The 72,089-nt window shown below is 40.9% G+C and overlaps 1 protein-coding gene and 1 pseudogene across 1 annotated transcript; one reads left to right on the top strand and one right to left on the bottom strand.

Annotated features, from left to right (window-relative positions):
• Positions 1-15,276: 15,276 nt before the first annotated feature.
• Positions 15,277-26,864, bottom strand: LOC111520415 (annotated as a pseudogene).
• An 11,594-nt stretch (positions 26,865-38,458) lies between these two features.
• On the top strand, positions 38,459-61,460 carry SYPL1 (synaptophysin like 1). Its single transcript, XM_023183071.1, has 6 exons — positions 38,459-38,621; positions 38,893-38,964; positions 52,062-52,186; positions 53,474-53,681; positions 58,816-59,004; positions 60,029-61,460. Exons 1-6 carry the CDS (start codon positions 38,571-38,573, stop codon positions 60,161-60,163), a joined length of 780 nt encoding a protein of 259 aa, XP_023038839.1. The 5' UTR covers positions 38,459-38,570; the 3' UTR covers positions 60,164-61,460.
• Positions 61,461-72,089: the final 10,629 nt, after the last annotated feature.

Raw genomic sequence — 72,089 nt, 5'->3', positions numbered from 1 at the left:
TAAGGTGGTCAAGCACAGAACAGGGCCTGGCCTATGCCTCTGAGTCCTGCCATCTGTAACTTCTATGACCTCGGAAATGTAAGGTTCAAAGAACTAAAGGAGTTGAGTATATTAGATAACTATTAGCCAGGGGCAGAAAAGAGAGCTTTTATCTGAGGAATGCAGGTCCTTTTAATTATCAGGCCCAGAGAGACATTAAAATGAGATTACAATCATGCCCCACTCCCTGCTTTGAGCTACGTATTCATCTCTTGAGACTATTTGCTCTTTCCACATTTAGCTATAAATTAACCTAATAACGCCATGCCTCACACTAGAATATACACCCTATAGCTTAACAATAGATAGCCAATCACTGATCGATATTTCTGTAAACCCATGAGAATTTCTGACAACTTTGTGTCAGCCCATTCCCCATGACCCTTTTTTGCCTTTAAAAATTCACTTGTGGCCAGGTACGGTGGCTCACACCTGTAATCCCAAAACTTCAGGAGGCTGAAGTGGGAGGATTGCTTGAGCCCAGGAATTCAAGACCAGCCTAGACAACATGGCAAAACTTTATCTCTACAAAAAATAAGCCAGGCATGGTAGCGCGTACCTGTAGTCTCAGCTACTCGGTAGACTGGGGCAGGAAAATTACTTGAGCCCTGGATGTGGAGGCTGCAGTGAGCTGTGATCATCCCAGTGCATGCCAGCCTAGGCAACACAGTGAGACCCTGTCTCACAAAAAAAAAAGAAAAAAAAAAATCCATTTGTAATCTCAGGGAAAAAAATTCCGCTTGTCACTGCTGCTAATTGGAATGCATATTCAAGGCAACTTGAATCTGTGCTTCTGGCTGCAATCCTCAAATTTGGCCCAAAAAAACTCTACTTGTATCAGTGTTGCCTCAGATCAACAACCACAAACAACTACTTTTCCGAGTGCTGAGGGGCAGGTGGTAATGTTAGGACCATCATCATGGCCTGTGCTGAGTCTCCAACAAGTAAAGCCTCTGCACCTCAGAAACACAAGAGGAATGGGTTTTGCTACCTCCTAGGTTAGTCTCAAAGCCCTTGGAGGAAGAAAGAATTCTTTTCAACAAAAAAAATCATGGCTAAGATTTACCAAGCACTTATTCTGTGCCAGGCCCTTTTTGTATATAATCACATTTAATCCTCACAAATACCCATGAGGTGGATTCTATTTCTATCCCTGTTTTACTGATGAGGAAACTGAGGCCAAGGTGGTTAATCAATGTGCCCAAGATCATAGGGCTAGTAACTGGTATATCCAGGAACTGAGCCCAAAAACCTGACTCTAGAGTTCATTCTCTCTACAGCGTGCAGCCCCCAAAGGAGTGATCAAAATAGCCTCTAAGGCACCCATTTTCAAAAATTAGGATTTTTCTTAAAAAGGTCACCAACTATTTCATATTCTGTATTTCCTGTATTTCCATCTGTCCCAATAGGTAGAACAAAACAGATATGGGCATTTCAAACACTGGACTTCCATGGTCTCAAATCAAATCTTTATTTAATAAGACACAAGTGAGAAGAGTCCCTGGAAAGGACCAACTGGAAAATGTAGTAAGTTACTTCCAAGATCACAGCCCAGGAAAGAATAGTGACCCCATAATCCTATCTCAAAAAAACCGCATGAGATTTGAGCCAAGTCCCCTGTGAAAGGTCAAAATCCTAGCCACAGCACCATTAAAGTAATTCAGAGGTGGGCATCAGGACTTATTATAAACCTATGGCAGCTAAGAAAGTATGCATTGTTATAAAAATTTAGAGAAATAGACCAATCGATAGAATGGAGATCTCCAAAACAGACCCACTCACACAGGTGCCCTCAGGTTACAAGGAAGGGAGCACCGCGGAGGGCTAGGGAAAGGACCATGTTCTTAATGTCGTTACAGGAGGAAATAAAACCTGGCCTCCACCTCACACCATGCACAAACAACACTTCCCAGAGGACCTTAGACCCAGTTATGGAAGGCGATCAGGCAGATACCTATAATCATTTTTGTAACCCCAGATTACGGAACATTTATTTAACAGGTTACAGAAATATTGATAAATTGGACATTAAAATTTAAAACTTCTGCATACCAAAGGATACACTTACAAAAATAAAAAGGCAGACCAGGCATGGTGGCTCACACCTGTAATCCTAGCAGTTTGGGAGGCCAAGGCAGGTGGATCACCTGAGGCCAGGAGTTCGAGACCAGCCTGGCCAACGTGGTGAAACTCCATCTCTACTAAAAATACAAAAATGAGCCAGGTATGGTGGCGAGCACCTGTAGTCCCAGCTACTCCAGAGGCTGAGGCAGACGGATCACTTCAGCTCAGCAGATGGAGGTTGTAATGAGCTGAGAGCATGCCACTGCACTCCAGCCTGGGTGTGAAATTAAAAAAAAAAAAGTAAAAAGGCAAACCACAGAGTGGGACAAGCCATTTTCAACACATGTGTAAGATAAAGAACTGCAAATCAACAGGAAAAAGACACATAGCGAACAGAACAATAGGCAAAGACTTGAGCAGTCACCTCATGAGAGGAGAATTCCAAATGGCCAGTAAATGCACAAAAAGGTGCTTGATCTCATTACAAATCCAACAGATGGGGCCGGGCGCAGTGGCTCATGCCTGTAATTCCAGCACTTTGGGAGGCCAAGGCAGGCGGATCACTTGAGGTCAGGAGTTCAAGACCAACCTGGCCAACACTCTGAAACCCCATCTCTACTAACAGTACAAAAATTAGCTGGGTGTGGTGGCAGCCACCTGTAATCCCAGCTGCTCAGGAGGCTGAGACAGGAGAATCACTTGAACCCAGGAGGCAGAAATTGCAGTGAGCTGAGATCTCACCATTGCACTCCAGCCTAGGCAATGAGAGCAAAACTCCATCTCAAAAAGAAAAAAAAATCCGACAGATGCGCATTAAAGGCACACTGAGACTTATCTAATGGAGGCTTTAGACCCAACTCCCAGCTTACAGAGAAGAACAAGTGGGACACCATGAGAAAACATCAGACAAATGCAGAACGTGGGACTTCTCAGGACGGCTGGCCTGGGCTTTTTAAAAAGCCCATGTCATGAAAAACAAAACAACAACAACAAAAGAGATTAAAAATTGAAAGAGACTTAATACACAATGACAAATGCAATGCATAAACTTGGGGTGGATCCTGATTTCAAAAAATTAGCTATAAATGCATTTTCAGGTCAAATTGGGGAAATTTGAACATGGATAAAATATTGTATATGAAGAAATTGTTTATTTTCTTGGTTATTGTCATAAAATGGTAGAATATTCCTTCTTGTAGGGGAGTTATGAAGAAATATTTTAAAATCAGTGACACACAAAATAGGTAAACAAACATAGGTAGATAGATAACTAGATCAACTGACAAATAAATGATAGAGTAAATATGCCAGATGTTAATAATTTTCGATGTAGCCAGAGGCATGTGTTCTCTGTATTATTCTGTGTTTGAAATTTTTGGCCAGGTGCAGTGGCTCACACCTGCAATCCCAGCACTTTGAGAGACCAAAGCAAGTGGTCATTTGAGTCCAGGAGTTCAAGACCAGCCTGGGTAACATGGCAAAGCCTCGTCTCCACAAAAAATTAGCTGGGGCCGAGCACAGTGGCTCACGCCTGTAATCCCAACACTTTGGGAGGCTGAGGCAGGCAGATCCTAAGGTCAGGAGTTTGAGACCAGCCTGACCAACATGGTGAAACCCCGTCTCTACTAAAAATATAAAATTAGCTGGGCATGGTGACGCATGCCTGTAATCCCAGCTACTCAGGAGGCTGAGTCAGGAGAATCACTTGAACCCAGGAGGCAGAGATTGCAGTGAGCCAAGATCGCACCACTGCACTCCAGCCTGGGCGACAGTGCAAGACTCCGTCTCAAAAAAAATACAAAACACACAATTAGTTGGGCATGGTGGCATGTGCCTTTAGTCTTAGCTATTCAGGAGGCTGAGGGTGGAAGATCGCTTGAGCCCAGTTAAGCTGATATTGTGCCACTGCGCTCCAGCCTGGGCAACAGAGTGAAACCCTATCTCAAAAAAAAATTTAAAAAAAGAAATTTTTAATAAAAAATTAGGCTAATGCAATAATGAAAATTAGGTTAGAAAATCTCTGTCTCTCTCTCTCTCTCACACACACACACACACACAGATATAGCCATGCACACCACCCAGAGTAGCTAACCTTACAGAATAGCATTCTCCAGTGTTGACAAAGATGTGGGGCATGAAGATCCCTCATGTACAGTTGCTGTGAGTATAAATCCACAGAATCACTTTGGCATCACCTAGCAAAGCCAAAGGAGCATACCCCATGACCCAGCAATTTTACTGCAGGGTGGACACCCTACTGAAATATGCACAGGGAGGCAGGGACAAGACTGCTCAGAGCAGATCTATTCATGAAATCCCCAAATTGGTAACAAGTAAATATGTGCAATGATATGAATTTGTGAAAACCTATTGACGCAATAAAATGCTACATGACAATAAGTGAATAAACTACGGCTATGTGCAACAAGAATGAATCTCATGAACATCATGTTGGTGAATGAAGTCAGATATGAAGAACACATCCTGTATGGACCTATTTTTATAAATTTCAAAAGTAGGTATAATCAAATAATAGTGGCCATGGACATATATGTATGTAGTAAAATTTTAAAGAAAAACAAAGACGTGAATGACCATAAAAGTAGAGGCAGTGGGGGACCAGGCACAGTGGCTCACACTTGTAATCCCAGCACTTTGGGAGGCTGAGGCTAGTGGATCACCTTAGGTCAGGAGTTCAAGACAAGCCTGACCAACATGTTGAAACCCCATCTCTACTAAAAATACAAAAAATTAGCTGGGCATGGTGGCAGGTGCCCGTAATCTCAGCTACTCAGGAGGCTGAGGCAGGAGAATTGCTTGAACCTGGGAGGTGGAGTTTGCAGTGAGCTGAGATCACACCATTGCACTCCAGCCTGGATGACAAGGGCAAAACTCCGTCTAAAAAAAAAAAAAAAAAAAAAAAGAGAGAGAGGCTGTGGTTACCATGACACAGGGAGGGGGACTGAAATTGAGAAGGGATAGGCAGGAGGCCTCCAGGGGTCTCTCAAAGTTCTGTTTCTTGAACTAATAAGGGGTTTACTTTATTTTAACAAACAGTAACTGTTCATTGTGTTTAACATACTTTTTTCTTTTGAGACAGGGTCTCACTCTGTCACCCAGGCTGGAGTGCAGGGGCACAGTCTCAGCTCACTGCAGCCTCAACCTCCCCAGGCTCAGGTGATCCTCCCATCTCAGCCTCCTGAGTAGCTGGGACTACAGATGCATGCCACCACACCTGGCTGATGTTTTGATGTTTTGTTGAGTGGGGTCTCACTATGTGAACTCCTGAGCTCAAATGATCCTCCTGCCTCCGCCTCCCAAAGTTCTGGGATTACAAGTATCAGCCACTACAACCAGCTAGTATACTTTTCTAAATGTGTTTTATAGCTCACATAAAGAAGATTAAAATAAATGTCCAAAACTGCCTGCAGAAAAAAATCTGGCCCCAAAACCCTCAGTGTTATCAGTCAGGCCTCCTTTCCACCATGTTTGTCTCGGGGAAGGAAGATGGCTTTTTAAATGAGACAGCAGTTTTCCGGGCTCTTCCAGAGAAAGCCTTTCTGGATTCGACCAGCCTCACTGAGGAGGGACTGGTTGGTGGTCACTAGACTTTGAGCTTTGGGGGCCATGAGAAACAAGCAAATTATTTATTTATTTTTACAAATTTGCCCATGCTGCTGGAGAGGAAATTCTCACTCCCTCAGCCTGCAAGCACCGTGAGGAAAGGTGGAAATCTCCCATATATTTTATGCCCAGGCCTAGAGATTAAGGGGGCCTCAGAGCGCAGTGGTCTTGCCTTGACACTGGACCTTTTAAGAGGAAGTGACTGACTCTGGGGCACAGGATGACAGAATGACAGATCCAGACCTCAAACCCAGGCTTAGGCCAGGCACGATGGCCCATGCCTATAGTCCCAGCTACTCGGGAGGCTGAGGTGGGAGGATTGCTTAAGCCCACGAGGTCAAGGCTGCACTGAGCTATGATCACACCACTGCACTTCAACCAGGGGAACAGAAGACCCTGCTCCAAAATTTAAAAAAAATAATAAAAGAAAAGAAACAAAAACCCAAGCCTGCTGTGTAATTTTGTGCATCTGTAAGGAAAGCTAATCTCCTATTTCTTTTTCACTCTGAGCTTTTCCTTAATATTTTCAGTCATCAGTAAGGAATTTGATCCAGCTGTGTTCAAACCAAAACCAAGGTGGGGTTTTCCTTTCTTCTCATGGAATGATAAATTTTGAAGTAGGTGAGCACTGGTGTCGGTTCAGTGACTGAAGCGGGAAGGGCCGTGACTTCTGCAATTTTCATGGCCCCGAAGAGCCAGCTTTAGGGCATGTAATACGTTTGCACCGAGGACAAAAAGGATAAAGTACAAATGAAGCACATGTCTGTCCCTGTTTCAGATGCACAATTCACTAAAGGACACGCTTCCAATAAAATCAGGGCTTATAGTAGCCAGGTGTGGTGGCTCACGCCTGTAATCCCAGCACTTTGGGAGGCCAAGGTGGGCAAATCACCTGAGGCCAGGAGTTCTAGACCAGCCTGACCAACATGGCAAAACCCTGTCTCTACCAAAAATACAAAAAATTAGCTGGGCATGATGGCGTACACTTGTAGTCCTAGCTATTCGGGAGGCTGAGGCAGGAGAATCACTTGAACCCAGGAAGTGGAGGTTGCACTCCAGCCTAGGTGGCAGAGACTATCTCAAAATCAGGGCTTATAGGGTAGATGGTTGTTGAGTAAGGAACCAGCAGTCTCTGCCGTTCTCACCAGCGAGAATCAGGACATCTCAGAGGATCTGCCGAAGCTTGTCACGTGGGACTGAAATCTAAATAATATAAAGCCTAGGACCTGAGTTCTGAAATAAAAATGAATACCACTCAAGCCCAAACTAATTGCTAGGAATTAAATATTTGGATTTTCATCTAGCAGCAGTTCCTAAAAGAAGGGTGCATGGATATGCAAAAATGCATGTGTCTACCATGCTTGCATTAGCTCGAGCTGGGGCTAGTCCTAACCAATGTACTCACACGTGCACACAAACATTTCAGCATGCATTCGCCCCACCCCCTTGGGGATGTGGGGTAGCTGTGCAGCCCTGCAGTGGGGGAGGCCATGTGACTGCTCTGTTACTTGTGCTGAGTAGCAGGCACATCCCCTGGAGGTAGGTAGCAGAGAGGACCCAGCTGACCCACGCCATGTAAGGCATGGACTTCAGGTGACCAGGACCAGTTTCATCCACACTCACTTCTCTGCATCCTTGTGACCAGTGAATAAGCTTTCTAAGAAAGCTAGCTGGGATTAGGTGCTAATCCCCAGAAGGCAGGGCCAAGCTGAGCCTCATTAGCACAACGAGCTATGCCGCAAACTCTGGCCAAACTCCAGAGCAGAGGCAGCAGACAAGTCTTACCTTTCATTACCAACTCACGGGGATCAATACTGCCCACCCGGAGCAGGGGTCAGCAACCTTTTTCCATAAAGGGTCAGGGAGTAAGTATTTGAGGTTTTGTGGACCATCTGCTCTCCGTGGCAATTACTGAACTCTGCCTTTATAGTGTGAAAAAACGTATGGATGATACATAACCAAGTGAGTGTGGCTGTGTCTCAAAAACAGGGGGCTGGCCAGATATGGCCAATGGGCTGTAATTTGCCAATGCTTGGCCTAGAAACCACGTGCCCGCTTGTTGTAATGGAGGGTGAGGATGTCTCCAGGCCCACGTGTTGTAGTCAATTAGCCCTGCCTGCACAGGTGTTGTAAAGGGAGTCCCAGGCTCTAGATCAGTGGTCTACAAAGTGGGCTATACCTACCCCAGGATGTGTACCATGTGATCCATTGGCATACAAGAAAAATCATTAAATTTCTGTTCATTTTAAAATCTGATTTTAGACTATTGATCTTGTCTACCCTATCATGGGTCTGTAGAGTTGGCAGTGAGTCATGCCTTATATCTAATGTGCTAATGAGAAGTCAAGCTTATAAACCTCTGAAGAGGATCTCACAGCAGTTGTATCCTGGAATAGCAACATGCCCATTGCCACTCCCAGCTTGTCAGGTCTGAGATATGCAGGTCTCTCAGGAATTCTCTTAAAAGGAGAGCAGTGGTCCCTGATTCCTCGAGGGCAGCTTCATCAGGAACTATGGTGGACTTGCCACACTAAAGGAGTTTTGGATTCAAGGTTCTGTCTTGAATCTGATCAGTGGTTCAGCTATTGGTCAGAACACAAATAAAGGGAACTCCACCCATCCCCCAGCACAAACCATTCATAAGAGCATTAAATAAGTTGTGCTTTCCTGATTTCTGGTGGTCTCTCTCTCCCTCAGTAGTTCAGGCCTGCCATATAAAGTAGACAGATTGTACACTGCATGAGAGTGCTATATCTAACGAGGCATCCTTCACATTGTAGACATGGTAGACTTATATGCCCTGTGATAACTTCCTGGTACATAGCAACGTGTCATTCTAACAAAATCAGTACATTATGACCATCTCTGACCAATAGATGTAAAGCACTTTGAGGGAAGCGTGTCTCTTTAATTCCAGAAGAACTATATGGGTTCGTAGCAGCCACAACTAGTAGGTGAAGGACAGAAAATAAGAAAAATGCACAAAGTCCAACAGATTCAAACTCTTCCAGGGCAGGGATGTCTTATGAATGCCTTTTACAGTGTTGAGGGACCTCTTCAGAGTGAGGCAGCATTCGAGTGCTCAATCATTAGCACAGAACCCCAAGAGCAAGGACTTGAAGGTAACCATCACCCTTCAAACAGTCACCTCTACTGAGGACTGGAGGTGAAGAGAGAAAAGAAAAAAAAATATTTTTCCCCATCCCAGCTGTTCTCCCTCTTGTATAGAGGAGCTGAAAGAAGTCAAGAAAAACAGCACAGATGTGTTTTGATGTTTACTCACATGGAAGCAAGTAACAAAAGATGAAAAATAAAACCATACTTCAAGAAGAGCCAGTTGTTTTGTAGCTTCCCACTACTTATTCTCCTTCTACTGGTAACAGCTCTCCACTTTCCCTTTAGGAAATCAGTTCTGCCCCATGGTTCCAGATCTCTAGAACTGACAAAATACCCTGCCTTCTACCAGCCAAAGGGGTGGGCACATGACTCAAGCTAGTTGCACTGTCTCTCTCCTTCTCTGTGATGGTTAATTTTGTGTGTAAACTTGACTGGGCCACAGGGTGCCCACATATTTGGTCAAACATTGTGAGTGTTTCTGCAAGGGTGGGTGTTTTTGAAAGAGATTAACATTTTAATCAGTCAAGAAGATTGCCCTCCATAGTGAGTGGTCCTATCCAACTACTTGAAGCATAAATAGAATTAAAAGACCAAACTTTCCTCTAAGTAAGGAGAATTCTCTAGCAGACTGCCTTCATATGCAACATCAATTCTTCCTGTCTGATGGCCTTCAAATAGGAACATGGGTTCTGCCTGGGTCTCCAACCTGCCAGACTGGACTTACCAGTCTCTGCAATCACATGAGTCAATTCCTTCTTTTATACACACGGGGAGAGGGGGAGAGATGGTTCTGTTTCTCTGGAGAACCCTGATTAATATATACTCACTGTCTGGATTTTGAAGCATGAGTGTAGACACTTACAAATATAAGAATGTTTGGAAAGCAGTTTTTACAGCAGTGGTGTCCTGATGAGACTGTCAGGGACCTAGTTCCTGCTACCTTAGCCCCTCCAGAGATGCTCTCATTCTTATCTTTTTCCAAAACTGGTTCTCAATCTTCCTAACAATGCTTTGATCCACCCTATAACTTCTTTTAGTCCATGAATATTTACTGAGCGCTATGATCTGAATGTTGGTGTCCCTCTAAAATTTATAGAACTTAATCCCTAATGTGATTGTATGAAGAGGTGGGACCTTTAGGAGGCCTCTCGAATGGGATTAGCGCCCTATAGAAAAGGTGTAAGGGAACCTCCAGGCCCCGTCTGCCATGTGAGGAAACACAGAAGGCACTAACTATGAGGAACAGGCTCTCATCAGATACCGAATCTGCTGGCAACTTGATCTTGAACATCCGACTCCAGAACTGTGAGCAATAAATCTGTGTTGTTTATAAATTACCCAGTTTAAGGAATTTTGTAAAAAGTCTGAGCAGACTAAGACAATGAGTACCTACTATATTCAAGGTACTGTTCTATTGAGGAAATACCAGTGAACAAGCTAGCCCTTGCTCTCACGGGACTTATTTTCTAAAAAGTTCTTTTCTGCTAAAGTAGATTAACTCTTCTTGAGAGTTTATTTCTGTTGCTTGCCACCAAAGAATCCCAGCAAATACTAACAATCTCCCTGCAGAGACTTCCAGCTCTGCCCCTTCCTTGGGTCATCTTAGATAAACCAGATGTCAATCTTCAGAAGTCAGAAGATCCCTGGCTCGATGCAATTCTTGAGAACTACTTCTTTATGATCACCCCATGAAAAAAAAAAAAACACTGAGAACCCACCAGTGCACTTGTCTAATGTCCTAACTTTTGGATATAAATGACTCCACAGGAACATCTACATCAGAGGGGTTTCTCAACAGATGCCCTCCATCGAAACCATCTTTTCTCCTCTCCTGCTTAGAACCTGGGAAGATCCCTTACAACGAACATTACCTTGTTTATGCCTCATTATGACTTGTTTCAGGTTTAATCTTCTTCATCAGAGCCTTTTTAACGTCCTCCCCCAAGACCCAAAGGATTTATTCTGGGATTAGACAGGAGACAAGATCAGAGAAGCTGATTCAAACAGCCAGAGATGGCTTTCTCATCAGGTAGCACCAGGCAGTTATTTAACACAACTGAAACTCTATCTTGAAGCGAGTAAGCATGCTGTTTGGTTCACTGTGGGGGTGTCAGTGACTACGGCTGGGAATTGTCACAGTTTAGTTTAGCACTCCTGGCAAACTTTGGAGCCAGCTTGCATAATGCAGTGTCTAAAGAACATGATTCCAGTTGAACAGAGCATGTTTGCGGTTAAAAATAGAACTCTGTCGCATAACAACTCACATATAAACCATGAAGCTGGGGGAGGAACAAAATTAAATAATAGTCACTGGGGGTTCTTGAACACCTGTCTCAGTCCCTCAGAGCATAAGTTATCTGGGAATTGCCAGCACACTGAAGCCAACCCTGCCCTGAAATCAAACGGCAAAAATAAACAACCAAACTGACCCAGTTAAATCAGGAAACATGACCGCACCTTTAAGCAGGCCACCATTCAGGTGGCCTCTCCAGCCCAGGCCTCCTTGGGGATTTAGCTCTGAATTATGAAAGAATTAACTGCTGTAGATCCCATGACAGCCACGCTGGATTCACAGCGGGATTGAAAGCTGAGACTGTGTTAGGTCTGAATGCCACCCTCACGTTTGCATTTTCACTGCACGCACATGGGTTGTACTTTGTACAGAATGCACGAAACGTGGGCCCTGGCTCCTTCTAAACAGTTGTGGGAATCTCATGACCCACTGCTCAGACTTGCAAAGAGCTAAGAATTAGAAACGAAATATTTGGGTTTCCCTGCCAGGAAACGCTTTACAACAGTGTGTAGGTCTAACTGGAGGGGTTGTCCAATGACGGAGTGGAAATTTCATGGCTGAGTACATACAAAGCTAAGCTGTCAGCTGTCAGAACAATTAATACTATAATATGCCACCAGAAAGAAAAAAAAAAAGGGTATGGGGATGAAAAAGAAAACGAGGCTACCTCCTTCCCCAACCCTGCTACTGACCCAGGCAAATTGCTCCTCCTCTCAGGGTCCCACTTCCCCTCTTTAAAAATCTTTCCATAATGCCTGCTCCCTTCCAAACTCACCGAAATGCTGGAAAGTTTCACTGGACACCTGTGTCACTTATTTGTTTCTGGTTCTGAAACTCTCGAGGAGTAATATGCTCTGTGCTTCACAGTCACCTGAAGAGTTTTTAAAAACTTCCCTACCTCAGCCGCACTCCCGGGGGTTTCTGGGTGGGTCCCAGGCACGGGTGGATTTAAAAGCCCCCTCAGGTGATTCTAATGTGCCTCCAGCCTGCGAACCAGGAGCCAGGACTGGGAGAAGCACCGCCCCGCTGCTTCCCCAGGGAGCGATGGAAGATGAAAGAGATGCAGATTCTCTCACCTGCTCCAATTCTTCCAGAGATTTCCTTTTATGGGACCGGACAAATCGTCTCATTCCCAGACCTTTTCTCACCAACATCCTCCCTCACCTCTGCCAGGTTCAATCAGCAAGTAAACTAGCTAAATATCTCTTAACGGTGGTGAGGAACTGTTTGTTGCTTTTTAAAATTACTTTTAATTTTTATTTTAAGTTCCGGGGTACACACGCAAGATGTGCAGGTTTGTTACATAGGTAAATGTGTACCATGGTAGTTTGCTGCACAGGTCAACCCATCACCTAGGTATTAAGCCCAGCATGCATTAGCTATTCTTCCTGATGCTCTCCTTCCCTCTGTCATCCCCCTCACAGGCCCCATTTTGTGTTGTTCCCTTCCCTGTGTCCATGTGTTCTCATTGTTCAACTCCCATTTGTAAGTGAGAACATGCAGTGTTTGGTTTTCTGTTCTTGTGTTAGTTTGTTGAGGATAACAGCTTCCAGCTCCATCCATGACCCTGCAAAGGACATGATCTCATTCCTTTTTATGGCTGCATGGTATTGCATGTTGTGTATGTGCCACATTTTTTTTATCCAGTCTATCATTGATGGGCATTTGGGTTGATTCCATGTCTTTGCTATTGTGAATAGTGCTGCGATGAACATGCACATGCATGGATGTTTATAATAGAATGATGTCTGTTCCTTTGAGTATATGCCCAGTAATGGGATTGCTGGGTTAAGTAACATTCAAGTATATTATGGCCTTTCCATCAAAGAAGTTCTATCTTTTAGGATTTACTTACTGCAGAAGCATTTGTAGCCAACGAGACTCTCGTTGGCTACAAATGCCACTCTCTCAGTCTGTGTTCACACTCTCAGTCTGTGTTCCCTGTCTGGAGCAGGCTGCTGCCTTCATAGGGTGTTTCCAGGAGCTTCCCATACCCAGCTGGTGACCCTGAGCCCTCCACATGCCTTATGATAGGTAATTGTTGGTAAGGAATGTCTTTGTGTTAAGCGCTGCCATCCTGCAATGAAATGCAAATGATTCAGGCCAGAGGATCCGTATGAAGTCCCCAATGCCTGGATGTGGGTTAATCCATCCAGCTTTTTTCCAGTCCCCCAGTAGACTCCATGTCCCTTCTGACTAATGCATCTGTTATTGTAGTGACTAAAAATATATTTTCCTCACCCATCCTAGACTCATTGTTGAGGCCCCTCTAATAAAAGATAGATGAACAAAAGAAAAAAACATAAATTTGTTTAAATGTAAGTTTTATGGGTACAGGAGCCTTCATAAGGAAATGAAGACCCGAAGAAACAGTGAAACCTGTTTTTTCTAGTAGGTTTGATGAAGAGTGGATGGTCGTGGAGACATATGTGAGGGAAAAGAGTATGATGTAATGGTAATAAGCCGGGGGAACTTAGGCAGGCCTGTTTGTTCAGATTTTTCTCTGTGTCCTGTGTCCTCAGAGGTAAGGATGCTCTTTTCCTCCAGATGTGGGGAGGGCACCTCTCACATGAGCACCTGAAGTCCTGCTGCAGGGGACAGTCAGAGAGGCCTTCTAGGTTTTAGGACCTGCCTCAGGAAAGAAGGCTGGACAAAGGTCACAGAGACCTTCCTGCTTATGTGTTTTTTTCCAATTCCTTCAACTTACACTGTTCAATGTGCCGAGGTACCATATTTTGGGGGTAGCCTGTCTGCACCCCATCGTTACTGTTTGTTTTGTTCTGTCAATCCTCGTCTGCAGGTCAGTGGTGCTTCCCACTCTTACAAGTCCGGGAGAACCCATTGTTCATTCTCTATGTCCTCCCCACAGCCTGTAGTTTGGTTCTTTGCCCTTGAAAGCAGCCTGTGTGCTTCTGCTGTATTGGATCAAACATTTGGATGTAGCCAGAAACCTTGGAAGAGAAACCAAAGAGACAGCAAGGTCATAGAGTCACGTGTTTAAGAGCACGGACACCAAACAGGTCTAGATTTAAATGTTGTTTCCACCACCTACTAGCTATGACCCTTGGTCGACATACCCCACCTCTCTCAGGCTTACCTACCCTCTCTGAGCCTCAGTTTACTCAACTGTAAAATAAGATCAGTTATTAAGCCTGTACCATACAATTGGTGTGAGGATTAAATGGGATGGTATCATGTGAATACCCCTCAAGCATTGGCCACTATTACCCTTGTTGTTATTAATAAGAGTGAGAGGAGCATGGTGGACAAATGGCAGCTCCTCAGATTCAAGGTGAACTGAGGAGCAACAGGACTTGGGATCAAAACACCTGAGCTGAGAGCCATTCCCTCTTTCTCTGAACTTAGGCAAGTCCTATCATCTCTTTAAGCTTTATGTCCACAGTTATGAAACTGTGATAATAGTAATAATATAACACCTGCTTCACAGGGTTATTGGGAAGTCTAAATGCAATAATATATGTAAAGCTGCTTTGCAAACTACAAGGAACCATATAATATCAGTGATTATTACTCACACCCAGTTCTCAACATTTTCTGGGACTGGTCCTGGTAAATTGAAAAAGAATGAATGGATTATCTAAGAATAGAAATGGGAAAAAATGAGGCTCAATTCTCATGCCTTTAATCTGGCAGCTCAATAAAGTCCAGGCCAAAGGGTGATCCCCACAGAGATTGAGGATTCTGACTAAAAGGGACCACCGGCACTGGGCTAATTGTGTTCCTAAGTGATCCTTTCCTTTGAGTCAGCAACGGCCTACTGTTTACCTACCATATAATCTCATATTGCCTCAGGAGACACCCTAACATTAGTTATCATTATTGAATTTCATAAAAGATGATCTTCATAAAAGATGGACCAGTATCACAGGGCAAAAGAGAAAGAGAGTGCAAAAAAATCATGGCATGTGTTACTTCCCTCAAGGGACCTTTATTCTTGGCTCTCAAGATTTGTTTTAATGTTTTCCTTTTTTCAAAGTTGCATTCTGGGTAACACTTTTCTGGTGTTTTATTGTTTATGAATTCTCCAACTTCTGCTGGCTTTGCTAACTTATCTTCTATTTTCCATTACTACCCTAAATAAACATTTTTAATTTGAAAGTTAAAGGCTAAGGAACAGCTTACACCTGCAAGGAGGAGGCGGCGGCTCTCAGGGTCAAAATGTTACTAACTATAGGCAGGTCCAGGACGGCTCCTACCAAAGTTGGAGTTCTCTCTGAGTCCTGAGCTACCTCATTCCAGGCTCTCCTGCCCTCCACTCTGGGGCTGTCCTCAGAGCAGCCACTGACACAAGCTTTCTGCCATTCACGTTAAGACACAGATGACTTAGGACAATTAAAATGCAGTTCTGGCCAGGTGCAGTGGCTCATACCTGTAATCCCAGCACTTTGGGAGGCAGAGGCAGGCGGATTGCTTGAGTCCAGGAGTTCAAGACCAGTCTGGGCAACATGGCAAAACCCCATCTCTACTAAAAATACAAAAAATTATCTGGGCAAGGTGGTGCACACCTGTAGACCCAGCTACTCAGGAGGCTGAAGTGGGAGAATCACCTGAGCCCAAGAGGTTGAGGCTACAGTAAGCCATGATTGTGCCACTGCACTCAAATCTGGGCAACAGGAGTGAGAACCTGTCTCAAAAAAATAAATAAAATGTGGTCTTCCGGCATACTGATTTTTTAGGAACAATCAAATTTAGCCAAAGGAAAGTTCTAGCAGAATTCCAGAATTCTAGAATTGGGCTTTGCTCAAAAGGTCTTATGGGAAAGAGGCAGAAGATAATTTGTACAGTACTACTTTGCACAATAGTACAAAACCTTTCAACAACATTCTACACCTTTGACTCCTGCCCGCTAGAAAGAAATTGGGGCCAACTGAATCTGCATTCACAAGAAGTAAGCCAGAATGGGGAGGCCAAATAAAATTTGTGAGAGCATAAGGAGTGCCTCTTCTCCACAATTTTCTACATGCTTGTGGAGGCCACAGGATTAACTCAAAAGGGAACAGGGGCAACCTAGCGATCAGGAATGTTCTCTGCCCTCGAAATGGCTCTGAGGAGAAGTATCTTGGAGTTGGAGCATGTATAAAGTATAAATTACTGATATGAAGAGCTCCCTTTGAAAGTCTCTCCCCTGCCCCCACCTAACTTCATTTTACCCCAAAATAGAAAACAAATAAAGAATCAGAAAGGAAATTTTTAACTTACTCATCTAAATCTACAAAATTAAAAACTTCACTTACACAATAGGACACTTCACCAGCAAAATAGCAGTGTGAATTTATTTCAGTCCCTGGTAAGTATTCAAATGCAAGATCCTATAGTGGTATTATGAAATACACGAGCACTTAAATGTATAAGACAGGCATTTCAGGAAATGAACGTTCTTACGTGATCAAAGAGTAAAAGTAATCCTGAATTATAGTGAAGCCTAGCAAGAGCTCTGGCTGACCTAGTCACCCTTTGTGGGGCTCTAGACATATAAGAAACAACCAGGTGAACAGGTGGCATGGTAGCATGCCAGAAGAGGGCAGACACAGCCCTGAAATAAATTGGAAATCTGCCATCAATGGCATTGGGCCTCCATTCCCAACCCCTGACATATTGGGGAAAGATGCCTTTGTCCTGCTGAGCCAGTTTTGCCCCCAGCCAAAGTAAATATTAGACAAATATTTGATGAATATTATTTCAACGGGACAGCAGCTTATATGCCTGCTTGGAGTACCCATCTCTGTTTGAGATCCCTCTTTAAACCCAGGGCACAGAGGAAAGGTGCAGCCTCAGGACTGTTGACCTTAGGAAGGGGGTGCAAAGTGTCTTTCTCCCCTTCATCCTGTAACACAGGGCCCAGTGCTCTTGGGTTGCCCAAGGCCAGGAAATGGGCCAGGTGGGACAAGGAGAGAAGGAGAATTAAGCCAGGTCTGCCCACCCTCAACCCCCAGTACTGTCTCAGTTGTGCTTCGTGGCAGGGGTAGGACGAACGGGAGTTACATATTTTTAGCACTTATTAGATGCCAAAACTTCTGCTGGTTGCATTATGTACATTATCCCTTTCTAATATGAGAAACAACACTTGGAGGTAGTTATCACTACTCCCACATTCTAGATGAGGCTCCAGGGAAGTTAAGAAATTGATCCAAGTTCACACGGAGATTCAAACGTGGGTCTGACTCCCAAGCTCCTGCTCACATGCTATCCCATAGACGCTCGGCTGCCAGCTCTGACTCAGTTGCCTCCATAGCACCAACTTACTCTGCCTGGGGCCAGCCAGCGTCTTGCCAGGGAGGGCTGGGACCATGCCCTTGCTGCTGTTGGGCAGCTAGGCAGAAAAGTCACAGGCTTGAGATTCTGCCATCTGCCACCACTTCTAGACTTAACTAAAACACAAGATGTGAGATTTAGTTTCCTGGCTGCCACCAAAAAAGGCCAGATAAGCAACCCAGAGGTAGTGCCCCAGAGAATTTACCTTCCAGTTAGAGACCCAATCTACTCATTTCCTCTCCCTTCTTCCACCCAAGGACTGCTCCAAGGCAGACCTGTCCCACCTGAAGACTCCCATGTGGCTGGACAGGCTCACCTGCCAACTCACCAGCAGAGCTCTTCATGAAGCAAGGCCAAAGCACCCCTGGCATTAATCCCTATCCTTTCTCCTCGCCTCACTTTCCCCTACTATCAATGCTCTGAGATTGCACTTTCCAAATAAAGTATCAGCCTCAGACAGTTTCCTAGGAAAGTCAGGCTTTCTAGTCATGTTTGTGCTTAGTTTCTTATTTCATTATTCTTAGTAAGTACCTGGAAGCCTACCATCCAAAACAAAATCTGGAACCTTGACATAAACTTCATCTAACCATACAGTGCCCACATCCCACACCCCACACCCCACCCCCACCCCCTCACCCCCCACCACACACACACACACACACACACACACACAGGGCCACCATCATCCAGAGAATTCCTTGGCTTTTTGAAATATAGTTTTATTGCACCTATATGTATTTCTATAAAGCTTATTTTTATATTAATTGTAACTCTAGAAAAATACATTGTGCATCATTTAACGACAGGAATACATTCTAAAAAATGCATCATTAGGTGATTTCGTCATTGTGTGAACATCACAGAGAGCACTTACGCAAACCTAGATGGTGTAGACTGCTACATACCTAGGCTCACACTAGCAATGGCATAACCTATTGTTCCTAGGCTGCAAACCTGCACAGCATGTCACCTCACTGAATATTGTAGGCAACTATAACACGATGCTAAGTATGTGGGTATCTAAACATACAAAAGGTAAAGTAACAGTATTAAAGATTCATATATTGCATACCTATATAGGGCAGTTATCATAGGTAGAGCTTGCAGGACTGGAAGTTGTTCTGGATGAGTGGGCGAGTGAGTGTCGAGTAAATGTGAAGACCTAGGACATTACTATAGAGTACTGTAGAGATTATAAACCCTGGACACTTAGGCGATGGGAAATTTATTTTAAAAATATTTTCCTTCTTCAATAATAAATTAGCTTACTGTAACTTTTTAACTTTATAAACTTTTTTAAACTTTGAAACTCTCAAAATAACATTTAGCTTAAAACAGGAACACATTGTATTTTCTTTCTTTATATCCTTATTCTATCAGCTGTTTTTCAAATTTTCCATTTTTAAATTTTTATTTTCTACTTCTTAAATTTTTTTGTTAAAAACTAACTTAAAAACATGCACTTTAGCCTAGGCCTCCACAGCGTCCTGATCAATGTCACTGTCTTCCACCTCCTCAACTTGTCCCAGTGGAAGGTCTTCAGGGGCAATAACATGCACAGTGCTGTCATCTCCTATGATAACAGTGCCTTCTTCCGGAATTCCTCCTGAAGGTCCTGCCTGTGGTTCTTCTTGAGGAGGGTCACTCTTCAGAAATACATGCATGGTGGTATTCTTGGTTTGTTTGGTTTTTTTTTTTTTTTTTTTTTGTCAAAGATTTGCTTATAAACAGATACTGCACTACGAACATTCCTCTCTATTAATGAAAACTTAATTGGGGTGTTGGGGTCTATGATTTAAACATTTTAAGGAGCTTGTTGAGGTTTGCAAATGTTCTGCTAAACCCTTCATGAATTTTCTTGGGGATTCTTCTTTTTCCTCTCCTGCAATTTCCTTTTCTCTTGCCTCTTCTTCAGCCACGCATTTCTGTTCCATTTCCGAAAACTTCTTGTTAGTCAATTTCTCAGGACAACATCACTAGGTGATAGGAATTTTTCAGCTCCATTATAATCTTATGGGACCACTGTCATATATGGAGTCCATCATTGACTGCAATGCCATTATGTGGTGTATGACTATATATCATATCATATAAATTTGGGGCATTTATTTTCTTCATGTTATTGCTAGGAGTTATCCACATTGTTGTGAATCAGTGTGGTTTGTTTGTTTTTATGGTCCTACAATAGTTGTGTAAATACACTGCAATTTATTCATCTACTCTCCTGTTAACAGGCATTTCAGTTGTTTCCAAGTTTTTGCATCAAAAACAGGGCAGCTATGAACATTCTTGTACACATCTCCTGTTTTACGTGTGTAAAAGTTTCTATCTTGGTCCTTTTTATGCAGCTATAACACAATATCACACACTGGGTAGTTTATAAGGAACAGAGATTTATTTGGCTCACAGTTCTGGAGGTTAGAAAGTCCCAGATCAAGGGGATGAATCTCCTGCATCACAACATGGTGGAAGGCATCACACGGCAAGAGAAAGTGTTCACACAAGAGAAGGGGCCAAACTCATCCCTCAGGAACCCACCCCTGAGATAACTAACCCAGTCCCACAATAACAGCATTACTCCCTCACCTCTTAAAAGTCCCACCTATCAACACTCTTGCATTGGAGATTCAGTTTCCAGCAGCTGACATCTGGGGAACACATTTGAACCACAGCAGTTTCCTTTGGTCCCATCCCTAGGAGTGAAATTTTTGGGTCATACATAGATGAAAGTTCAGCTTTAGGAAATAATGGCAAACTATTTTTCAAATTAGTGACACAAATCTATGGCCTTTCTTTCATACAAACAGTGTTCTTTAAAATCCAATTTTGTTTTTGTTTGTGTTTTGAGATGGAGTCTCACTCTGTCACCCAGGCTGGGGTGCAGTGGTGCAATCTTGGCTCACTGCAACCTCCACTTCCCGGGTTCAAGCGATTCTCCTGCCTCAGCCTCCCGAGTAGCTGGGATTACAGGTATGCACCACCACATCTGGTGAATTTTTGTAATTTTTTTTTAGTAGAGACGGAGTTTCACCATGTTGGGCAGGCTGGTCTCAAACTCCTGACCTCAGGTGATCCGCCCATCTCAGCCCCCCAAAGTGCTGGGAATACAGGTGTGAGCCACTGCACCTGGCCTAAAATCCAATTTTTATAGTTTCCTTTGTTACAGGAAAGAATCCCAATCCAGATCCCAAGAGGGGGTTCTTGACTCTCACGCAAGAAAGAATTCAGGGTGAATCCATACAATAAAGTGAAAGGAAGTTTATTAAGAAAGTACAGGAATAAAAGAATGGCTACTCCATAGACAGAGCAGCCCCGAGAGCTGCTGGTTGCCCCTTTTTATGGTTATTTCTTGATGATAAGCCAAACAAGGGGTGGATTATTCATGCCTCCCCATTTCCAGACCTCCTTGAGTAACTTCCTGACATTGCCATGGCATTTGTAAACTGTCATGGCGCTGGTGAGAGAGTAGTAGTGAGGATAACCAGAGGTCACTCTTGTCACCATCTTGGTTTTGGTGGGTTTTTGCTGGCTTCTTTCCTGTAACCCGTTTTATCAGCAAGGTCTTTATGACCTGTATTTTGCACTGATCTTCTATCTTGTCCTGTGGCTTAGAATGCCTTAACCATCCAGGAATGCAGCCCAGTAGGTTTCAGCCTTATTTTACTTACCTCCTATTCAAGATGAAGTTGTTTTATTTAACACCTCTGACACCTTCATTCTGATAACTGCCAAAAATGAGAATTGTTGGTCATCAGTTAAACATGTTATGTTTCCTCTGGGTATTTGTATTTTTTAAGAGCATGCTTGGAGAGGCAGTACTTTAATGCAAAGCCATGAATTTTTCAGGCTAATATTTCAGGGCTTCTATTTCTATATGCCTTATCAGATTCACTCATTCAAGCATCACTGAAATGCTTACTGGGTTCTGGGGCTGTGCAAAACATGAAAATGCAGAAGTGGGAGATACAGGCCCTGCCTCCAAACATCTTAAAATCTGACGCTTGAGTAAGACAACAAAACCATTATGTTAGACTTCGACAGACTTCGACAGTATCTTAGGTGAATCAGGTAATTCAAGTTGACATTAAGGCAGCAGAGGGCACAAGAAGGCTTCCAGGAAAGTGGGTACATATTCAGCAGTCTTGAAGTTACCGAAAGGCAAATAACTTCAAGTAAGTCCCAGACTGGTTACTTGCTATCATCATTCCCCTACCACTGTAAATTTCATGGGGGAGCTTAGCCCCTCCTGACAAGGACAAGTGGTTCTACGGTGAGTCATACCCCCTCCACCCCACCAACTGTCCCCTTGCTAATAGGGTAATAGGAATCTATCCTTCTACTGAATTTCATTCACACAAGGATCTCTTAGCATGGACAAAATATCTGTTTGGACTCTTTCTTCCCCAGTTCCCTATTCTTCCTAGCATTCTTTGCGTTTACTTTGCTTCATCTTCAAGTTAGCCCCCTCCATGTAGCAGCAAGATGGATGGATCCTGGCTGCTCCAGACCCCTAGAGATTTTAGAGCCTATGATCCAAAAAAGGGACATTTTTCTGGAAAGTCTCTGGTAAAACACCCAGAGACTTTCAAATGGTCCATCATATACTACATACTCTTTCACGAGCCAGTCACTGTGATGAGAGGAATACAATATACTGATTGCCTGAGCCTACATCACATACTCATCCCTGGCCCAAACCACATGACCAGAAATACTTTGGAGTGTTGGAGGAGGAGCATGTTTCCCACAAGAAATGCTGGGCAGACAAAAATGTGTGCCACTAAAAGACCTGAGAAGATAGTTTTATTTGATTGCTCTAATTAATTATCTTGCCTCTTTCACTAGCAGATACATGAGAACAAGACATAAACATATTTTACATAGTTCCTTGGTATTCTATTAATGACAGTACAAGTAACCTTTTAACATAAAAATAACATTAAGTTATCTCCCTGTCTTCTTACTTCTAATGGCTTTAGTAATCACATGCTTAGCTAAGAAACTGTTTAGGACTATGCATGCATAGTACCTCTTTATAGTACCTCTTTTTAACGCTGAGCAACAAGTCCTCAAAGGCTTACTTTGGAGTTTCGTGCATGGGATCCCCATGCTATGCTCTTTTTTTTTTTTTTTTTTTTTTTTTTTTGAGACAGGGTCTTTCTTGGTTGCTCAGGCTGCAGTGCAGTGATGCAATCATAGCTCACTGCAGTCTTGACCTCCCAGGCTCAAGCAATCCTCCCACCTCAGCCTCCCAAGTAGCTGGGACTACAGGCATGCACCACCATGCCCAGCTAATTTTTTTTTTTTTTTTTTTTTTTTAGTAGAGAGAAGGTCTTCCCATGTTCCCCAGGATGGTCTTGAATTCCTGGGCTCCAGCAATCCTCCCAAAGTGCTGGGATTACAGGAATGAGCCACTGCACGCAGCCCCTACACTATTAAACTTAAAAGGAATTCTGTTGACCACTCTCCCTCTTCTCATTACCTAAGTTACTGATGTTGAAATGGTGTGAGTTCACTCTCCTACGTGGAGTATCTTCAGTCAGTTTTCTTGTTCGTTTTTTTCCACAGCTCTGGGCATATTCCTCATTCTTCTCTCCTTGTCACTAGCTGCTTCATGACTAATCACATTTCCCTGTTTTCTTCTTTTTAGGCCAGTCTATTAGAATTCTCAAGCCTGGAATTTCAGGATATGTAACAGGAGGGTGGGGATTGTATAGGAGGTGGGCATAGCAAACAGAAGATAGGGTTTAACATCAAACCACACAGGCAGCAGTTAATCTCACCTGTTTAATTATTAGAATTGGCTCTGAGGAGCCCCTCAGTGTTTAGAACATTGAGTCTACAGAATTTCTTTTTTTTCCCAATGCTGAAAGGAAGTTTTATTATCTTAACTTGACCCAAATTATAATATTATTTATAAAAGTTATATAAATGCAGGCTGATTGTTTTGAAAGGGTCAAAAAGCCAAATAAAAATAAAGCAATAGAAATAAATTCAGTTATAAAAAGTTGACATCATTCTTCTAAATGTTATGTGGAATCATAGGAAGAAACATCATTGCAATCATTTTCAAAGTAATATTAAAGGTATTAGAAGAAATGTTTGGTCTTAAATGTCAATTCAAATGTAAAGTATCTATGATAATAGATCAGAGAGAAAGTAAGTATATCTGTAAAGGAAAAAAAGGCCAGGCATGGTGGCTCATGCCTGTAATTCCAGCACTTTGGGAGACCAAAGCGGGCAGATCACGAGGTCAGGAGTTCGAGACCAGCCTGGCCAACATAATGAAACCCTGTCTCTACTAAAAATACAAAAAAAAAAAATTAGCCAGGCATAGTGTCGGGCACCTGTAATCCCAGCTACTCAGGAGGCTAAGGCAGGAGAATCGCTTGAACCCGGGAGGTGGAGGTTGCAGTGAGTCAAGATCACACCATTGCACTCCAGCCTGGGCAACAAGAGCAAGACTGCATCTCAAAAAAAAAAAAAAGACGGGAAAAAATGACTGGGTGCGGTGGCTCACACCTGTAATCCCAGCACTTTGGGAGGCCGAGGCAGGAGGATCACAAGGTCAGGAGTTCAAGACCAGCCTGACCAACATGGTGAAACCCTGTCTCTACTAAAAACACAAAAAGTAGCTGGGCGTGGTGGCACGCACCTGTAGTCCCAGCTACTCGGGAGGCTAAGGCAGGAGAATTGCTTGAATCTGGGAGAAAGAGCTTGCAGTGAGCCAAGATTGCACCACTGCACTCCAGCTTGGGTGACACAGCAAGACTCTGTCTCAAAAAAAAAAACAAAAAACAAAAAAATAAAACCCCGGAAAAAATGAGTTAGTTGCAAGTACTGTAAGTACTATATCCTTCAATGAAAGAAGAACACAGATTAAGGATAAAACAGTTAGACAGTCTTATCAATTAGCCCACCTTTAAGAATCATTTATCAGGGTAGCTAAAAGGAGCAATGATAAAGCTCTACATATATAACTGAAATGTTTCCAATTAATCTAGTCCCAGCACTTTTATTTGTAGAGTTCTCAAGTCAAAAGTAACAAGTAATTATACATCAGGATTGTTAGGAATACCAAATATTTTACAACTGCCACTATGTGTTTCTTCTTCTTTGACACAATTGGCACAGATCCAGGCTTGCTGTGTTTAATGTGATTCACTTCCTTTTGTCAACAAGCTTCCTTCATGATGCACTGTTCCTGAATTGGGCTGTAGACAGAATTTGGTAGATGTCAATGATGAGCTGTTGGTTGTATATGAGGATGATGCTGAAATTTCTCCTTCAGTTTCTGGTTATAATAGTTGGCTGCTTTTTCTTGTGATGTAAGCACACCCAATTTTTCAGAAGCATTAGCTTTCCATAGGTGAATGTTCATCAGATCCATACATAATATACTTGCTGTCAGAAGTCCATTTTACACAGATAACATGTTGCTTTCACTTTGTGTGATATACTTCCCTGCTTTGACTTTTGTCTACAGAAAAGATTCAAATAGATTTATCGAAACTAGCAAACACAAACTCTTTCCCAGTGGGAGAGTAATCCACATCAAGCACTGCAGATACATGATCCATATGGATCATTACAGGAGTGTCCAGTGCACACATATCAAAAGTAAATAAGTTATAATCATTTGCTGCCATAAAAATGAAAGCTTCCATAGGGTTCCAACAGATTGTATTTGTTCTCATATCTAAGATCACCTTTTTCAGAGGAGTAGCTTGCTTCATATCATATAGTACTATATTCCTATTAGACATGCAACTTTCCAAGATAAATGTCTCAATTGCATTAAATTTACCACTACTTATACTGTCAAATCTCCAGGTCATTGAACATATAGGATTAGTTCTTTGTTCACCCCAAATGTCTAGTTGCTGTCCACATGTGGCAAAAACAGCTTCTTTCCAGTGATGATCAATCCCAGTATCTTTCCTAATATTGTATGTAATGGCTCTTCCTCCTGTCTTTCCTGTTAATCCCACTGTCTTTCCTAATATTGTATATAATGGCTCTTCCTCCTCTCTATAGCCTGGCCCATCCATTTTCCACTGCTTCACAGTTTTGTCATCACCAACAGTGAAAAGAAGTCCCACAAAAGCGAGTACATATTCCTCGTACAAAGCCTTCGTGTGCTTGTATTATACGGATACATTTCAGTTGAGTCAGGTTCCAAATTCTAACCTCTCCATCACATACCCCAGACAGGACAGTAGCCAGGCTCTTTGGATGCTTTGCCAAGCAACTGACTCCATCTCAGTGACCATCCAGCCAAGCAAGGAATGGTTTTGCGAATACTCCTTCCAGTTTGGTAGCATTTAAAACTCTTACATATTCTTGCAGGACCTCAAAAGGATGTAAGGTAGGATCATAGTTTCTTGGAACAATCTGTAAGTCCAGCTGGGTTTTGCGGACGTAGTTGTCCAGATTCCAGCTCAACATCTTCACCTTCACCTTGATTGCTCTTCCTGCCAGAATCCACAAGCTCTTCGCTCTACAGAATTTCAGAGAGTACTGAGAGTGTCACAGGATTATCCCCAGAAATTTCCTTATATAGGACCTGAGTCAATCATAGTTTTTATGTAGATTATGAAGACTGCAGCCCTTACCAATTTATCTCTGTTTTACCATAGATTTCACAGGGCAATCTAATTGTAAAGCAGAAAACAAAAAAATATACCAAAAGTACCTGTTTTGTGTTCTTCACTGCACTTATCACAACTTGAAAATATATATAGTTTTTGTCCTATCTTTCCCTTTATTTATTTTATTTTATTGAGACAGGGCCTAGGTCTGTCACCCAGGCTGGAGTGCAGTGGTGTGATCTTGGCTCACTGCAACCTCTGCCTCCTGGGGTCAAGCCATCCTCCCACCTCAGCCTCCCGAGTAGCTGGGACTACAAGCTCAGGCCACCATGCCCAGTTGATTTTTGTATTTTTTGTAGAAATGGGGTTTCACAATGTTGCCCAGACTGGTCTCAAACCACAGAGCTCAAGCAATCCACCTGCTTTGGCCTTCCAAAGTGTTGGGATTACAGGCATGAGCCACTGCATCCAGCCCTATCTCTCCCTTTAAAATATAAACTCTTTAAGGACAAGAATATCTTGTTCTGCTTTGTATGATCAGCACTTAACAAAGTGTCCAGTACATATGAGTGATCAATAAATACTAGAAGGAATGTATGAAATGTTCAGGTTTTTCTTCTCAAATGATTGGCAAACAATGAAATTAAAGATACTAAGAGTTCAGTCTTCCCTAAGCTAACTTGTATCATAAATCCAAGTTTGCTTTAGCTCTACTTTGCATTTTCCATTTCTTCAATACTGAGCAACTTCTCCATCATACTTCCCCGGCATTCAGTATCCCTTTTACAGCTCCTCAGCAGCCTAGAACTTTTGCCTTTAGTTAAGTCTGTCTTCCTGGGATGGTGCCCAGATTCCAAGACCATCTCTTTCTTGGTATACTCCCATTAAAACTCCCTTTTTTTTTTTTTTTTTTACTGCCAGGAGAAAAATATTCAGATAATTTCTCATTAAAGCGTTATGCCGTAATAGACCATTTAATTCAATAATTCTCCAGGGTATTTGTATTTTAGAACATGAAGCCTTTAGCCTAAGATAGAGAATGTATCATGATGGCAGTTGAGGGTCAGTGTGACAGTGGCATGGGGTATATATATATTTCTGTAGGTGGGTGGGGGGGTGATTGAGACTTTTCTTATTCACTCAGGCCTCATCAAAAAGGTGGTCACCTGCCTCGATTACAAAATCAAAGTCAGTAAATTCCTAGTCAAAGTCAATAAACTCAGGCTTCTCACCATTGGTCATACTAGGAGAGGAAAAAATCAACAAAGAAAAATAAGAGGTCGGGCGCGGTGACTCACACCTGTAATCCCAGCACTTTGGGAGGCTGAGGTGGGTGGATCACGAGGTCAGGAGATCCAGATCATCTTGGCTAACACGGTGAAACCCCGTCTCTACTAAAAATACAAAAAACAAAAACAAACAAAAAAAATTAGCCAGGCATGGTGGCGGGCACCTGTAATCCCAGCTACTCATGAGGCTGAGGCAGGAGAATGGGGTCAACCCGGGAGGCGGAGCTTGCAGTGAGCCGAGATCATGCCACTGCACCACTCCAGCCTGGGCGACAGAGTGAGACTCCGTCTCAAAAAAAAGCAAAAAAAAAAAAGAAAAATAAGAAAGCAGAGGGGTTTAAATACAAACACAGAAACCTTGCTTTTCCCTCAAGGAAAATAGCAACAATAACAAATTGCTTCAGAAAGTAAAGACCAATTTATTGAGCTTGTAAGACAATGGCAAATGTTTATCACTTTAAAAAATTCGAATAGGTGGAAAGTATAAAAAAATACAAGCCCATGAAATATTTGACAATGTTCACAAGCAGGCCAGGTGTGGTGGCTCACGCCTGTAATCCCAGCACTTTGGGAGGCTGAGGTGGATGGATCACCTGAGGTCAGAAATTCGAGATCAGCCTGACCAACATAGTGAAACCCCATCTCTACTAAAAATACAAAAATCAGCCAGGCGTGGTGGCACACACCTGTAATCCCAGCTACTCAGGAGGCTGAGGCAGGAAAATCGCTTGAACCTGGGAGGTGGGGGTTGCAGTGAGCCAAGATCGTGCCACTGTACCCCAGTCTGGGCAACAGAGTGACACCCTCAGAAAAAAAAAAAAGAATGTTCACAAGCAGATTCTCCAAAACATTCCTTTAAGTGACCAAGTCCTAAAGTATATTTAAAAGAAAATTCCATTTGAAAAAATTATAGTTATAGTTAAGTTTCTACCAGCACTTTGGGAGGCTGAGGTGGATGGATCACCTGAGGTCAGGAGTTCGAGACTTGCCTGGCCAAAATGGCGAAACCCCATCTCTACTAAAAATGCAAAAATTAGCTGGGTGCAGTGGCGCATGCCTATAGTTCCAGCTACTTGGGAGACTGAGGCAAGAGAATCACTTGAACCTGGGAGGCAGAGGTTGCAGTGAGCTGAGATTGTGCCACTGCACTCCAGCCTGGGCGACAGAGCGAGACTCAAAAATAAATAAATAAAAATAGTTAACTTTCTAGAAACCCACCTACTGTGTAAAGTACCTTCCTATGCCTGCTAGAGAAATGATATACAAACTTCCATTGCCTTCAGTTCATCAGCATTGGAATTTTCCTGGCCAGCCTCCACTCAGGCATTTCTTTCTTTCCCCTCTTTGCATCATGTTAGAAGATTGATTTCTGTTGTTGACAAGATTATAGACATCCTGGGTATGTGACTAGCTAATATTGAAAGTGGTCACCTTCAGTAATCTGTTCTCTCCTAATAAATGCTCTGATGTCACTCAGAATCTGATCCTGGTGGTTCTGACACAAATTCTGCGGGGTTAGAATTAGGAGGGAAGGGCTACTATACATTTCTCTGGGCTTCCCACCCTAGATACAGGAAGTTCAGATCCTGGAGAAATTCTGTCTAGCAGGCTTAAAACAAAGCCCCTCGTTCACCCAGTTTATTGTCTCAGAAGATCTATCAACTGTTTTCTCCTTCATAGGAAGTCAGTTCTCTGTGCAATTGCAAATAGGATAAATAAACCATTCATTGAGAACTAATGGACATTTTGCTTTGCTTCCCACCTGATTTCAAGAGAGAGTGCTGGCTATAATACAATGCTAAACTTAAAAACTCTGTATAAATCTTTGTGGGTACCCTGCTTTTCAGGAAGACAATAAAACATGGAAGTCCTTTGAATAATTATTTATGATAGAGGCTGCTCAAAACTGGATCTTAAAACCTCTTATCAACCCAGCTTATATAGCATAGGCAACCTGCTAAACCTTCCATCCTTTGCTATGATTTTGGGACCAGCCTGTAGCATATTCATATCTATCTTCATTCCTAAGTTCCGATTTGTTTTATTTGAAGTATTTCATCAATGTTAACATATGCAAAGCTGGTGCCATACAAATACCCTCATTACACAGATGAGGTAAGCCAAAGGAAATTAAACGGTAAGTGCTCCAGGAAAATTTGTAGATCTGACAAATCTAGGACAGGAGCCAGTGGTTTCTGTGTCTAAATGCTGCGCTTTTGTCACAAGCAGTTTATGCTGCTAGTGCCAACCTGGCTGTCTACACTTGCTCATTGTCACCATACCTGGGAACTGAGACCTCATGATCAATAGGATTAGAAAATATCAGCTAGCTTGAACCTACCACCTAAACATCTTTCCAGTTCAGCTTCTACACTACTGACATAGTGATCTTCCTAAACTGAAATCTAATCATATTACTCTCCTTTGCCTGAAAGCACCTCCCTGGCAGAGAATAAAGTCCAAACTCCTAGCCTGATACACAAAGCCCTGACTCTACACTGCTCCCCTTACCCAAAGCATCAGATATATCAAAGTATTTGGTGCCACTATAGAACTCCCCCTCCTCTATCACTATGCCCTACCTGCCCTACCCTCTGCAGCATCTCTGCTGAAAACTGCTCAGCCCCCACCTACTTGAGGAATCACCTACACATCTCTCAAGCTACGGTGCTGTGTCACTTCCCCTATGAAGCCTTTCCTAACACACTTTCTTCCCTGTGAACTTCAGTTTCTGCATTAGCAAAATGCGGATTACAATTCCTACACCATCCTTTAACTCAAAGATCACATAAAAAAATGACCCTGAAAGTTCTCTGAAAAAGGCAAAACTCTATTCAAAGATCAAGTTATGTTATTATAAAATAGTTATTATACAATAAGCCTTTTTTCAATAACAATTACAGTACTTGTAATGATTGTTATAAAAATAACCTCAGCCAGCACAGTGGCTCATGCCTGTAATCCCAGCACTTTGGGAGGATGAGGTGGGTGGATCACTTGAGGCCAGGTGTTTGAGACTAGCTTGGTCAACATGGTGAAACCCTGTCTCTACCAAAAATATAAAAATTAGCTGGGCATGGTGGCAGGCGCCTGTAATCCCAGCTACTTTTGAGGCTGAGGCGCGAAAATCGCTTGAACCTGGGAGGCGGAGCTTACAGTGAGCTGAGGCTGGGCCAGTGCACTCGAGCCTGGGTGATAGAGTGAGACTCGGGCTCAAAAATATAAAAATAAAAATAAAATTAACCTCTACAAATTAGAGGATTTTCCCTGTTTATTCATTGCTTAAATGTGAGCTAAGCTTGAAATGGTGATGACACAAATAGATAAAAGTAGACCCACACAGGGAGGATTAGTAAGAACTCTGCCCCACATAGCTTTCAGTAATGAAAAACTGCATTTAATTTGCTTTCAAGAATTATATTCTCATTTCATATTTCTTTCATTTTATCAATGGAACATTCTTCCTTACAACTCTAATTCGCTCTAGCCAAAGTCTGATTTCCTTAAATGACTTTTGTTCTAGCACTAAGTCTTTGCTGCTTCTTACCCACCCGATCAGAAGGTTGATGCATCCACTCCACTGTTTCTGGAACACAGTGGCAAGAACGGGTAACATTTCCTCAGTTCTTAGTCTGTACCAGACACTCTTCTAAATGATCTCTTATGATTATAAAATTTAAATCCCACTACAACTCTCATTTCCCGTCTGCCAAATGGGGATGAGAAAATGGAAACTTAGGAAGGTTAAAGTTCTTGTCAAAGTGTAGGGTAAACGCTCCTGGGAGGAATAACTTGAGCATACCCTTAGAATGGCCCTGTACAGCAGATACACCTGAAAATGTGTTCCCAGTGAGGGAATACAGGAGTGGCCAACCCAGAGATTCATTCCTTGTATAAAAGGAACATCCGAGCCCCAGGCCCATCTGGTAGAAGCAGAGCCATACAGGTGTTTGAGTCCTGAGTTGTGGGTTGGATGTGTAACTACCCGAGGAGTTTTCCTGCCTGCTGTACAAAGAAAGAGTACAGTATTACAGTACAAAAAAAGTTTAATAGACATGAGGCCAGCCATGCCACGTGGGAGATGGAGTTAGTATTTAAATCAACCTTGTCCAAAGATCCTTGTTTAGGGGTTTTTCAAAGGCAGTTAAGGGGAGGGGTGGGGTGGCGGGGGTTGCTGCTGATTGGATGCGGTAGAGATGAAATCACAGGGAGTGGAAGCTGTCCTCCTGCACACTGAATCGCTTTTGAGTGAGGTCACAGGAGTGGGATTGGTGGGTCCAGGTAGAGCCATGGGTGTCAGACTTCAAAAAACCTGAAAAGATACCTCAAAAGGCAAACCTACAATAGTGGTGTTATCTACAGGAATGGCTGGCAGTCTATGTCTCCGCCTTAGCAGAAATCAGGCTCCTCTCCACCCCCTGGCCTGATGGCCACTCATTAGCTTTAAAAAGGTGTTTGAGTTTGGGGGAAGGGCTATTATCATTAAACTATAACCTAGATGTCTTCTAAAATTAACTCAGCCCAAAAGCCCTGGAATGATTAAGGCAGCTTACAAGCTAAAGGCAAGAGGGGCAGGTGGGCTAGATCGGATCTCTTTCACTATTATAATTTTGTGCACATTTAAACTGATGGGCAAACTACAACAAAAGAATTCATAGCTAAAATGGTTAACCTGCACTATAGAGTTAAGTAGAGTCTTCTAAAGCTCTCTATCTTCCTCTCTTTTTTTCTGCCTGCTTTAAACCTGTTGTTACTCAGCTGCTACTGCTGAGATGATATTCATTATTTACGGTCTAACTAGAAGGTAAACATTGGAAACTCATTTACATTTTAAAAAAAAGGTAAAAGAGGTTTTGTTAAACCAAACAACCTAGAATTTTTAAATCTCCCTTAAAGTTGACGGAAATAAATCCAGCACCTCCTTTAAACCTTATTCTTTTTTTTTTCTTTTGTTTTCTTTTCTTTTCTTTTTTTTTTTTTGAGACACAGACTCACTCTGTCACCCAGGCTGGAGTGCAGTGGCCCAGTCTTGGCTCACTGCAACCTCTGCCTCCCGGGTTCAGGGGATTCTCCTGCCTCAGCCTCCCAAGTAGCTGGGACTACAGGTGTGTGTCACTACGCTCAGCTAATTTTTGTAGTTTTTTTAGTAGAGACAGGGTTTCACCATTTTGACCAGGCTGGTTTCGAACTCCTCACCTCAGGTTATCTGCCCACCTTGGCCTCCCAAAGTGCTGGGATTACAGGTGTGAGTCACCATGCCCGGCCCTTAAATGTTATTCTTAAAGCTGACTCTTTTTATTCAATTCTACTGCAAGCTCTCAGTAACTAAGCAACTGTCTCTCTTGAGCAGCTTCACCCTCTTGATATTAATGCTTTTATAAGAGAGATAGTACATGATTACTATTTGCAGGGGGGACCTCCAAAACTACTGCCCAGGGGATATTTCTTCATCTTTGTCCTAGTAATGTTATTTACCCCCATACCACAACATTGATATGCTGAGGTACTAAGTGTTTGGTTTTTTTCATACTCTTTACAGCCTTTCTTCTTTCCTGGCTCTCTGAGTTTACTGTATATTGTCATTTTCCTTAAATATCCTTCTGCGTTTATTCTGTCTATCATGGCTAACTATTGCTTCCATGGCTGCACCAAGCACCCAGTCTAACCAGTAATATCTCAGGTTGCTAACACAACACACAGCACTAACCGCTGGATATGCTCACGTTGGCAGTGACTCGAGAATGACATTACTCTCCTAGCAGTCCCACTATCTATAGAAGAAATTGCTAACACAGAAGCCCAATGCTTTGGATTCAACTACACCAGGTACACGCACACCAAAAATACAGGTTTATGAGGTAAACCTAGGCCAACTGATCCCTCATGCCAATCATCCAGAGTGACCGAGCAAATAGGGAGGTCACCAGAGATGGCCTGTAAGGCTAGAAATTCCAAGAAGTCTGGCCCTTTCCCAGGGGCTTTAACACACAAGCCCATTGCAATTACACTCTCAGCTATAACCAAACAAACCAGAATGGAAGCCATATAATGACTCTTAACAAGTTTACTGTGTACCTCCAGTTTTTCTCTATGATGAGGAAACAACAAAGTTCATGCCAGAAAGATTTATAACAATTCCTTTATGCCTATAAATAGTTCAGCAACCAAGATGGAATATATAGAAATAGCAGTCAAAACTGGATGACTTCTCAACTTCACTAATACATCTTTTCCTCAATTTTCTCTTATCCCATTAATATTCAAAAATCATATCTGTCAGGCCCCACATTCACATAACACTACAAGTCTAACTTTTACCCCCTTATGCACAGATAACTACTTTCTGGGTCACTGCCCATCCACATTTAATCCTGGGGGACCATGGGATCCCTCTATTTATGCAAATCATACTGGAATCTAAACTAATCACACCTATGCCTGGTTATGAGGTTCCTCTTCAGGAGTTTCATGAAAAGGAACTGGGTTCTTCTTTGTATACAGATCTAATGTATTTCTAGCCTTGCCTATTAAGTGAAGAAGCACTTGCACTATAGTTGCAGCAATATCTGGAGTGCATATATATAACTCCCCAGACTTTGAAACCTCTGGCCAAGTTCAAAAGTTAAAATCCTTCTTATGTTGGTCCCTCCAAAGGACATCAGAAGCAGTACTTAGTCTCCCATTATATGGCATCCTCGCCAATAATAATCCTGCCATAGAAAAAAATGACCTAGGACATTCTGTAGCCTGTGCTATCTTTTGGTTTGCAGATATACCCATGCTTAAATGCAGTATTCATAATCTCATCATCCTAGTCCAGCAATCTTGGGAAGTTACAGTCACAGCCATTGAAGCCCATCGGCAGGCCCTAACTTGTTGGCAGGGGATGTTTTGCAGAACCAACTCATGTTGGACGTGCTTCCTGCTGAAGCAGGAGGCACCTGCATGCTGTTAAATAAAACTTGTTGCTTTTACATCAGTAACTCAGGTCAGGTAGAAGAAAGTTTAGAAAAGATAACAGAGAGCATAAAAATATTAATGGGCCTTCAAAAAAGAGTTCCTCAAGATTCCTTTTTAGCACAACTATTTCAAAGGTTCTCCAGTTAAATTTGGCCATGGGTTGCTCAACTTCTTCTGCCTATAATAAAGCTCATATCAGTTTGTTTATTTGCATCATGTATTGTTAATACTACATCTGGTTTTGTGTTTTCTAGGATACAACAATTTCAAACCAAAATAGTACTACAGCAAATCTATCAGCTACTAAGAGAACTCCATAACTTTCCTTTGAATGCAACAGAACAAAATTTTAGGCTACAAGTGCTGTTCCCCCATAGTCTCATAGCAACCCTGCCCAATTTAAGTCTCAATTCCGGGATTTAGGCCCACATAACCTCCTGACCGACTAACAATCCTAGGTAGGGCCAACTCTACACCCCTGGTCAGCAAGAAGCAGTTGGAAAATGAGAAATTCAACCACATGCCAAAGATTAGTCATTGTTGCTCTGTCGGGGCGTGAAGAAAGGTAGAGTCCTAATTCGGGAAAAGGATTCAGGCTGGCAGGACCAGGGGAAAGCAAAACAAGAAAGCAGATAGATAAGCTATAAGTCTGCCTTTCTTCATGGTCCAGGACACATAGCCCTCATGCGTAATCACTCACAATCTTCCTGTGCCCAGCTATCACCAGATTCTTGGCTGATAAAAAAATTCAAGTTAGCTCACTGCAACTTTAGCATTATTATTACTACACAAAGTCTTCTTCAAGCGCAGAGCACAAGCACCATCCTATAAAATTCCTAGCAAGCTTTTGTCTCTTTGCAGTCAGCTCCTCTTTCGCTGACCTGCCTGTTGCACCCTTGCAATACATTTTCCTACTTTCTCAAATAAATCTGCCTTTCTTTACCTACAACTATCTTGGTAAATTCTTCTTACTGCCTGTACCACTGGCCCCAGACAGTTGCTGATCACCTATTACACTCCTTACATTAAATGCGGTTTCCTGAATTAGATCCTGGGGCAGTAAAAAAGACATTAGTGGACAACTGATGAGGCTTGAAAAATTCTTTAGTTTAGTCAGTAGTAATACACCAATACTTATGTTTTTGTTTCAACAAATATATGATGGTTATAGAAGATGTTAACATTAGGGGAAACTGGGTGAAGTGTACACAGAACTCTTTGTACTTTGCAATTTGTAAATCAAAATATGTTTTAAAATGAAAAGTTTAAGAGGCTTCAAATTAATTATTTTGAGATTAATTTACTGAGCCTATCGAACCAATCTATTGCACAATTTAAATATAATTATTTTAAAATTTTTCTAAAATGATTATTGAATTAATTAGTGAAAACAAAACCCTTATTTGAGTTTATAAGCAAAAGTCAGGTTTTGAATTTGGTATTAAACAATATCTTTTCAGAAAAGGAGGTAAATATTGGTCGGGAATGAGTTACAAAGTCTCATCTTGCCAATAAGCTGACCAAAACTTTGTATTCCCATTGAGAAAAACAAAAAATAGTATAGTTAGCCAATGAGTTGCCTAATATAGCTATATGTAGTTGCCTAATATAGCTAATATATGGTTGCCTAAATATACTTTCCTTTCTGGCCTTCTGAGCATTCCTAAATCCCAAGTATCACAGTCTGGCACGTGTTCAAAGCCACAGAGAGAAAGTAAAACAATGACAAATTATGTAAGTAACTTAGCCATAATTACACCACCACAGATAGAGTTCAATAATACTACCTCAGATAGACAGAACCATTTTATATTACAGGGATTATTTTCCAAATAGCCCTAGCAGAGTAGACCTGGAATACATTGCTCCCAGAGCATCTGGCTCTTTCCTCAGATTTCAGGAACAAATCAGAAAATGACCAGTGTTGTAATCAGTGTGATACAGTCATCTGAACATTCATCCCAGATTTTGAACAGTTGTGCCTTCAATGAGATGCTGTTGTTTAAACACTCTTGTCAGGCAAGATTTTAAAAAAAAAAAAATCATAATTATCTTGTCGCCCAATCAGATCTCACTGGCTCTGCCAGTCACGGCCAGTTCCTTCTCAGGAAGGTAGGCCCCTGAGCTCTGCTGACTGGCAGAAGCAGTGCTGGGCTATGACTGAAGGTGAGCAGTAGTGGCTCACTTCTGTTTTGTTCTGCTCAGAGAGATTCTCCAAATGAGTTCTGATAAGTGACCAGATGTGGTTCCGCTCACCCTCAGTGGACTCCATCTTTAAAACTGCATGCCACAGGGCCAAGGAAGGAACCTTCTTAAAGTTCAAGGAGTTACTCTAACACTGAAGGTTTCCTGAGGAAAAGTAACCACCATGCCTTCCACTGGTGGGCTTGAACAAGCAGCAGGAGATGCAGACAGAAGCAACAGAAACTTTAGCACAGAAGTTGAGAAAGGGCCTGGCCAATTCCAATTTCTAAGGCCTTCAATAAACAAAAAGAAGAAGAGATGCCAATATTGGTTTACTAAGTTATGGTATGTTTTAGATCTTTAAAGTTAATTAATAAAGCTGCATGTGAACATATCTCTAATCTGTCAAGGCATATCTCATTTTGAAATAACATTAAGAGCTGGGCATGGGGGCTTACGCCTGTAATCCCAGCACTTTGGGTGGCCGAGGCGGGCGGATCATGAGGTCAGGAGTTCAAGACCAACCACCTGGCCAACATGATGAAACCCCGTCTCTAATAAAGATACAAAAAAAATTAGCTGGATGTGGTGGTGCCCACCTGTAATCCCAGCTACTCAGGAGGCTGAGGTAGGAGAATCGCTTGAACCTGAGGGGCAGAGGTTGCAGTGAGCTGAGATCACGCCATTGCACTTCAGCCTGGGTGACAGGGTGACACTCTGTCTCAAAAATAAAAAAGAAAGAACGAACGAAAGAAAAAAGAAAAAGAAATAACATTAATAGTCTAATTTGAATCTTCGTGAATACGAAGCTCAAGCTAAATAGTCCTGCTATTCACTACTCCATCCCCAGGTGCCTACCCAGAAGACCTCAACAGAATGAGAGTAAAAGCTTAGAAAAACGGGCTAAAGAGAACAAAAAGAGAAGTACTGAGAGGAAGATACAGAAACAAAGTAGAAAAAAAAGGGAGAGAGAGAAAGCTGAAAGACCTGGAGCACCGCTCATCGTGGGTCTCAGATGCACCAGGTAGCAGTGTGTGGTCACCTTGCACTCACCTAGCCCTACGGGGTATTTATGATGCTTTGTTGCTTAGTGGGAGAAATCTGCAACCATCCATTTGGTATTAGGTGCTCACTGAGGACTGACTGTGCTGGGGACTGAGGAACCGGAGCCAAGATAAAAATAAAGATTGTCTCTGTCTGCATAGAAAATGAAAAGTATTTTTTGCACTCTCTGGACAGCAAACAAGGAGATAAACAGGTCTCGAAAGAGAAAGGGTTCGCTTACTAGAAAGATGTTCAATAACAGTTGTCAACCCTGACAGAATAACCTCAGTGGCAAGTACCCTGCTAAATCATATTCGTGCTTGAAATTCAGGTAAGTACTTGGAAGCTGATTTTTCATATACACGAATATGCCACATTCCAGCTGTCCAGAAACTTTCCAGGTACTGAGGAAGCCAGCAAGGAGATCACACTACCTTGGGGCTCCCGTAACAGGGTGCCAAGAGGAAAGTATTACCTAAGCCGAATCTTAAAGGAGTTAGCTTCTTGAAGAAAGAGACCAACAATGCCTCAAAAAGAGTACTCTCGACTGACAGTGTAGAAGAGGTGAAAGTGTAGGTCACCGAGGGCCTGTCCGGCCACGCCTTGTCTTTTAGGTATAACCTTTATTCATTTTTCAACCATGGCTGCGATGCTAACTTTGAAAATAAACCCAATTTCCGTAGGAATCTTTGGTGATTCACACTTCCGAGGCACCCCACAGCATGGTCGCCAGAAGTCTGTCGTTTTGCAATTTTAATCAAAGGCCCCTAACACATGCCTTGAAACGCGACTTCATCTGTGCCAATACATTGTAAATTCATATAAAAGTTGAGATCTGTGAAGGGGAGGAGGCCGGCTTCCGTGTAGTGAGCTCAGCTGTGGTGAGCTCGGGGTCAAGTGAGGGTTTCTCTGAGGGCAGCACCCCCCAGCTGCGCAGGCGCGGACGTGGGCGCCCCCGGTCCAGTGCGCTCCGCAGTCGGTCGGGTCCGGAAGCGCGGCGGGGGCCGGAGGAGCGCACGCGTGCACGCGTGCGCAGGGGGAGACCGAGCGCCAGGGGCTGAACTGCAGGGAAGGGGGCGCGGCGCACGCAGCATGGCGCCCAACATCTACTTGGTTCGCCAGCGGATCAGTCGCCTTGGCCAGGTGCGGCCTCAGGCGGAGCCTCCCGGTCCCCGCCCCGGCCCGCCCCTCGCCTCCCCAGCCGCCCCTCTCCGTCTCCGTCCCAGAGTCTCAGCCAGCTGCTCAACCGCCGCTGCTCCCCCCCTCCGCCCCGCCCCACGGCCGCCCGGGCCCGCCTCCGAGCCCGGCCAGCGTGCCCGCCCCGCCTGCCCTTCCTCGCCGCCGGGCTGCTCGGGTCTCGTCGGTCCCCTCCTTCTCCGCCCCGTCCTCCTGACTCTCTCCCTCCTTCCCTTAGAGGATGTCCGGCTTCCAGATCAATCTCAACCCTCTCAAGGAGCCACTTGGCTTCATCAAGGTCCTCGAGTGGGTGAGTGCAGCCCGCGCCTGCCAGGCCCGCAGCCGCTCTGCGCGGCGCCCTAAGCAGGGAGACGGGGGCCTGCGAGCCGGGACCCTGCCCTGCCGCGCGGGCTTTGAGGCCGCCGCCCCGGGACTGGGAGTGGACGGTAGGGAGGGCAGGGAGGCCGCGGCCTGGGCCCGCGCTGGGCGGAGACGCCGCGGCGGGCGTCGAATCACGAGCTCCTCGGCCGCCTGGCTCCCCTGGGAGCACCCTCCCACTCCGGAGCTCCCCTCTGGGTGCCCCCGTCGAGTGGGAGTTCAAATTTCCCCTTGGCTCCACGGCTTCCCGCAGAGGAAGGGAAAACTTCCTGCTGCGGTCTAACCGAAACCCGGCGGCTGGTGTCGCGCTCTGCGGAGAGGCTCAGCGGGTACGTCCCAGCCAGTGCCCACTCGAGGTCCCGCTCCCTAGGAAGCCAGTTTTGTCTTGTAGACGTGATTTGGCGAGCATTCCGTTCTTAATTTGTTTTTAAGATGGGCTCCGAGTTAAAAATAGTCAAAAGTAAACTGTGGGCCAGGGGAACGAAGGAACGGCCTTTTAACAAAACGCATGGAGTCAGATCAGTTCACTTAATAACACGTTAGGAATGGACATCGAGTGTGTTTTGGGTATTTCCAAGCAACATCCTGCTTGGAAAGCCAGCTTTTAGTCCTTTCTTGAGAACACTCACAATCATTAACATCAAAGAACACTTATTAATTCGACCTTGGCAATGATCAGTCACTTGGAGGAGTTGGTGAATATACCTGGCACTGCGGGCTTCCTTCAAACTTCGTGGCCCACTACGTATTTCTGCAGGCAAATTGTGTTTATAGACAGCAGCATTTACATCCATAGCTTTTTCGCCCTTTTCTTTAGTGATAGAGTGGTGAAGAAGAATAAGAACTTTCAATTTCCTGTTCTAAATAACCTACCGAGGATGTTTTTAAAAGCAACTGAAACTCGGTTTCTCTGATGGGTACCTAATGTGATTTTCTACTTAGACCATTGTAACCGCCCAAGGGGTTAGACGGTTTCACCATTCACTGAACATTTTGTGTGTTTTCTGAAAACTGAAGTAGTGCTGACTTCACACAAATGACTACTTTAAAGACGCATAAATAAATAAACCTGATTTTTTTAAACCTAAGTCCAGATTTAAGCGTAAAGAAAACCATGATTAAAGCATTTAAAAATTGCAAGAGGAAAATCGCATTAACGAGGCTAATCAAATATAAACGTTAAGAAAGTCTTACATCTAGATTTAGTCTCATTGAGGATTATAGTTAAATTTATAACTAATAATTTAGATTTTCACTTAAATGAAGAGGCAGCTGTTTATGTCTGTGCTTATATTGTCAAGTTTTTAAACAACTGTAGATTTAGTTTTTTCCTTAATATTTCAAGCACTAGTGATAAGTTCATTCGTGTTCTGATGTATTTTGAAAAATTACCCTTTTTTTTTTTTTGAGGCGGAGTCTTGCTCTGTAGCCCGGACTGGAGTGCAGTGGCCGGATCTCAGCTCACTGCAAGCTCCGCCTCCCGGGTTCACGCCATTCTCCTGCCTCAGCCTCCCGAGTAGCTGAGACTACAGGCGCCCGCCACCTCGCCCAGCTAGTTTTTGTATTTTTAGTAGAGACGGGGTTTCACCGTGTTAGCCAGGATGGTCTCGATCTCCTGACCTCGTGATCCGCCCGTCTCAGCCTCCCAAAGTGCTGGGATTACAGGCTTGAGCCACCGTGCCCGGCCGAAAAATTACCCTTTTTAAGCATCTTACGGAAATACTACTTTCAGTTTGAACAGCTTGTTATTACACAGGAGAGCCTTTTATGAAAAGACTACACATTGTTAATGGTGTGGTAAATATTTATTCAATGAATATTTGACTATTTTATACCAGATCTGTACTAAACACTAGCATACCAACATGAATAAAACATGGTCTTTTTCTCATGATCTATTAAGGATGAAGGACATAAAAAATATGAAAATGCCATATAATAAACTGTAATAAAGGTGTATGCAAAGAATAGTAGAGGAAATGAGGGAGAGAGCATTTGCTTGGAGGAACTAGGGAGGACTTCATAGCTGAACGAACACTTGAAGGATGGGTACTGGTTCACTTGGGGAGTGACTTTCTAGGCAGAAGGAATCTTACATTCAGTGGTAGGAAATGTTGAAGCAGCATAACCCTGTATGAGAACTTAAAAGTAATTGGGGGTTAGTTGGAATATATACTGGGTTGGAGGATATAGTTTGAGATTATTCTGAAAACACTTCAAAGAGGTTCGCTGCTTCTAGGGTTAATCTTTGGGAATCTGGGCCCTTAGGAAAATGCATATGTGCAGGGTACAGAATATTGGAGTGTTTATTCCACTCAAGCCCAGAATCCCTGCCATAGGGGATGGGAACTTACTTAAAGGCTTTAAACAAGTCAATAACATGACTAATTTTAGGCCCTCATAATTCCTTAATGAACAGATTTCTCTTCCTCCAATTCTGACCTTTCCAAACCACCCCTCTACACTGCTGACAAAATGAAAATTTCTAAAAGGATGGATTGGAAAGGTCAGAATTGGAGGAAGGGAAATCTGTTGATTGAGGAATTATGAGGGCCTAAAATTAGTTTCAGTACAACTGAAGGGATTTACAAAAGGAGGTTACAAATTAGAATATGTATGGAAGGTAACGAAGAGGGAGGACCCTAAGATGACTGCTGTCTTTCTGACTTGGTTGCCATTAGCATCATTATTCAAGGTATGTCATTAGGAGGAGGAGGAGCAGATTTTTGTGGAAGGTCAGAGGTTTCGGATGTATTGAGTTTGTGGTCTTTTTAGATCTTTTGGAGGTATCCTATAGGATACAGTTGTATATATGGGTCTAGAATTTAAAATATGAGTTTGGGCTGCAGATACAGCAGATATCTGCCTGCAAAGGAGAGAAGGAATGGTTAGGAAAATTGAGGGAAATAATGCCTTGGCATCACTATTAGAATTTCAAGAAAAGAGTACCCCAAGACATTAGGTGCAATAGAATGGTTAAGTAAAATAAGGACTAAAATGCATCCCTTGGTTTTACTAATCATACTGTTGGTGGCTTTAGCAAGAGCAGTTTCAGTAAAATCAAAAAGCCAGATTTTAGTAGGCTGAATGAAAGTGTGGTAAGAAAGTGAAGACAGCATAAACCGCTGTTTGACTGTGAAGATGGGAGAAATTTAATGTTTACAAACAAAAGCCACTAGTTCAGCTTACAGCTCAGTTGCTTAAATGCATTCTCTGGAGACAACCATTGTATTTGGTATGCAACAAAAGTCTTTATTTGCATTTCCCATTTTATCATACTGAGAAGAGAACTCAAGGGTCAAGGTTTAATAAAATTTTTACTGCTTCATCAGACATTCTTAAGTAAAACTGGTGGGTTTTTTTGTTCGTTTTTGTTTTTTGTTGTTTTTTTTAAACTACAAGTGTGTGGCAATGAAATAGAGTTTGGTATTTTTCTTGATTCTTACTAAGCCGGGCAGTTTTCCCCACCAGTATGTCTGCTTCATCGGTACAAATGTCAACACAGTCTAAAAGGCAAATAATGTCTTAGTATCGTTCGGAAAATGTTTTACCTCCATGAACGCCTGAAAGACTCTTGGGAGCTTTCAGGGGTCCACAGACCACACATTGAGAATTGATGAGGTAAACATCACTGGGGACCAGAAACAGAACAGAAAATATGGCAGGGAGAAAGACTATTCCCAAATTTGGTAATTATTAATAAATCTGGAGAAAACTCAACTGACTGTCTGGATTTATGACTTAAATAAAGCTGAGTACTTAAAAGTGTAGAAATAAAGAGATACATATAGCCACTCAAGACCTGGACCAATCTTCTTGCAGGCTTAAGGTCTGGATTTGTGATAACTTACATGTTCACTTATGTTGGTGGTTTGGGGGTCCCATCATAAGGTGTGGTGTTTGTGGACTAGGGGACTCAGAAGGCCAAGCAGAAATGACCATGACCATAAAGCCGCTAGACAGGGATAGAAGCAGGAGGGGACAATCAAGTTGAGCCTATATCAAATATCCTAAAACACATGAAGAAAACTAGTTTTTACTTAAAAACTCAAATTATGTCAGTGGCAACAAATGCTGTCAGTTTTCCACAAAGTGACAGGCTTATTTCAAGACAGCCAGCCAGATCAACAGTCAGGATATTGATTCACTCCAGAAGACATGAAAATAGTAGAGCAATTAGAAAATGATTTTTATTTTTCTGTATTTATTTATTTTGAGACAGAGTCTCTCTCTTGTCCAGGCTGGAGTGCAGTGGTGTGGTCTCGGCTCAATGCAACCTCGCCTTCCAGGTTCCAGAGATTCTTCTACCTTAGTCTCCCGAGTAGCTGGGATTATAGGCACTCGCCACTACACCCAGCTAAGTTTTGTATTTTTAGTAGAGACGGGGTTTCACCATGCTGGCTAGCCTGGACTCTTAGCTCCTGACCTCAAGTGATCCACCCGCCTCAGCCTCCCCAGGTGTTGGGATTACAGGCGTGAGCCACAGCACCTGGCTGATAAATGGTTTTTAAATAAATATATTTAGGTTCCTCGGAGATTTCAGGTGACATAAAGATGTTTTCAACGTACAATGATTAGGATTTAGCAAAAAACTAGCTGTTTATTTCAGCAGGAGCTCTAGAGTTTACTTCTCATCATCCAATTTTTTTTTTTTTTTTTGGAAGTGGAGTCTTGCTCTGTCACCCAGGCTGGAGTGCAGTGGCATGATCTCGGCTCACTGCAGCCTCCATCTCCCAGGTTCAAGTGATTCTCCTGCCTCAGCCTCCCGAGTAGCTGGCACTACAGGCATGCACCACCTCGCCCGGCGAATTTTTGTGTTTTTAGTAGAGACGGGGTTTTACCTGGTTTCACTAGGATGGTCTCAAACTCCTGACCTCAGGTAGTCCATCTGCCCTAGCCTCCCAAAGTGCTGGGATTACAGGCATGAGCCACTGCACCCAGCCTTAATCCAAATTTCTAAGGGTTATTGAAGTATCTTGGCAGGCTATTTAGAATTTTCTACTATTGTACATTAGAAGCAAACGGAGATACAGTGAAACTGAAGCACTTTGTAACTGACTTTATTGCCCAGTGGGAATAAACTGAAATATCACCATCGAAAACAATACATGTTTTAAAATGAATAACTTTAGCAAACATTTCAGACTTTGACTCATAAAAATCAATACCTTGGCTCTAGGCATCTAATCTTTTGATTGTAAAGGCAAACGTGCTATAATAGTTCATTTTAAGTACTGAATGATCATTTGACTTATTAAAACCAGCATACATTTGTTTTGCATGTAAACACTCATACATGATATACTTTTATATCTATTTTTGAAGGTTTAAGTTATTGCTTTGATAAACTAAACCTTGGACAGAAAGAAATTTAAGTAGATGATTTCAGATTAATGGCGAAATTAAATAGCAGTGAGGATCCTGCAGCTAGAAACGTGTAAACAACACTCATAAACCAGGTGAATACTAGTATTCTCCAATAGAATCCTCAGAATGAGCATGGTCTAGCAATAGAAGTTAGGTCTCCAAACTCTTTTAAAATTTTAATTATTTATTTTTTGAGACAGGGTCTCACTCTGTCACCCAGGCTGGAGTGCAGAAGCACGATCACGACTAATTGCAGCCTTGACTTCCCCAGGCTCAAGCTTTTCTCTCACTTCAGCCTCCCGGGTAGCTGGGACTACAGCTACACACCACCACACCCAGCTACTTTTATAATTTTTTATAGAGACAGAGTACCACCATGTCACCCAGGCCAGTCTCGAACTCGTGGGCTCAAGTAAGCATTTTTGCTTAGATGAGCCACTGCACCCAGCCTCCAGAGTCTCTTTTTGTTTTGCTTTGAGACGTAGTCTTGCTCTGTCACCCAGGCTAGAGTGCAGTGGCGTGATCTTGGTTCGCTTCAACCTCCACCTCCCAGGTTCAAGCAATTCTCCTGCTTCAGCCTCCCAAGTAGCTGGGATTACAGGTGCCCACCACCACACCCAGCTAATTTTTTTTTTATTTTTAGTAGAGACGGGGTTTTACCATGTTGGCCAGGTTGGTCTCGGAACACCTGACCTCAGGTGATCCACCCGGCTTGGCCTCCCAAAGTGCTGGGATTACAGGAGTGAGCCACCATGCCCAGCCTCCAGAGTCTTTTTTATCATAAACGCCTATTAGTACAAAATTTTATGGACAGAGCCACAATATGCATCTACAACTTAAGATGCATGTTTTACTATGTCAGTTAGTATCTTAAGGTATATTACTCAGTGCAAATTTTGTTTATATTTTTAAATCCTTGTTTCAGATACTATTCTGATTATTTTTTGTTTTGCCACCTTCTTGTGATCTGATTAAGTAGTCTGTTTTTACCTTGTAATATGGCTGATGAATGTAATCATAGAGTATATGTAGAGTATGAATGCTTCCATTTTCTCTTTTATACATGAGTGTGTGTGTTACCAATCTATAGTTTCTTTGAAGACATTTTAAAGCCACAGGACAATTTTGTGAAGGTTAGTTTGGTTAAAACTAGACAATTTATTCCATAAATCCAGGCCCACTCACATTGTAATGCATGAACACTAAAAGTGAACGAATAGGTCAGGTTATCACTGTCTGTCCTTCCGTGTGTGAGATTCCCCTTATCTTCAGGCTACCCAGCATGCCGTACTGACATGTGACCTTCTGATGTGCTGCCTAGCATGGGTTTCAGTGGTACATTAATTGCAATAAAGCTTCAATTCCTTATTTAAGTCTGAAAATAGATCTAAATAGAAGTTTATATATTTTCTTCTGGTGCACCAGTTAATTGACTACTCCAGTCTACTTTGGAGACTAGTGCTCCAGAAAACCAGGCTGTAATTTTCACCCTGAGGTTACAATTCTCTGAATAAGATCTGCCATGGTGGTCATCTAGTATGGGTCTGGTGGGCAGAGAGGTAAGTGGGACTGTTTCTCTGGATACTTGGGGCTGTATGTTAACATGTAACTTTTCTGACCTAAACAGAAGCTCGCTGTCACCCTGCCCCTGGATTCTTACTAGTTACTCTGCAGATAGAATTCCATGTCAGTAGTTTCAGTCATTCTTCATGGGGTAGGAGTGTATGGGAAAATGAGTTTCAAAAGTGGCCAGAAAATATAAATCAGAACACCAGTACTCCTTCATTTTAGACTAGGGTTAGAAATTGAAATGGTCATAGGAACCACCCTCTAAAGTAAATGAGTGAAGCAAGATGTTTGGAAGAAAAACAATAGTATGTCATTGATTACTTACTGGCAACTAACACACATCCTGAGGGCTGTTAAGACAATGGAGAAGCAGATAACCTAGAAAGCACATGCTCTGCCATAAGTGACATCTGTCACTCAGTTCTCTCTGATTGTTGCTTTATGAGAATGTGGGTCTGATGTTGCCATTCTTCAGCTTTCCCATACATACTTGGGAAAAGCAGGAAATCCAAATTTTTATATGTAATATTAAAATTAATTAAATTAATAATTTAATTATTAAATTATTAATTAATTTATTAAATTAAAATAGCGATATTAAAACAATGACAGCAAATTCACATTTTTTTTGTAATACTGCAAAGGCCACACAAATATATTTGTAGGCTAGGTTTTACCAACAGGCTGCCAGTATATAACTTCCAGTTTAGATCAAAATAGCAGTAGAATATAGGGAGAAGTGAGATAGTTGGATATTTTGCCCTCATAATTTTGTACTTTGTTTAATATAAAATATGTGCTTTTGTCCCTTCTTTCTATAAGATAAAGACCAGAATTGCTGTCATGATATTTATCTATCCTTATAACAAAAAGCTTTAAAATGATAATTACGTAAGATTCAAAATATGGTTTTACTTATAAGTTATTGGAAATTATTTTTTCCTTAAGCAATTATTTAGTGAGCATTTGCTATGTGTCAGGTTTTCTGCTAGTCATTGAAAATTCTAAACAAAACCAGGTGCAAAGACATGACAGTCTGGCAAAGGAGCAGTAGAAGTAATAGTCTTGAAAGCAACAAGCTGTAGTGCTGTATGCTATTTATTTGCTACTTGTTATATTAGGAAATTCATTTTTCTATTTAATTTTTTAATTTAATTTAATTTTATTTTTAAGACAGGGTCTCACTGTGTTGCCCAATCTGGTATTGAACTTCTGGGCTCAAACGATCGTCCTGCCATGGCCTCCCAAAGTGCTGGAATTACAGGCATAAGCCACTGCACCCAGCCCCATTTTATTTTTTATAAAGCAAGTTACACAAGAAAAATGCCTATAGTAGCGTTCATATATAATAGAGTTAATGTCTGTGATAGCTCAAGAGAAGAATCATGAGTTCTACCACAAGGAATGAGCTAATTAGGGATGGGGCATTCCCAGAAGAAGCAGCATATACATTTAAGACGTAAATACAGGGTATGTTTCAGGAACAGTAAGCAGTATAATGTGACAGAATCATACAGTACCTGGCAGTGAATACACTACAGATAAATCTATCTATAAAGTTGAGCATCGATCAGCCATGCTTTTTATCCCAAATTAAGAAGTTTGAGCATTTTTTGTTTAATTTAGGTTGAAAAACAATTGAGGAAATTCCTTTAAATGGGAAGGACATGATCAGATTTATATTTCAGATCAATGTGACATCATTCTAAACTAGCTCTGTCCAGTACAAAAAAATACAATGGGAATCAAAAATGCAAACCACATAGTAATTTTCAGTGTTCTATTAATCACACTAAAATAAGAGGAAACAGCTGAAATTAATCTTAACAATATATTTTACTTAATCCAATCTATCCAAATTATTGTTTGAGCAAGTCATCAATATAAAAATTAATAAAATATTTTACATCTTATTCATACTAAATCTTCAAAATCTAGTGTGTATTTTGCAGTTGGAGTACATATCAATTTAGATTAGTGACATGTAAAGTGTTCAAGACCCACAAGTAGCATCACTGGGTACTGCAACTGTACTGCCCACATTATAGAAGATGAGTATCAATTGGAATGAAATTGGAAATGAGAAGAAGTGTCTGCTGGGTTATGCCCAGTGAAAAATGGTGACGGCCTGAACAAAAATAGTGGCAGGTGTAATGTAGTCAGGTAAACAGAGCTTTTTAAAAAATGGTTTTATACTCTAGGTAGTCATATGCAACATGGTTTTTGTTTTGGTTTTTACTCAGCATTGGATTTCTGTGATTCATCTATGTTGATGTAGGCAGTTGTAATTCTTATATCTTTTTTGCCATATGACTTCCCCTTGTAAGAATATACTATGGTGTTTTATCCATTTTCCCGTTGCTTTTCCCCTCCCCGTTTTTTATGAACATTCTTACACATCTCTTAGTACACGTGAGCAAGGGTTTCTCGTAGATCCATATACTAGTAAATCCTTTGTGACATTATGTTTATTATAAATATGTTCACCTAATTGGTAGCTTGTTTTACATTCAACAGCTGACTTGATTACAATTTTTTTTCTGTAGTTGAATTTAACAATCTTTTATGGTTCTTTTAAAGACTTTTTACTTTTGTGTACAGCTCATCTGGACCATGTACTGAACAACTCTCCCTTGTATTAGTTATCTATTGCTGTATAACAAATTACGCTCAACTTAGCAGTTTAAAACAAAGGTCTGTTGACCTTTATTAGGTGAGATAATAAATCTCACCCATTCTTCTGTGGGTCAGGAATTTGGGAGCAGCTTAGCTATGGTTTGGGCATAGGGTCTCCCATAAGGTTGCAGTCTAGCTGTTAGCTGGGGTTGCTGTTATCTCAAGGCCTCCAGCTCATTCTCATGACTGTTGGCAAACCTCAGAGGATCCCCTTCCAAGCTCGGTCATGTGGTTACTGGCAGTCCTCAATTCCACACCATGTGAGTCTCTAAAAGTTGCCTGAGTATCCTCCCAACATGGCCACTGGCTTCCCCCAAAGAATGGGAAAGTTCAGGAGTGAAAAAGGAAGACAGAAGCAGTCTTTGGCTGGGTGCGGTGGCTCAAGCCTGTAATCCCAGCACTTTGGGAGGCCAAGGCCGGTGGATCACCAGAGGTCAGGAGTTCGAGACTGGCCTCACCAACATGGTGAAACCCCGTCTCTACTGAAAATACAAAAATTAACCGGACATGGTGGTGGGCACCTGTTATTACCCCTGCTACTCGGGAGGCTGAGGAAGGAGAATTGCTTGAACCTGGGAGGTGGAGGTTGCAGTGAGCCGAGATTGCACCATTGCACTCCAGCCTGGGTGACAAAGCGAGACTATGTCTCAAAAAAAAAAAAAGTTGCAATGTTTTTATAACTGAGTCTCAGAAAAGACATCCCATTTCTTCACAGTACCATATTCTATTCTGTAGAAGCAAGTCACTATATTTAGTTCACACTCAAGGGAAGGGAAATGAAGCTCCACCTCTTGATGGGAGTTTTATGAAAGAGTTGGTGGGCATTATCTTTAAAACCACCACATTCCTTTCCTCTGTGATCTACAAATCAACTCTGTTAGATACAATTTGTCTTATACACACTAGTCTATTCCTGGCCTCTTTATTCTGCTCCATTGGTTCAATTTGTATATCTCATTTCTTTTCTTTTTTTTTTTTCTAATTTAAATGTGGGTATATGCTCAGGACTCATTTTCTGGCCTTTTCACTCTGTGTATTCATGCATATTCTGAGAGAGTATCGATTCTTCTATCTTTACCTTTTTTTTAACATAAAACATTATTTATTACAAATAATGAAAAATGACTTCATGACACATTTTCAAGGAAAGTTATTTTTACACATTTTGAAATCCTGTGAAAACCAGGGATCACCTCTTAACAGTTAAGACCTCAAACTATGTGCTGGACATGACCTCAGACTCTTCCTATCTGTAACCAGATTCTTTTCATGTATCTCTTCTTTGTGGGGGCAGGGAGGGGAAACAAACCCTTGACAATTATTATAATGTGGATTATGGCCTATAAGATTTAAGGCCCTGGAATAATCCATGGGAGGCATTATAATCAAGTGTTCAACAGTGAAGGTTTGATATCAAATCTGCATTGAATTTTATCTACTACCACTTGCTAAGTGTGTATGACCTTGAACAAAACCAAGTCCCTGACCTCTTTAAGTTTCTATTCTAGGGAAAGACAGACAAATTAAGTACTGTGTCAAGCAGTGGTAATTAGAACAGAGGAGAAATAGAGCAGAAATAGAGTAGAGGGAATAGGTTGTGTAGTAGTGCTGTTATTTGATACAGTGTAGTGAGGGGAAGGTCTCTCGGAGAAGGTCATACTGGAACAGGAAGCTGTGGAAGTGAGGGAGTGAACCATGTATTCCAGGCAGAGGAAATAGCCAGTGCAAAGGTCCTGAAGGAGTTTATCCCATGTCACTAACGGTGTTGCATGGAAAGCAGTTTGTGTATACAGATTAGGTAAAGGAAAAAGTCGCAACATGAGGTCAGAAATATAAGGGAAGAAAGGATCTTGCAGGCCTTTATATGAACTTTGATTTTTATTCATAGAGAGCTCAAAAGCCATTGGAGGGTTTTGAGCAAAGGATAACATTTTCTGCCTTACATTTTTAAAAGATTGTCTTGGCTGTTATGTTGATAACAGACTGAAGCTGGGGCAAGGGCAGAAGCAGAGAGACCATTTAGTGCAAAATTCAGGCAAGAGGTGATGGTAGTTCAGATCAGGAGGCAGTACAAGTGGTCAGACTGCAAATGTATTTTGAAAATAGAGCCATCACCACTTGCTGAAAGATTGAGCTCTTGGACTTTAACAGCACATCTGGAGTTTTTTGCTTACTTGTGGTGTTTTGTAGAAAATTCACAAGTACAAAAATAAAAAGGAATTTTTTTTATCTTCTAGAGGTGACCTTGAAATTTTGATGCATAACCTTTCTAGTTTTTGTTGTTTAAATTTACTTTATATGTAATGAACACTTTCTATGTTGTTAATCTCCAACAGCTATATAATGTTTCATTGCATGAATGAATGAGTGGATGAATTATAGTTTGATTCCCTGTCAACATTTAGGTTGCTTCCGGGTTTTTTGTGTTTTAGATAGTATTTGAGAGAACATCATTCATTTTTTTAAGCATATGCATGATTAGGAAAATAAGTTTCCAACAACTTTTTGAGACCTGGAAATACCCACAAGGGAGGCTTAATAGGCTCATGAAATAGTGTTTCTTCTTTGTTTACAGCCTCTTGGCTTTACAAATTACTGGTAACTTGGGTTCCAAATAAAAATACCTCCAATTCACCCATTTTGATTTTGATACTAATAAATGAGTCTCCCTCTATATTTCATACTAATACTTAGTGGATACACTAAAGTATGAACAAATGAATTGTCATATGGGCCGGTACATTAATTTCTATATTATACTCAGGGGAAAATAAAATCACATTTGTCGAGGTTTGCAAATGAATGTTTTAATGTCTTTCACCATTTTAGTTTGTGTTTAAGGATTTCTAGAATGTAGCCAGGCATGGTGGCACACTCCTTAGTCCCAGCTCCTTGGGAGGATCACTTGAGAGTTCAGGGCTGCAGTAAGCTGTGATTGTGCCACTACACTTGAGTCTATACAATGGAGTGAGACTCATCTCTAAAAAAGCGTAGTGGGGAGCTGGGCACAGTGACTCACACCTGTAATCCCAGCATTTTGGGAGGCCAAGATGGGAGGATTGCTTGAGTTCAGGAGTTCAAGACCAACCTGGGCAACACAGCGAGGTCTCATCTCTAATAAAATTCAAAAAAAGATTAGCCGGGTGTGGTGGTGCACACCTGTGATGCAGCTGCTTGGGGGGCGAGGTGGGAGGACGGCTTGAGCCTAGGAGGCCAAGGCTGCAGTGAGCTCTGATCATGCCGGTGTACTCCAGCCTGGGCAACAGAAACCCTGTCTCAAAAAAAGAAGAATTTCTAGAATGTTAGTGAGCCAATTTTTAATAATCAGTGTGCTTACAGTTTTAGTGACCCTTGTTTGGGGTGTAGTAATGCTTATCTTGTTTTTTCTTTTGTCTTTTTTCATCTTACTTTGTATAGATTGCTTCTATCTTTGCTTTTGCCACCTGTGGAGGTTTTAAGGGCCAAACAGAAATTCAAGTGAGTTGTCCTCCCACAATTACTGAGAATAAAACTATTACAGCTACTTTTGGTTATCCATTCAGGTGAGTTATATTTATTTTAATGGTTTCACTACTCTTTTTACTTTCACAGTGAGTCATTAAGGTTTCCAGCAATTTATTGATTGTGGAGGGTAGAAAATTTAGATTGCATGCTCATTTGTAAGTGATCATTACCTCCCAAACTGTGGTACACAAACCCATGCCTGTCTAAAAACATCTCCTGGTCTATAACAAAATAAGACAGAAAGTGAGAGTAAGTGTTTAGAAACTTTTATAACAATGTGATGTTGCCTTGATAATTTTATTCTAACAGAGGATTGGAAATGTAAAAATAAAGCAAACTAGAGATTGTTCTATCACCTTTGTATAAGAAGCCCTAATGTAGAAGGAAACATAACTTAGAAAAATCCAGATTCTCAATGTTTTTTGCAATTACTGAATATTTATGTCTTTATATAGGTTTAAGACATAGATGTATATAAAGAGATTCCATATTTCATTCATTAGCATAAAGTCATACTTTCTTACTCTTAAAGTAAGTGACTTTACTTACAGAAGAATATTTCATCTGTGAAGTCTTGTTTGACATCAGTATCCATTGAAAAGTTTACTGAATATGTCCTATGTTTAAGCCAGGGTGAGAATCTTCTTTCACTTACTAACTTTACTTACTGGACCCTAGACTCAATTTTTTGGTCCAGTAATTGGAAGTATTATCTTGTAAGGCTGTTTTGATGATTAAATAAAATCTCCATATTAAAGATAAGTCAGATAATAAGTGGTTAGTAATCATCAAAACCTCTCTATCTTGTATCCTTTCTCCTAGACACTTCTCACGTAAGGAACTGTTACAGCATCTTTAGTGACAAGTCTTTTACAATTTATGGTTGGGAAAAATGAAAGGCAATATTTATTGTTAGCAACTATTGATCCAGGGTTAAAAATGTAAATCATTGTTGTAATTGGCTCTGTTGGGGCTAGTCACACATACTGTGCCACACAAAATGAAATATGATGTCTCAAAGTATAAACCGTTTGTTATAATCCCTCCTACCTAATTTTTTACTGCAGGAAGATAGTATCTGGGTATGAAAGTATATAATTCAGTCTATATTCAGTGTATCATAAACCAATACCAGGTATAACTTATACACATTTATTATGAAAATTTCAGTTTACTTAAATATAATATTTGAATTTTAGTTTTTTCCCCAAAGGAATGTTTTTAATATATTTGGGGAGTATTTTTTGAAGTATCATTCATTGTTTTACATAAATGTTTCTGTCTCTGCCGGGAAAGTCCAATAATTCATACGTTTATTTTAATAGGTTGAATGAAGCATCATTTCAGCCACCTCCAGGTGTAAACATATGTGATGTAAATTGGAAAAGTTACGTTCTCATAGGCGATTACTCTTCTTCTGCACAATTCTATGTTACCTTTGCAGTGTTTGTGTTCTTGTACTGCATTGCTGCCCTTCTGCTTTATGTTGGCTACACGAGTCTGTATCTGGATAGTCGTAAACTTCCTATGATTGTAAGTAATCACTTTATTTTTTTAATACAAAAATAATTTGTATAAGCTAAATATAGATTTTCTTATACTGGAAATAAAAATTCTTGGTGTAAGCCAGTTCAGCATATTTTGGCCCGTGTTTGCCACAAGGTTGAGCTCTCTCCCATTAAGTTTAACTCGATTATTTTAGCCTATTTATACTATAAAGAAAGTTTGTTTCTTTTTTAACTCATTTTAACTTGGAAAAAACTCACATATATAATAAAGCACATCAGGTTACAAATAGCAAAAAAATTAAGTCAAAATTAATTCTTTTAATTTGAAGAATTACTTATCACAGCATAGCCTCATAACTCTTTCTGCTTCTTACTTTTTTTCTTTCTCTAAAGGCTCACTTTATACTTCTACAAAACTTATTGAGCTTAATTATCTATATCTTGGGTTCCCAAACTATGTCCCAGAGGTCACTGTCTTATTTTTTATTTTTACTTCTTTATTTATGTATTTACTTTTTGAGACAAGGCCTCGCTCTGTCGCCCAGGCTGGAGTGCAGTAGCACCATCTTGGCTTGCTGCAGCCTCAACCTCCTGGGCTTAAATGATCCTCCTGAGTAGCTGGGACTACAGGCACAAGCCACCATACTCAGTTACTTTTTGTGTATTTTTGTAAAGACAGAGTTTTACCATGTTGCCCAGGCTGGTCTCAAACTCCTGGGCTCAAGTGATCTGCCTGCCTTGCCTCTCAAAGTGCTGGGGGTTATAGGTGTGGCCACCGAGCCTGGCCTTGTTTATTTTAAATAAAGTTTTTTTTGGAACTCAGCCATACAAAATCATTTACACATTGCCTATGGCTGCTTCAGTGGTAAAGTTGAGTAATTGTAACAGAGATAAAAAAATATATTGCTATTTGGCCCTTTTCAAAAGAAGTTTGTTGATTCCTGGTCTATGTCCCTAAACTCCTTAATTTAAAATCAGACCCAGATAATTCTTATACTCAGCCTTAGTGGCAGTCACGAACTAATTTTGAATCTTTGAGGTATCAACAAAGGACTTAGATTTGAAGTCCTGATACTTTTGGCTTCAGAGCCTACTGAGCTAGAAATATTCTCTGAGATTTAGTTAGTAGGATCTGCCCTGGATTATTGGTGGCAAATCCAGAGATAAATCATGGTTTTAAGCTACACCTCCACTATAAAAGAGTAACTACAGGCCGGGCGCGGTGGCTCAAGCCTGTAATCCCAGCACTTTGGGTGGCCGAGACGGGTGGATCACGAGGTCAGGAGATCGAGACCATCCTGGCTAACACCGTGAAACCCCATCTCTACTAAAAAACTAGCCGGGCGAGGTGGCGGGCGCCTGTAGTTCCAGCTACTCAGGAGGCTGAGGCAGGAGAATGGTGTGAACCCGGGAGGCGGCTCTTGCAGTGAGCAGAGATCCGGCCACTGCACTCCATCCTGGGCGACAGAGCGAGACTCCATCTCAAAGAAAAAAAAAAAAAGAGTAACTACAAAGTCAGTTATTAGTGACTTAAAGGGAGAACAGAGGTGTTTTTTATGTGTGATACTGGTCATTCATATGTATGAGAAAACATGTCTGCTAATTATTGTGAAGTTACTTTAAAGGGAAGGCTATTTAATTTACTTATTTATTTTTAATTTTTGCTGCTGGATCATAAGAATGGAAATGGTAAGTAAGTAATACAACAGTCTTATTCAGATTTATTCTGTTTCTTATGTCATAGGAGACATAAGAAAACTAGAGGTTTGCATAAAATACTTCTCGGTTATTAAAAAGATAAGATGTCAACTGTTTTAATTTGCAGCGCTTATCCAAGATACATGTTAGGAATCTATGTTTTCTGCAGACTTTTCAAATCTTATTGAAAAGGGAAGTAGAATGATCTTATAGATAATTATATTTCGTTAAAATTCTTTGTAACTAGAAGCTATTTCTCGCCATTTTGTCACTATCCCAACAAATCTTTTTACTAAATCTATCAGTGTGCCCTTTATTTCTCATATTTTATCTAGTAAACTTTTAAAAATACTACACTTCTTAAAGCAGCATTCAGACCTGTTTTTGTAGGTGGTTTTTCTGTCTGATAAAACTATAAAACTGACGTAGTTGCATCATTCAGAAAAGTAAAAAGTAATTTTCCACCTCAGAATGACCAATTAGTGGTCATATAAAGAAATAATCCAGAATTGGTTCCTTAAGTAGGTTTTTATTGTTATATAATGGGTGCTTCTTGTCTATAAAAGTCTAGCTTCTAAATTTAATTTTCAGTTCTATTTTTAATTGAACCATAAAAATATTTTAAAGTTTTCTTTGAGAGACTAGGTGCAGTGGGTCATGCCTGTAATCCCAGCACTTTGGGAGGCTGAGGTGGATGGATCACTCCAGGAGGTCAGGAGTTTGAGACCAGCCTGGCCAACATGTTGAAACCCCATCTCTGCTAAAAATACAAAAATTAGCTAGACATGGTAGTGGGTGCCTATAATCCCAGCTACTCTGGAGGCTGAGGCAGGAGAATCACTTGAACCCAGGAGGTAGAGGTTATAATGAGCCAAGATCACACCACTGCACTCTAGCCTAGGTGACAGAGCAAGACTCCATCTCAGGGGAAAAAAAAAGTGGGCGGGGGGGAGTTGAGATACCCAAAATTTAAGACATAGCCAAATGTGACATTAATTTTTAGGTACTTTTAATGAGGACAAGCCCTTTTAGCAATATTCCCAATTCTGTGCTAAGGTGTTTCTAGGAGTATTTCAATTATGAAAATTTAAATCACTTCAATTCTCTTTTGAAGTAAATATAGCACTTTTTTTGTTAAGTAGCAGGAGTTTAAGGTTTCAAGGCAATGTGGAAAATTGAGAATACCAAAAAATGAATCCAAACAAAAATAGGGTATCCCAAATTCTAAAAATCTGTGAATCATATTACGAATTGTTGGGAGGAGTAGAGCTGCCCTAGGCAGCTGCAGGTTGTGCATTGCAGAGCTCCAGGTGGCACCATTCACTTAGAGTGCAGTGTGACTAGAGTCCTGAGTAGAGCAAATACCATCTGAAGGGACCAGAACTCCCCCCACGTTCCTTCAACCTAGGTTACTTTGTGCATCATTTTCAGAAAAGTTCCTGCTTTTGAAATAGAAGAATGTCATGCCCCAAGCCATCCAAGTGGATTTAAGAGCATAACCAGAGAAAAAAAAAAAAAAAGTATTTGGAAGGAAGAAAATACCTGAAAATTAGGAGGATTTGATATATATTGATCAAAGTTGTGAACTTTTCCGTAAAGAGAAATTATTTAACATGCGATATAACCTCATGTTACTCATCAGTTTTCCAAAAGACACTATTTCTAGCAAGTGTTTAGAAAATGTCTACCTGCAGCAGAATGTATAGCAGATGTACAGCAATAAAAAGGGGAGTACTTCCACAGTGCAGAAAATATAAGCTATCTTTCTAGGCTTTTCTCTTTGATCTAGGTTTTTTAAAAGGACAAGTAGCAGCAGAGAGCTCAGATGCAAAGTGCATGTACTTTCGTGTTTGTGTAATTAGTAATTATTTTTGGTTCTCTAATCTTAAGTATTCATTCAGTGTTGTCTTGACCAAGTGGGCAAGCTATATAGCATAGCTTCTATATCTCATAAGAGGTCACTGGTATTTATCCTAAATATTAGGTTGGTACAAAAATAATTGTGGTTTTTATCATTAAATAGCAAAAACCACAATAACTTTTGCACCAACCTAATAAATGACTAAAAGGTGGCTGGCAAAATAATTAAAAACTAATTGGGTTTATTTAAAAAACAAAATGCTTCTGTGATAAGCTCCAAAACCCATTCTGAGGTTAGAAAGATTTTTGCTGCAGATGTGTAAGAGCTCCTGTCCTTGAGTATATGTATATGTTTAGCATATATAGCATCCAAAAGATAAAAATTTTATATTATTCTTACCCTGGTCATTAATTTGAAGGAAAATCAAACAAGATTGGACTTATGATCTAAAATACTAAAACCACCCATTAGAACCATTTATTCTAAAATATTAAAACCATCCCATTCTTTGTAATAAATAGCAAAGGATTCAGTACAGAGTTAATAGTGATAAGGTGTCTTGGGAGATTTTTGTTGCCTTTTTCTTAATTAATGAGCATTCTTAAAATTTGTGGTTAGGAAATTTAAGAGATACCATTCTGGTGTGTGCTTTTCACTATTTTATTATCCATCTCGTGGAGAATTCGGTTTAAAGTTAGAGTTTTGCAGAAGAAGGATAAGGGAGTTGAGAGTATATGCAAGGGATGATAACGAAGGCCTTTAGAGTAGAAATTGATTAAAAGAAGTGAGGATGGCCGGGCGCAGTGGCTCATGCCTATAATCCCAGCACTTTGGGAGGCCGAGGTGGGTGAATCACCTGAGGTCAGGAGTTCGAGACCAGTCTGACTAACATGGTGAAACCCCATCTCTACTAAAAATACAAAAAAAATTAGCTGGGTGTAGTGTCGGGTGCCTGTAATCCCAGCTACTTGGGAGATTGAGGCAGGAGAATCACTTGAACCCGGGAAGCAGAGGTTGCTGTGAGCCGAGATCATGCCATTGCACTCCAACCTGGGCAACAGAGCGAGACTCTGTCTCAAAAAAAAAAAAAAAAAAAAAAGAAGCGAGTACATTAGTGAAGTGGTGAGACAGTAAGAAAGCAGTAGGATCAGATTGCAGGTCTTGGTGGGATCAAAGGAGTTTTAGGATTGGGGTGCCAGAGACAGTGAGCTGGAAAGAGGTGTTGTCGGAAAATGGGATGATCAAAACAGAGTATGGAAGGATACAGTTATTGGTGATGACAAGATCCAAGGTATGATCCTGGGAGTAAGTGGCTGAGGTGAGGTTATGATGAAGGGTGTATAAAACTGGTTTCTAGTGTGAAAATCTTAGACTTCTGAGGAGATGACTGAGTCTTATTGACTGTTGTAACTTAGGCACTGTGCTTGTAACACTAACAGCAATGTTTACTATGCTCACTGACTTTTTAAATGAAGTATATCATGAAGGCCATTTCTCAGTACCATAAGGTTGAATGTAATCTCAGTTTCTTCATCATGGATTTGAAATTTAGTATTAAAATTAATTGTTCATTATTAACTCTTACTGATTTTTGCTTTAGGACTTTGTTGTTACACTTGTTGCCACTTTTTTGTGGTTGGTGAGCACTTCTGCCTGGGCTAAAGCTCTGACAGATATTAAAATAGCTACCGGTCACAATATTGTTGAGGAACTTTCGCCTTGTAAGAAGAAAGAAATACTGTGTTACTTTGGCTCTGTGACCAGTATGGGATCCCTAAATGTATCTGTGGTATGTATGCATTATTTATAATTTATTTCATATACTTGTTTAAAGTACTAGTAATTCAAGAAAGCAATAGCTTTCAGTAAATCTCTGAATGGTTTTTATTTTTACTCAGCCATCTGAATTCTAGTTACAATATAGTGGTTAGTGAAGAAAAGTTTGTTTAAAAAAAAAGTATTGCCTGTAACCAAGATCATGATTTTATTCATCTCTGAGACTTTCTTTCATCTAGTCAGATTTATATCTGGGAAGATTAATTTCTTTTTTTTTTTTTTTATTTGAGATGGAGTTTCGCTGTGTCGCTCAGGCTGGAATGCAGTGGCATGATCTCGGCACACTGCAACCTCCATCTCCTGGGTTCGAGTGATTCTCCTGCCTCAGCCTCCCAAGTAGCTGGGATTACAGGCATGTGCCACCACTCCCAGCTAATTCTTTTGTATCTTCAATAGAGACAGGGTTTCACCATGTTGGTCAGGCTGGTCTCAAACTCCTGACCTCAAGTAATCTGCCTGCTTCAGCCTCTCAAAGTGCTGGGGTTTCTGGCATGAGCCACCACACCCAGCCAGGAAGATTAATTTCTTTGAGGTTGACTAATTGGGATGGGAAGTAAAGTTGTGTGACTCCTCTTTTTTTGTAGCTACAACTGTTGGATTGGAGTAGAAGAGATGGTAGGAGGGGGTGGTAAGAGGTAAATGGGAAAAGGTACACGAGCAGTTGATAATCATTCTAAATAGGAGGAAAGTGAAAGCATTCGGAAGAATAGCTAAATCTCTTAGCCATGATTTTATATGTTACAGATTTAGAGATTTAGCCTTATTTCATTGGGAATAAGTCATTTATATAACCACATTTTGTACATTGAAATATGGTCTTCCTTCTTTATTTCACATTGTGTTTAGTATTAAACTTTAAGTGAAATAATGGCGTACTGCCTAAAAATATTGAAAGAAAAAGTGAGATTTTTTTTAAGTAGGGCATGAATTTTTATAAGTAGGTATTTGATTTTCATATTTATTTTTCTCTTTTGTAGATCTTTGGCTTTCTGAATATGATACTTTGGGGAGGAAATGCTTGGTTTGTGTACAAGGAGACCAGCCTACACAGTCCATCAAATACGTCTGCCCCTCATAGCCAAGGAGGTATTCCACCTCCTACTGGAATATAATTAAAGGGAAAAATACACTGTATGAAGTATATGTTGATACTATGACATGTTGCCAACATCTTGAGAAGCATTATTTGTTTCTAATAAAAGTAATGGCTTTGTCAATATATTGGTGGGTTTAAAATTTTGCTGCTTTTTTACATAAAGCCTGTGCCTTTCCTAGAAAGTTAAGATGTAAATGTGTTCTCACATGTAAATTTGAAACTTCAGGGGCCTATTATGAAATGATACACATTTTGAAATGAACCATAATTTTTTTCACTAAGCTATTTGCCTTCCAAAGTGTTTACACCTTAAGCCTTAACATGTATCTTCATTCAGAAAGCAGTTATATTGTCATACCATAGTAGGAAGAAAAATCTTTATTTGGAATATACACTACTGTAAGTTTGTACAGATCATATACCTAAGACCCGTCTTTGCTTAAAAAGCTTTGATTACATAAATACGTAGGAAAAACATATTGAGTTCAAAATTTATATCTAACATTGTTTATGTTATGATGATTTTAATTGCAAAGACTAGGTGTATATTTTTTTCTGTTTTTCTAAATGACCCGTGGTACTTAGTAGGTGTACTAAAATTGTGTTGGGAGCAGGGATTTGGAAATTTCTGATAGATGTGTAGTTAATATAGTAATTCTGTTTCATGAGATATAATCTATTATGCTAGTGGTTTAATAGGCTTGCTATATAAGTAGAAAGAACATGGCTCAACTAGGTATCTTTATATGTATGGGCATTACTCTTAGTAATATTTGTTTCCTGTCCTTTATTGCTCATGCTATTTAAGTGCAGGCTGAGACCCAGCCTCTTTGTAATTAAAATAATCCACTGTTTTTTGCAGACCCTATTCACAGGGTTAAAAAAATTAAGATTGCTTTCCATGTTTGAAATTTACCATTGAGAGTCAATGAAGTTGCTATTTGGAGTTTAGCATTGATATTGTGAAAATAAATGCAATTTGGATTTCATGTTTCTTAATATTCATTCTTGTTTCACAAATGAATGATTAAGGAATTATGCATCATAAAGGAACTTAGTGAGGTATATGATGAGTATATTGTCTTTGCACACACACATATAGGTATATTCTGAATACAAGCTTATTCACATTTTGCTTCCTAATCTTTTTGTTGTACAGGGATTCAGGTTTCTTATTCTTACAACATGATTGTTTGTATGTGAAGCACATCTTGCTGTTGCCTTATTTTTGATGCTTTTATTCATGATAAGAATTGTCAGTATAAGAATGTATATCTTTTTTGCAACCAATTTAATAAAGGAGTTGAAAGAAAGAGTGCACTGATTGTTAATATTACAAAGAAACCTTCATCTTAAAGGCACTGAGCAGTACAAAACAGAACTGATTTTCAACGCAGGAAACAGAATCACAGTTTTATTGTTTGGCAAGGAATAAAACAGACAGAAGTGCTTTGGAGACTCTGGTTTTACCCTTTTTTCTTCTGACCTCATTTAGAAAATACTTATTTGTAACTCTCAGATTAAGTTTTCCTGATACACCTTTTCTCATTAATTGTCTAATTAACTAGCAAAGATTCCTGGTTAAGAGTGTATGCTCTGCAACCAAACTGCCTGGATTTGAATCTTGTCTACACACCACTTACTAGCTATTTAACTGTAGGCAAATTGCCCTCTGTGTGCCTCAGTTTGCTTATGTGGACATGGGAAATAAAATAAGTTCCCTCCTGTTTACTAGGAATATGTTTCAAGACCCCCTGGGATGGCTGAAACCAAGTGTAGTACCAAGCCCTATACGAACTGTTTTTTTTCCTATCCATACATACACCTATAATAAAGTTAGGCACAGTAAGAGATTAACAAGGACTAATAATAAAGTGGCAGAATTAAAACCATACTGTAGTAAAAGTTACGTGAATATGGTCTTTCTCAAAATATCTTATTGTAGTGTTCTACGGGGAACTGAAACTAAGAATAGTTAAACCAGTTTCCTGATCTCAGTGTGTTCATGATTTAAAAGTGACTTAATAAATGTAAAGCCCTTAGAACAGTGTTCCGCATTTAGTAGGCACTCTATAAATAAAGTTACCTACAATTACTAACTTTTGATAGCCTCTAATATAGAGATTCTTAAACTAGGAATTCATGAGGCTGGAGCCGTTAAGGTGGTGGTTTTGGACAAAGGGAGGATTGACCTCAGGCTTTCAAGCTTCTCCCTTTATAGTCCTTAAAGAGTTCTGAATCTTAGTGTGTTTTATTTTTCTGTTGGTTGACATTCATAAGGTTAATGAGATCAAAATTTAAAACTTAAGAGTATTGAGATTAGAGTAGATTCTTAAAGGAGTTCTATTGCCTTTTCACTTCTGCTTTTGAATCAACATTACAAGGTTAACCCATTTATAGGATAATTTCCAGGAGAGAAGCAATAAAAGCTTTACTTACTAGGTGTTAGGTTATAGAGAATTATTTATAAAAAGACGAGCATTCCTAATGTTTTTGTGAACAGAGGTCACGTCAATAGATGTTTAACCTACTGTAAATGTTAAAGGCAATATTGCTTATGTTTCACATTTAAAATTTTTTCATATAGTACTTGAGATTAATGGGTAAGCATACAAAATAATATTTAACAAATGCTTTATTTGCATCAGATGTTTGTTTGTTGAGACAGGATCTTACTCTTGTCACCCAAGCTAGAATCACCCAAGCTAGAATGCAGTGGTGCCATCTCAGCTCCCTGTTAACCTCCACCCGCCAGGCTTCAGTGATCCTCCCACCTTGGCCTCAGTATCTGAGACTACAGGCACGTGTCACCATGCTTGGTAATTGAAAACATTTTTGTAAAGACACGTTCTCACTATTACCCAGGCTGGTCTCAAACTCATGGGCACAAGCAATCCTCCTGCCTTGGCCTCCCATAGTGCTGGGATTACAGGTGTGAGCCACCATACCCAGCCTTGCATCAGATTTTTTTTTTTTTTTTTTTTTTTTTGAGATGGAGTTTCACTCTTGTTGCCCTGGCTGGAGTGCAATTGTGCGATCTTGGCTCACTGCAACCCCCGCCTCCCGGGTTCAAGTGATTCTCTGCCTCAACCTCCCAAGTAGCTGGGATTACAGGTGCTCGCCACCTTGCCCAGCTAATTTTTGTATTTTTAGTAGAGATGGGGTTTCACCATGTTAACCAGGCTGGTCTCAAACTCCTGACCTCAGACAATCCACCCACCTCGACCTCCCAAAGTGCTGGGATTACAGGCATAAGCCATCATACCTGGCTTTGCATCAGATTTTTTTTAAAGGAAAGAAAATATTACAGACAAATCCTTTTCCTTACTGAGGTACAGTTACATTTTTCCTATCTTTCACTATTAAAAATAGCACACAAATACTCTTCTGCAGTGTGTGAGGGGTTCTCTAAGACCTATCACTATAAGTGGGAACTGGAATGTGAGATGTTCATGTTTTCCATTGTAACCTAGGTATTTCAAAATTGTTCAGCAAAATGCTTATAAAAAGTCTCCCACCAGCAATAAGATTTCCTCTTGCTCCATATTGCCAATAACCTGATGTTTTTGGACTATTGCCAATCTGATAAGTTTGAAATTGTGTCTTTGATGCTTTCAAATTTATGTTACTCTGATTGCTATTTAGGTTGGTGGTCCTTTCCTGTATTTATTGACCATTTGGTTTCCACTACCCTGTACTGCCTATTCATATCCTTTGCAAATTTTTCTGTTGTGGTGCCTTTTCCTGTTGAATTGACATGCTCTTTATGTATTATTGATATTAACCTCTTGACATTTATAGAGGTTGCAAATGTCTTCTCTCTGTGCCTGGCTTGGATTTTCACTTTGTGATTTTTGTCATATAAAAGTTCTTTATGGCCGGGGGCGGTGGCTCACGCCTGTAATCCCAGCACTTTGGGAGGCCAAGGCAGGCGGACCACGAGGTCAACAGATTGAGACCATCCTGGCCAACATGGCGAAACCCCATCTCTACTAAAAATACAAAAATTAGCTGAGCATGGTGGTGCATGCCTGTAGTCCCAGCTACTCAGGAGGCTGAGGCAGGAGAATCGCTTGAACCCAGGAGGCAGAGTTTGCAGTGAGCCTAGATCGTGCCACTGCACTCCAGCCTGGCAACAGAGTGAGACTCTGTCTCAAAAAAAAAAAAAAAAACCAAAAACAAAACTTTAATATTAATGTAACTATCTTCTTCACTGTTGGTGCATGTTTATGGGTTAAGAAATCCTCAATGTCATAAGGATATTAACCTTTTTTCTTCTGAATATGGTTTTTCACTTTTTAGTTGTTAAGCAGTTTGGGAATATATTTTTTGTACTTTCATGGTGTCTGCCTCAATTTTTATAATTTTCAATATCCCTACCCAATTTTCATAGTACCACCTTTATTTAAAAGTTTATCTTGCCATGCACAGTGGCTCTCATCTGTAATCCCAGCACTTTGGGAGGCTGGGATTACAGGTGGATCACTTGAGGTCAGGGGTTTGATACTAGCCTAACCAACATGGGAAAGCCTGTCTCTACTAAAAATACAAAAATTAGCCAGGTGTGGTGGTAGGCACCTGTAATCCTGGCTACTCAGAAGACTAAGGCAAAAGAATCGCTTGAACCTGGGAGGTGGAGGTTGCAGTGAGCTGAGATCGCACCACTGTACTCCAACTTGGGTGACAGAGCTCAAAAAAAAAAGTTTATTCACCTCTGTCATATCAGATTTCCATATTATTTGTAGTTCTTTCTGTATGCTCTTCACCCCTACCATATCTAGCCCCATCACCCTTGATTAAATAAAGCTTTACAGTAAGAATTACTCTCTGATAGGATGAGCACCAGAGCACCATCATTATTCAGGTTATTTACAATTGTCTTGGCTATCTTGAAGCCCTATACTCTCCTATGAATTTTTGGATCAGCTTGTGAAGTTCCTAAAAACCTTCATAGGATTTCATTTGAAAAGAACTGCATTGAATTTGTAAGATCAATTTGAGGAGAATGGTCATATTTATACCAAGGCTTTGTATTTATGAACATGGTATATCTATCTATCCATTTATATCTTTTATGCCCTTCAATAAAGTTTTATAATTTTCAGCATAAAGATTTAAGATTCACATCTGTCTTGTAGCTTTTGCTGCTCTTATACAAAGTAACATATATTCTTCTCCCAAGCCCATATAATAAGTTGGAGTGATATTTTCCCTTATTCGATACTCTGAAATAATTGGAATTTTTCATTCCTTCAATATTTCATAGAAGTCACCAGTAATACTATTGGGGCCTAGAATTCTCTTTGTGGGATGATTATTTTTAAATTACTGATTCAGTCAAGTACCATGACTCATACCTCTAATCCCAGCATTTTGGGATGTTGAGGCAAGAGGATCATTTGAGGTTAGGGATTCAAGACCAGTCTGGGTAACAAAGCAAGACTCTGTCTCTACAAAAAAAAATTTTTTAAATTAGCCAGGCATGGTGGCACACAACTCTAGTCCTAGCTACTCAGGAGACTGAGGTGGGAGGATCAGTTGAGCACAAAAGGTCAAAACTGCAGTGAGCTGTGATCACGGCACTGCATCCAGCCTGGGTGACAAAGTGAGGTACTGTCTTAAAAAAAAAAAAAAAAAAATTACTGATTCAGTCTTGGTTTTGCTTTTGATTATAGAACTAGCTATTTGAGTTTTTTATTCTCCTTCATTCAGTTATATTTTATCAGGAATTTTTCCGTTTCATCTGAATTTCCAAGTTAATATGAAGTTGATCATAGCCTGTTGATTATATTTCTAATGTCTACACCATCCGCATTTATGTTCCTTCTTTTATTCCTATTATTTGCCTTTTTTCCATCCATATTGTCAGAGGTTTGTCAGTTTGATCTCTTTTCAAATGATCAAGTCTGACTTTACTGATCCTTGCTCTTGTATGTTTGTTTTATTTCTCTTAATTTCTACTCTTGTCATCATTAGCTCTTTTCTTCTACTTTCTTTGGATCTGTTTTGCTGCTTTTTTTTGTAACTCAAGATGGTACTTAGCTCATTACTTTTTTCATTTGCTTCAAGCCTCTTTTCCTCTAATATACACATTTGAGGTTTTAAATTTTCTACGAACTATACTTTAGCTTTATCCCACAAGTTTTTGATATGCAGTATTTTGATCATATTTCTAAATACATTCAAATTTCCCATAATTCTTCTTTGATGTACTAATTATTTAGTAATATGTTTCCAAACATATGGAATTTTCTTTTCTTTTTTTTTAATTGACTACTGAAGTAATCACATTGTGGTTTCTGCAATAATCAGGCCCTTGAAATGTGCTGAGATTTGCCTTCTGGCCTAGTTGATGGTCAAAAGTTTTAACTTTTTCATGTGTTTAAAAATATGTATCTGTTAAGTGTGATGTACTATGTTTGCCTTGTATATCAGCTTATTCTATCCTTTAAATTTATGTTAATCAAAGCACATGTAAAATAAGGAAACAATATATTGAAAATGAAAAGAAAAAAGATACATTAAGCAAATCAGGTTTACCTGTTTGGGATTTGCTCAGTTCTTAAATCTGTAGGTTTATGTCTTTGCCAAATTTAAGGAGTTTTCAGCCATTATTTCTTCCAGTACTTTTTTGGCCCCACCCTACCCTATTTCTCCTCTCTATAAGACTCAAATGACATGAAAGATATTTTTTTTTGTTATAATAATACAGGTTTAACAGTCCATTTTATCTCTAGAAATTGGGTAATTTATTTTTTTCCCCTGCAGGTCAAAGCTAAGAAGATTTTTTTTTTCTTTTTTTTTTTAAACAGAGCCTCACTCTGTTGCCCAGACTGGAGTGCTGCAGTGCAGTGGTGCAATCTTGGCTCACTGCAACCTCCGCTTCCCAGGTTCAAACAGTTCTTATGTCTCAGCCTCCCAAGTAACTCTAGGGACTACAGGGATGCACCAGCTAATTTTTGCATTTTTAGTAGAGACGGGGTTCTGCCGGGTTGGCCAGGCTGCCTGGCCAAAATTGGGTAATTTTTCTTCTCTCTCTTCCAATTTACTGAGCTGTTGTCTGTGTCTTCTGTTCTGCTATTGAGACTATCCTTTGAATTTTGGGTTTTTGTATTTTTCATTTCTAAAATTTGGTTCTCCTTTTATTTACTGAGACTTTTTATTCTCTGAGACTATTTTTTCCATTTGCTTCAAGCCTGTTTATAATTGCTTGTTGGAGCATTTTTGTTTTGTTTTGAGATGGAGTCTCACTCTGTCTCCAGGTTGGAATGCAGTGGCATGATCTCGGCTCACTGCAACCTCTGCCTCCCAGGTTCAAGCGATTCTCCTGCCTCAGCCTCCCAAGTAGCTGGGACTACAGGCGCATGCCACCATGCCCGGATAATTTTTGTATTTTTAGTAGAGATGGGGTTTCACCATGTTGGCCAGGATGGTGTCGATCTCTTGACCTTATGATCCACCCGCCTTGGCCTCCCAAAGTGCTGGGATTATAGGCGTGAGACCATTGTTGGAACATTTTTATATGACTGCTTCAGAGGCTTTATCAGATGATTCTAACATCTCTGTCATCTCAGTGTTGTTATCCACTGTTTTTTTCCTTTGTTGGAGATCTAACTGGTTCCTGGTATGAAGAGTGATTTCGATAGGAACCTGAGCATTTTGGGTACTATGTTTTGAGACTCTGGGTCTTTCTTATGCCTTCTGTTTTGCAGGCTTTTTCTGACACCACTCCAGCAGAGAGAAAGAGGGAGGACCACCTCATTAGAGCCTTCTTGAGTGGAGGTGTTCATTTGGCCTTTGCTGGTGTGGGTGTGGGTGGAACCACCGTTTCTTCCTGTGGTGCTCGGCTAGGGTAGAGTAGTTATTGCCTAAAAGTTTTCTGTCTTACTAGGTTGCCCTTTTCCTTGTCCTTTAGCTAGGAATTGCCAACTTTTGTTGGGACTTTTTTTTTTTTCCGGTCTGCATTATTGCTGTTCACATGTTGCCAGTTTCTTCAGCTCCAAGTCTGGGATTTATAAGGCAAAAGGAAAATCCAGACAACTTACCACCATGTTGTTTCTTGGGTTCCAAGGTCCCTAGCCAGTCTCCCTTCATCTCCGCCTTTCAGAGACATCTTAGGTTTGTTTTCTATTAAGTTTTTAGTTGCACTTAATAGGAAAAATAAGGAAAGTGCATCTAATCCAACTTTTGGGAAGCTGAAGTTGAAGCTCCCTTTTATTTTTTCAATTGCCAAACTACATTTTTAGTCAGCCAGGTGGAGGGAAGACTTAGTAGAGAAAATGCACTGTTACCTCAATCTCAGCCATTGTTTTCTTCCTTCTTAGCACAATAGATCTGAAGTGTAGTGGCTGTAGGATCTGAGGTGTAGTAAGTTTGAGAGTGGGAGTAAAATCCACGCTGGTCCCAAAGGAGAAGTACATCTGGACTCTAAATTCAGTTTCCCCCCTCACTGTACCATGTTGCTTCTTATAATAGAGGTTTTTTGGTTGGTTTTTTTTTTTTTTTTTTTTTTTTTTTTTTGAGACAGTCTCACTTTTTTTGCCCAAGCTTGAATGCAATGGCGCGATCTCGGCTCAGTCAACTTCCGCCTCGCGGGTTCAGGCCATTCTCCTGCCTCAGCCTCCTGAGTAGCTGGGACTACAGGCGCATGCCATCATGCCCTGCTAATTTGTTGTATTTTTAGTAGAGAAGGGGTTTCACCGTGTTAGCAAGGATGGTCTTGATCTCCGGACCTCATGATCCTCCGCCCACCTAAGCCTCCCAAAGTACTGGGATTTGGTTGGGATTTTTTCAAAAGATTCTATAAACTTATAAATCAAAGAGGAATGCATTTGGTTGCAAATAACAGAAAAATTTGGTTTAACAGAGGTTTATCTGTATCATACAACTGTTTTAGTGAACTAAATATGGCCTGAGAAGACTCCTATATTTGAGTCCTTGTGGATGAACCATAACCTAGCTTAATAGGCAGACAAGGTCAGAAAGCTAACTTAGGAGTATGCACTTGTAACAATCACTGAGTCTTGACCAATCCCAGTGGCCATACTTCAACCACTCACATACTGCTGAGTGTTCAAACTGTGTTCAGATAAGGCAAATGCCAAACTGCAACCAAACCAGCTTTTCTGTACCTCACTTCCCGTTTTTGTCTATAAATCTTCTTCCACCACGTGGCTACGCTCGAGTCTCCGTGACTCTGCTGTGATTCTGGGGGCTGTCTGATTCGCAAATCGTTCATTGCTCATTAAACTCCTTTAAATTTAATTCGGCTGAAGTTTTTCTTTTATCACAGCCAAATGCTTTACCTCTTCAAAAAAATTAATGAGTAAGCTCACTCCATGTATTTATACTACACACACTGTCAAACACCTCGGAGAGATTAAGTAAGATAAGGAGTAAGAGTCAACCATTGCCTTTGACATTGTGGATGTTATTGTCCTTGACAAGGGCTATTTCAGTGGAATTCTGGGAACAACAGTACTTCATTACAGTAGTCCAACCGAGTAATTTGTAGGTGAGACTGAAAACTAGCAGGTATGGATGATTCTTTTGAGGTGTTCTGCTATAAAGGGGAGCAGAGAATTGGAATAGCTGAAAGAGGATGTGAGATCAAGGGACGCATTTTTGTGTACTTAAGAATTAAGCTATTACAGCATGTTTTTAACCTGAGAAGATTGATTCATTTTAAAATAGAAAAAAAAAATGCTGATTCAAGAAGGAGAGGCGGGGTGATTGCAGAGCCAACTCCTTAAGAAGGTGCCCAAGAAGAAAGGTTGATCGTGGCGAGAGCAAACGCAATTCATTCATTATATTGGGAGGGAAACACAGAAGTTTAAAGGAAGATTTGTTTGTAGATTGTGTGGTGATTAGACTAAAGCAGTTCTCTCTACACTTGTTTTCTCAGTGAAATGAGCAAGTTTATCATCTAAGAATGAGTAGCAAGGCAGTGCAGATGTTTGATTGAAGAGGAGGCCATATTCATAGAATGTGTAAAAATGAAATAACATTGTACTGACAATCCTAGCCAACACAACAGAACAAGAAAAAAAGTAAATATTAGAAGGCTAATATTAGAAACTAAACTGTTATCAGCACATACTATGTGTCCAGATAGAAAATCCAAAATAATCTACCACTAACCACTAGAATTAGTTCAGAAAGATACCCGAATAGGCTGGGCGAGGTGGGTCATGCCTGTAATCCCAACACTTTGGGAGGCTGAGGCAGGCAGATCATGAGGTCAGGAGTTCGAGACCAGCCCGGGCAACATAGTGAAACTCCGTCTTTACTAAAAATACAAAAAAATTAGCCAGGCCTGGTGGCGGGTGCCCATAATCCCAGCTACTTGGGAGGCTGAGGCAAAGAGAATACTTGAACCTGGGAAGCAGAGGTTGTAGTGAGCTGAGATCACACCACTGCACTCCAGCCCAGGCAACAGTGCGAGACTCTGTCTCAAAAAAAAAAAAAAAAAAAAGAAAGATACCTGAATATAAGATCAATATATAAAAACTTTTTATGTAAGAACAACAGTTATAAAACATAACTTAAAAAATATATATCATCTAAAGTAAAAAAAAAAAAGATTAGGAAGCTAGAGATAAAAATAAAATGTGCGAAATTATTACTAAGGAAACTGAAACTCTCTTGTCTGATCTACAGATTCAATTGAATTCCAATCAAATTTCTAAAGTTTTGGGGAAATCTTAATAAGTTGATTCCAAAAATTGTTATGGAAGAGCAAAAATAGCTCCCCAAATAGCCAAGGCACTCCTAGAGAAGGTGATAGAGGGATTTGCCTTACTAAATAGTAATACTTACTATGAAGCTATTGTATGATGTCGTGAAGGGGTTACATGGATTAGGCCTCACAGTTGCAGGAACTAGAGAGAATGCCCATGGAAGATGGTTGCCTCTGCATTTGGAGATGGATCTGAAGTCACAGTAGACCAGCAAGACCAGGAGTCAGGAAGCAAAGCTGAACATGAAATGCGAGAACAAACTAGAATCTGTGAGGGCAAGTTGGAACCCACGAGAACAAATGGGAACTCAAAAGGACAAACTGGAACCCACCATTTTCTACCTCAACCACACAGGTGAACCACAGAAGCAGCCTGTGCCCTTCACTGCAGAGCTATCTGTTTCTGGTTCAGGATTCAAAGAGGACAAAGGCAATCTGACAGCAGCTGGAGGAGCAGCAGCCACACCTGGCACCCCTCGCTGACCTTCACAGCCTACTGGCTGCCTCCCCTCTGCTACTTTCCAAGTCTGTTCTCTGGAGCCCACTGCCAGCGGCGGGAGACGGGAATTTTGGGAAATGTAGTTATAACTTAACTAAGTTACCACACTTTAAAATCACAATGAGGAACAGCAAAGGGGTCAGTGTGGCCAGACTGCAGTGAGTGTGGGGGAAAGTATATAGCAAGGGAGGAGGACTGCAGAAGTATATTCTGAAAATACGCTCCCTGGACATTCATTTATTTGATTCCCTCTACATTTGTCTGGAAACAACCCTACAATGTATGGTGCATTAGCTTCCTAGGGTGAGGAAATGCCTTCAAATGTATTTGATTGATGTCTCCTGCCTCCCTCATGCCTTCAAAGTACAAGGAAGTAGGGGTGGTGAGGTAACAAACCGCACTGGTAATTAAAACTGGTTAAAACTTCAATTTTTCATTTTACCATGAAAGTCTTCATGATGTGGTTTCTACACTTCTCTTCCTGACAAGCAGGGAGTCTTAGTTTTGGCACAAAAGGAGTTCTGAGATCAGGAAGTAGATAGGGTGGACCGGCGGGCTAAGAAAGTTCCTTTGCAACTTTTTTTTTTTGTAATGTTATTGTTTGTTTTTATAATTACATGGAAAGGCCTAAGACATTTTTATATCTTGCAAGATATCCATATGACACTAGCCTAAATGCCCACCTTGGTTTCTAGGCAACATCCA

Source organism: Piliocolobus tephrosceles, chromosome 8, assembly GCF_002776525.5.
Source record: "Piliocolobus tephrosceles isolate RC106 chromosome 8, ASM277652v3, whole genome shotgun sequence".
NCBI lineage: Eukaryota > Metazoa > Chordata > Mammalia > Primates > Cercopithecidae > Piliocolobus > Piliocolobus tephrosceles.
Note: the sequence above shows the minus strand (reverse complement) of the source record. Positions and strands in the feature narration are given on the sequence as shown.

Excerpts from the sequence above, each read along its gene's own strand:
- SYPL1 (XM_023183071.1), top strand. The coding sequence starts at position 38,571 with ATGGCGCCCAACATCTACTTGGTTCGCCAGCGGATCAGTCGCCTTGGC. Across the intron at positions 38,965-52,061 it reads TCATCAAGGTCCTCGAGTGG|ATTGCTTCTATCTTTGCTTT; the intron begins GTGAGTGCAGCC and ends TACTTTGTATAG. Across the intron at positions 52,187-53,473 it reads ACTTTTGGTTATCCATTCAG|GTTGAATGAAGCATCATTTC; the intron begins GTGAGTTATATT and ends TTATTTTAATAG.